This window comes from Carcharhinus amblyrhynchos, chromosome 19 (genome assembly GCF_965287045.1).
Source record: "Carcharhinus amblyrhynchos chromosome 19, sCarAmb.v2.hapA, whole genome shotgun sequence".
Classification (NCBI taxonomy): Eukaryota; Metazoa; Chordata; class Chondrichthyes; order Carcharhiniformes; family Carcharhinidae; genus Carcharhinus; species Carcharhinus amblyrhynchos.
The window spans coordinates 3,261,370-3,319,614 of NC_137342.1; the positions used below are offsets into that span (position 1 = coordinate 3,261,370).

Below are 58,245 nucleotides of genomic sequence, written 5' to 3' on the forward strand. Positions count from 1 at the left end.
TATTCCAGTACAGTGTGTGCACTGACTGTTATATCCCAGTACAGTGTGTGCACTGTTATATCCCAGTACAGTGTGTGCACTGACTGTTCTATTCCAGTACAGTGTGTGCACTGACTGTTATATTCCAGTACAGTGTGTGCACTGACTGTTATATCCCAGTACAGTGTGTGCACTGTTATATCCCAGTACAGTGTGTGCACTGACTGTTCTATTCCAGTACAGTGTGTGCACTGACTGTTATATCCCAGTACAGTGTGTGCACTGACTGTTATATTCCAGTACAGTGTGTGCACTGACTGTTATATCCCAGTACAGTGTGTGCACTGTTATATCCCAGTACAGTGTGTGCACTGACTGTTCTATTCCAGTACAGTGTGTGCACTGACTGTTATATTCCAGTACAGTGTGTGCACTGTTATATCCCAGTACAGTGTATGCACTGACTGTTATATTCCAGTACAGTGTGTGCACTGTTATATCCCAGTACAGTGTATGCACTGACTGTTCTATCCCAGTACAGTGTGTGCACTGACTGTTCTATTCCAGTACAGTGTGTGCACTGACTGTTATATTCCAGTACAGTGTGTGCACTGTTATATCCCAGTACAGTGTATGCACTGACTGTTATATTCCAGTACAGTGTGTGCACTGTTATATCCCAGTACAGTGTATGCACTGACTGTTATATTCCAGTACAGTGTGTGCACTGACTGTTCTATCCCAGTACAGTGTGTGCACTGACTGTTCTATTCCAGTACAGTGTGTGCACTGACTGTTATATTCCAGTACAGTGTGTGCACTGACTGTTATATCCCAGTACAGTGTGTGCACTGACTGTTATATTCCAGTACAGTGTGTGCACTGTTATATCCCAGTACAGTGTATGCACTGACTGTTATATTCCAGTACAGTGTGTGCACTGACTGTTCTATTCCAGTACAGTGTGTGCACTGACTGTTATATCCCAGTACAGTGTGTGCACTGACTGTTCTATTCCAGTACAGTGTGTGCACTGTTATATCCCAGTACAGTGTGTGCACTGACTGTTCTATTCCAGTACAGTGTGTGCACTGACTGTTCTATTCCAGTACAGTGTGTGCACTGACTGTTATATTCCAGTACAGTGTGTGCACTGACTGTTCTATTCCAGTACAGTGTGTGCACTGACTGTTATATTCCAGTACAGTGTGTGCACTGACTGTTCTATTCCAGTACAGTGTGTGCACTGACTGTTATATTCCAGTACAGTGTGTGCACTGACTGTTATATCCCAGTACAGTGTGTGCACTGACTGTTCTATTCCAGTACAGTGTGTGCACTGACTGTTATATTCCAGTACAGTGTGTGCACTGACTGTTCTATTCCAGTACAGTGTGTGCACTGACTGTTCTATTCCAGTACAGTGTGTGCACTGACTGTTATATTCCAGTACAGTGTGTGCACTGACTGTTCTATTCCAGTACAGTGTGTGCACTGACTGTTCTATTCCAGTACAGTGTGTGCACTGACTGTTATATCCCAGTACAGTGTGTGCACTGACTGTTCTATTCCAGTACAGTGTGTGCACTGACTGTTCTATTCCAGTACAGTGTGTGCACTGACTGTTATATTCCAGTACAGTGTGTGCACTGACTGTTCTATTCCAGTACAGTGTGTGCACTGACTGTTATATTCCAGTACAGTGTGTGCACTGACTGTTCTATTCCAGTACAGTGTGTGCACTGACTGTTCTATTCCAGTACAGTGTGTGCACTGACTGTTATATCCCAGTACAGTGTGTGCACTGACTGTTCTATTCCAGTACAGTGTGTGCACTGACTGTTATATCCCAGTACAGTGTGTGCACTGACTGTTCTATTCCAGTACAGTGTGTGCACTGACTGTTCTATTCCAGTACAGTGTGTGCACTGACTGTTATATTCCAGTACAGTGTGTGCACTGACTGTTCTATTCCAGTACAGTGTGTGCACTGACTGTTATATCCCAGTACAGTGTGTGCACTGACTGTTCTATTCCAGTACAGTGTGTGCACTGACTGTTCTATTCCAGTACAGTGTGTGCACTGACTGTTATATTCCAGTACAGTGTGTGCACTGACTGTTCTATTCCAGTACAGTGTGTGCACTGACTGTTATATCCCAGTACAGTCTGTGCACTGACTGTTATATTCCAGTACAGTGTGTGCACTGACTGTTCTATTCCAGTACAGTGTGTGCACTGACTGTTATATCCCAGTACAGTGTGTGCACTGACTGTTCTATTCCAGTACAGTGTGTGCACTGACTGTTCTATTCCAGTACAGTGTGTGCACTGACTGTTATATTCCAGTACAGTGTGTGCACTGACTGTTCTATTCCAGTACAGTGTGTGCACTGACTGTTATATCCCAGTACAGTGTGTGCACTGACTGTTATATTCCAGTACAGTGTGTGCACTGACTGTTCTATTCCAGTACAGTGTGTGCACTGACTGTTCTATTCCAGTACAGTGTGTGCACTGACTGTTCTATTCCAGTACAGTGTGTGCACTGACTGTTCTATTCCAGTACAGTGTGTGCACTGACTGTTATATTCCAGTAGAGTTTGTGCATTAACTGTTATATTCCAGTACAGTGTGTGCACTGACTGTTATATTCCAGTAGAGTTTGTGCATTGACTGTTATATTCCAGTACAGTGTGTACACTGACTGTTATATTCCAGTAGAGTTTGTGCATTGACTGTTATACTTCAGCAGTGTGTACACTGACTGTTATATTCCAGTACAGTGTGTGCACTGGCTGTTATATTCCAGTAGAGTTTATGCATTGACTGTTATACTTCAGCAGTGTGTACACTGACTGTTATGTTTCAGTACAGTGTGTATACTGACTGTTATGTTCCAGTACAGTGTGTGCACTGACTGTTATATTCCTGTACACTATATGCACTGATTGTTACATTTCAGCACTGTGTGTGCACTGACTGGTATATTTCAACATAGTGTATATCTGGAATGGATACTGTATATTCTATCATGTATCACTATATCTCTGGGACGGATACTGTGTATTCTACCCTGTATCAGTACATCTCTGTGAGGGAGACTATATATTGTATCTCTGGGCGGATGCTGTGTATTCTGTCCTGCATCAGTCTACCTTGGAGATGGATACTGGATATTCTATCCTGTATCAGTGTATCTCTGGGTGGATACTCTATATTCCATCCTGTACCAGTGTGTCTCTGTATGGATCCTGTATATTCTATCCTGTATCAGTTTATCTCTCAGTGGATATTGTATTTTCTTTCCTGTGTCAAAGTATCTCTGGGTTGGATACTGTATATTCTATCCTGCATAAGTGTATCTCTCAGATTGACACTGTACATTCTATCCTGTATCAGTGTATCTCTGGGTGGATACAGTGTATCCTATCCTGTATCAGTGTATCTCTGGGTGGATACAGTGCATTCTATCCTGTATCAGTGTATCTCTGGGTAGATACAGTGTATTCTATCCTGTATCAGTGTATCTCTGGGTGGATACAGTGTATTCTTTCCCATATCAGTGTATCTCTGGGTGGATACAGTGTATTCTATCCTGTATCAGTGTATCTCTGGGTTGGATACTGTATATTCTATCCTGCATAAGTGTATCTCTCAGATTGACACTGTACATTCTATCCTGTATCAGTGTATCTCTGGGTGGATACAGTGTATTCTATCCTGTATCAGTGTATCTCTGGGTGGATACAGTGTATTCTATCCTGTATCAGTGTATCTCTGGGTGGATACAGTGTATTCTTTCCCATATCAGTGTATCTCTGGGTGTATACAGTGTATTCTATCCTGTATCAGTGTATCTCTGGGTGGATACGGTGTATTCTACCATGTATCAGTGTATCTCTGGGTGGATACAGTGTATTCTATCCAGTATCAGTGTATCTCTGGGTGGATACAGTGTATTCTATCATGTATCAGTATATCTCTGGGTGGATACAATGTATTCTATCCTGTATCAGTGTATCTCTGGGTGGATACAGTGTATTCTTTCCCATATCAGTGTATCTCTGGGTGTATACAGTGTATTCTATCCTGTATCAGTGTATCTCTGGGTGGATACGGTGTATTCTACCATGTATCAGTGTATCTCTGGGTGGATACAGTGTATTCTATCCAGTATCAGTGTATCTCTGGGTGGATACAGTGTATTCTATCATGTATCAGTATATCTCTGGGTGGATACAGTGTATTCTATTCCGTATCAGTGTATCTCTGGGCGGATACAGTGTATTCTATCCTGTATCAGTGTATCTCTGGGTGAATACAGTGTATTCTATTCCATATCAGTGTATCTCAGAGTGGATACAGTGTATTCTATCATGTATCAGTGTATCTCTGGGTGGATACAGTGTATTCGATCATGTATCAGTGTATCTCTGGGTGGATACAGTGTATTCTATCCTGTATCTGTGTATCTCTGGGTGGATACAGTGTATTCTATCCTGTATCAGTGTATCTCTGGGTGGATACAGTGTATTCTATCCTGTATCAGTGTATCTCTGGGTGGATACAGTGTATTCGATCATGTATCAGTGTATCTCTGGGTGGATACAGTGTATTCGATCATGTATCAGTGTATCTCTGGGTGGATACAGTGTATTCGATCATGTATCAGTGTATCTCTGGGTGGATACAGTGTATTCGATCATGTATCAGTGTATCTCTGGGTGGATACAGTGTATTCGATCATGTATCAGTGTATCTCTGGGTGGATACAGTGTATTCTATCCTGTATCTGTGTATCTCTGGGTGGATACAGTGTATTCTATCCTGTATCAGTGTATCTCTGGGTGGATACAGTGTATTCTATCCTGTATCAGTGAATCTCAGGGTGGATACAGTGTATTCTATCCTGTATCAGTGAATCTCAGGGTGGATACAGTGTATTCTATCCCGTATCAGTGTATCTCTGGGTGGATACAGTGTGTTCTATCCTATATCGGTGTATCTCTGGGTGCAGACAGTGTATTCTATCCTGTATCAGTCTATCTCTGGGTGGATACAGTGTATTCTATCCTGTATCAGTCTATCTCTGGGTGGATACAGTGTATTCTATCCTGTATCTGTGTATCTCTGGGTGGATACAGTGTATTCTATCCTATATCGGTGTATCTCTGGGTGGATACAGTGTATTCTATCCTGTATCAGTGTATCTCTGGGTGTATACAATGTATTCTATCCTATATCGGTGTATCTCTGGGTGCAGACAGTGTATTCTATCCTGTATCAGTCTATCTCTGGGTGGATACAGTGTATTCTATCCTGTATCTGTGTATCTCTGGGTGGATACAGTGTATTCTATCCTATATCGGTGTATCTCTGGGTGGATACAGTGTATTCTATCCTGTATCAGTGTATCTCTGGGTGTATACAATGTATTCTATCCTGTATCAGTCTATCTCTGGGTGCAGACAGTGTATTCTATCCTGTATCAGTGTATCTCTGGGTGGATACAGTGTATTCTATCCTGTATCTGTGTATCTCTGGGTGGATACAGTGTATTCTATCCTATATCGGTGTATCTCTGGGTGGATACAGTGTATTCTATCCTGTATCAGTGTATCTCTGGGTGTATACAATGTATTCTATCCTATATCGGTGTATCTCTGGGTGCAGACAGTGTATTCTATCCTGTATCAGTGTATCTCTGGGTGGATACAGTGTATTCTATCCTGTATCAGTGTATCTCTGGGTGGATACAGTGTATTCTATCCTGTATCAGTGTATCTCTGGGTGTATACAATGTATTCTATCCTGTATCAGTGCATCTCTGGGTGGATACAGTGTATTCTATCCTGTATCTGTGTATCTCTGGGTGGACACAGTAAAAATTCTGACAACTTTTCAACAGAACAAGAGTTCTCCATTCGCCTGACGAAGGGACAAACCCCGAAAGCTTGTGAGTTCACTATCAAATAAATCGGTTGGACTTAAACCTGGTGTTGTCAGACTTTTTACTGCGTTTACCCCAGTCCAACGCTGGCACATCCACATCTCTGGGTGGATACAGTGTATTCTATCCTGTATCAGTGTATCTCTGGGTGTATACAATGTATTCTATCCTATATCGGTGTATCTCTGGGTGCAGACAGTGTATTCTATCCTGTATCAGTGTATCTCCAGGTGGATACAGTGTGTCTCCCGGTGGATACAGTGTATCTCTGGGTGGACACAGTGTGTCTCTGGGTGGATATAGTGTGTCTCCGGATGGATACAGTGTATCTCCGGGTGGATACAGTGTATCTCCGGGTGGATACAGTGTATCTCTGGGTGGATACAGTGTATCTCCGGGTGGATACAGTGTGTCTCCGGGTGGATACAGTGTGTCTCCGGGTGGATACAGTGTGTCTCCGGGTGGATACAGTGTGTCTCTGGGTGGATACAGTGTGTTTCTGGGTGGATACAGAGTATTCCCTGGGTGGATACAGTGTATCTCTGGGTGGATACAGTGTGTCTCTGGGTGGATACAGTGTATTCTATGGGAGATACAGTGTATCTCTGGGTGGATACAGTGTATTCTATGGGTGATACAGTGTATCTCTGGGTGGATACGGTGTATTCTCTGTGTGGATACAGTGCGTCTCTGTGTGGATACAGTGTATCTCTGGGTGGATACAATGTGTCACTGGGTGGATACAGTGTATTCTCTGGGTGGGTACAGTGTATCTCTGGGTGGATATGGTGTGTCTCTGGGTGGATACAGTGTATCTCTGGGTGGATACAGTGTATCTCTGGCAGGATACAGTGTATCTCTGGGTGGATACAGTGTATTCTATGGGTGATACAGTGTATCTCTGAGTGGATACGGTGTATTCTCTGGGTGGATACAGTGTATCTCTGGGTGATACAGTGTATTCTCTGGGTGGATACAGTGTACCTCTGAGTGGATACAGTGTATCTCTGGGTGCATACAGTGTATCTCTGGGTGATACAGTGTATTCTCTGGGTGATATGGTGTATCTCTGGGTGATACAGTGCATCTCTGGGTGGATACAGTGTGTCTCTGGGTGGATACAATGTGTCACTGGGTGGATACAGTGTATTCTCTGGGTGGATACAGTGTATCTCTGGGTGGATACAGTGTGTCTCTGGGTGGATACAGTGTATTCTATGGGAGATACAGTGTATCTCTGGGTGGATACAGTGTATTCTATGGGTGATACAGTGTATCTCTGGGTGGATACGGTGTATTCTCTGTGTGGATACAGTGCGTCTCTGTGTGGATACAGTGTATCTCTGGGTGGATACAATGTGTCACTGGGTGGATACAGTGTATTCTCTGGGTGGGTACAGTGTATCTCTGGGTGGATATGGTGTGTCTCTGGGTGGATACAGTGTATCTCTGGGTGGATACAGTGTATCTCTGGCAGGATACAGTGTATCTCTGGGTGGATACAGTGTATTCTATGGGTGATACAGTGTATCTCTGAGTGGATACGGTGTATTCTCTGGGTGGATACAGTGTATCTCTGGGTGATACAGTGTATTCTCTGGGTGGATACAGTGTACCTCTGAGTGGATACAGTGTATCTCTGGGTGCATACAGTGTATCTCTGGGTGATACAGTGTATTCTCTGGGTGATATGGTGTATCTCTGGGTGATACAGTGCATCTCTGGGTGGATACAGTGTGTCTCTGGGTGGATACAATGTGTCACTGGGTGGATACAGTGTATTCTCTGGGTGGATACAGTGTGTCTCTGGGTGGATACAGTGTGTCTCTGGGTCGATACAGTGTATCTCCCTGGGTGATACAGTGTATCTCTGGGTGATACAGTGTCTCTCGGGGTGATACAGTTTCTCTCGGGGTGATACAGTGTCTCTATGGGTGATACAGTTTCTCTCTGGGTGATACAATGTCTCTCGGGGTGATACAGTGTATCTCTATGGGTGATACAGTGTGTCTCTGGGTGATACAGTGTATCTCTATGGGTGGATACAGTGTGTCTCTGGGTGATACAGTGCATCTCTATGGGTGGATGCAGTGTGTCTCTGGGTGATACAGTGTATCTCTGGGTGATACAGTGTATCTCTGGGTGATACAGTGTCTCTGGGTGATACAGTTTCTCTCTGGGTGATACAGTGTCTCTCGGGGTGATACAGTTTCTCTCGGGGTGATACAGTGTCTCTATGGGTGATACAGTTTCTCTCTGGGTGATACAGTGTCTCTCGGGGTGATACAGTGTATCACTATGGGTGATACAGTGTATCTATGGGTGATACAGTGTATCTCTATGGGTGATACAGTGTATCTGGGTGATACAGTGTATCTCTCTGGGTGATACAGTGTATCTCTATGGGTGATACAGTGTCTCTCTGGGTGATACAGTGTGTCTCTCTGGGTGATACAGTGTGTCTCTCTGGGTGATACAGTGTCTCTCTGGGTGATACAGTATGTCTCTATGGGTGATACAGTGTATCTCTCTGGGTGATAGTGTCTCTCTCTGGGCGATACAGTATCTCTGGGTGATACAGTGTATCTCTCTGGGTAATACAGTGTGTCTCTGGGTGATACAGTATCTCTATGGGTGATACAGTATCTCTGGGTGATACAGTGTATCTCTCTGGGTGATACAGTATCTCTGGGTGATACAGTGTATCTCTCTGGGTGATACAGTGTCTCTCTCTGGGTGATACAGTGTCTCTATGGGGGATACAGTGTATCTCTGGGTGATACAGTGTATCTCTCTGGGTGGATACACTGTGTCTCTGGGTGGATACACTGTGTCTCTGGGTGATACACTGTCTCTCTGGGTGGATACACGGTGTCTCTGGGTAGATACACTATGTCTCTGGGTGGATACACTGTCTCTCTGGGTGATACACTGTCTCTCTGGGTGGATACACTGTCTCTCTGGGTGGATACACTGTCTCTCTGGTGATACACTGTCTCTCTGGGTGGATACACTGTCTCTCTGGGTGAATACACTGTCTCTCTGGGTGGATACACTGTGTCTCTGGGTGATACACTATCTCTCTGGGTGGATACACTGTCTCTCTGGGTGGATACACTGTCTCTCTCTGGGTGGATACAGTCTCTCTGGGTGATACAGTCTCTCTGGGTGGATACACTGTCTCTCTGGGTGATACACTGTCTCCCTGGGTGATACAGTTTCTCTGGGTGATACAGTGTCTCTCTGGGTGATACACTGTGTCTCTCTGGGTGATACAGTTTCTCTGGGTGATACACTGTCTCTCTGGGTGATACACTGTGTCTCTCTGGGTGATACAGTCTCTCTGGGTGATACACTGTGTCTCTCTGGGTGATACAGTCTCTCTGGGTGATACACTGTCTCTCTGGGTGATACAGTTTCTCTGGGTGATACACTGTCTCTCTGGGTGATACAGTTTCTCTGGGTGATACACTCTCTCTGGGTGGATACACTGTGTCTCTGGGTAGATACACTGTGTCTCTGGGTGGATACACTGTATCTCTGGGTGGATACACTGTCTCTCTGGGTGATACACTATCTCTCTGGGTGGATACACTGTCTCTCTGGGTGGATACACTGTCTCTCTGGGTGGATACACTGTCTCTCTGGGTGATACACTGTCTCTCTGGGTGATACAGTTTCTCTGGGTGATACAGTGTCTCTCTGGGTGATACACTGTGTCTCTCTGGGTGATACAGTTTCTCTGGGTGATACACTGTCTCTCTGGGTGATACAGTGTCTCTCTGGGTGATACACTGTGTCTCTCTGGGTGATACAGTTTCTCTGGGTGATACACTGTCTCTCTGGGTGATACACTGTGTCTCTCTGGGTGATACAGTCTCTCTGGGTGATACACTGTGTCTCTCTGGGTGATACAGTCTCTCTGGGTGATACACTGTCTCTCTGGGTGATACAGTTTCTCTGGGTGATACACTGTCTCTCTGGGTGATACAGTTTCTCTGGGTGATACACTCTCTCTGGGTGGATACACTGTGTCTCTGGGTAGATACACTGTGTCTCTGGGTGGATACACTGTATCTCTGGGTGGATACACTGTCTCTCTGGGTGATACACTATCTCTCTGGGTGGATACACTGTCTCTCTGGGTGGATACACTGTCTCTCTGGGTGGATACACTGTCTCTCTGGGTGATACACTGTCTCTCTGGGTGATACAGTTTCTCTGGGTGATACAGTGTCTCTCTGGGTGATACACTGTGTCTCTCTGGGTGATACAGTTTCTCTGGGTGATACACTGTCTCTCTGGGTGATACACTGTCTCTCTGGGTGATACACTGTGTCTCTCTGGGTGATACAGTTTCTCTGGGTGATACACTGTCTCTCTGGGTGATACACTGTGTCTCTCTGGGTGATACAGTCTCTCTGGGTGATACATTTTCTCTGGGTGATACACTGTCTCTCTGGGTGATACAGTCTCTCTGGGTGATACACAGTCTCTCTGGGTGGATACAGTCTCTGGGTGGATACACTGTGTCTCTCTGGGTGATACAGTCTCTCTGGGTGGATACACTGTCTCTCTGGGTGGATACAGTCTCTCTGGGTGATACAGTCTCTCTGGGTGATACAGTCTCTCTGGGTGGATACACTGTGTCTCTCTGGGTGGATACAGTCTCTCTGGGTGATACAGTCTCTCTGGGTGGATACACTGTGTCTCTCTGGGTGATACAGTCTCTCTGGATGGATACACTGTGTCTCTCTGGGTGATACAGTCTCTCTGGGTGGATACATTGTGTCTCTCTGGGTGATACAGTCACTCTGGGTGGATACACTGTGTCTCTCTGGGTGATACAGTCTCTCTGGGTGGATACACTGTGTCTCTCTGGGTGGATACACTGTGTCTCTCTGGGTGGATACAGTCTCTCTGGGTGGATACACTGTGTCTCTCTGGGTGGATACAGTCTCTCTGGGTGGATACACTGTGTCTCTCTGGGTGGATACAGTCTCTCTGGGTGATACACTGTGTCTCTCTGGGTGGATACACTGTGTCTCTCTGGGTGGATACAGTCTCTCTGGGTGGATACACTGTGTCTCTCTGGGTGGATACAGTCTCTCTGGGTGGATACACTGTGTCTCTCTGGGTGGATACAGTCTCTCTGGGTGGATACACTGTGTCCCTCTGGGTGGATACAGTCTCTCTGGGTGATACAGTCTCTCTGGGTGATACACTGTGTCTCTCTGGGTGGATACACTGTGTCTCTCTGGGTGGATACAGTCTCTCTGGGTGGATACACTGTGTCTCTCTGGGTGGATACACTGTGTCTCTCTGGGTGGATACAGTCTCTCTGGGTGGATACACTGTGTCTCTCTGGGTGGATACAGTCTCTCTGGGTGGATACACTGTGTCTCTCTGGGTGGATACAGTCTCTCTGGGTGATACACTGTGTCTCTCTGGGTGGATACACTGTGTCTCTCTGGGTGGATACAGTCTCTCTGGGTGGATACACTGTGTCTCTCTGGGTGGATACAGTCTCTCTGGGTGGATACACTGTGTCTCTCTGGGTGGATACAGTCTCTCTGGGTGGATACACTGTGTCCCTCTGGGTGGATACAGTCTCTCTGGGTGATACAGTCTCTCTGGGTGATACACTGTGTCTCTCTGGGTGGATACACTGTGTCTCTCTGGGTGGATACAGTCTCTCTGGGTGGATACACTGTGTCTCTCTGGGTGGATACAGTCTCTCTGGGTGGATACACTGTGTCTCTCTGGGTGGATACAGTCTCTCTGGGTGGATACACTGTGTCCCTCTGGGTGGATACAGTCTCTCTGGGTGATACACTGTGTCCCTCTGGGTGGATACAGTCTCTCTGGGTGATACAGTCTCTCTGGGTGGATACACTGTGTCTCTCTGGGTGGATACAGTCTCTCTGGGTGGATACACTGTGTCTCTCTGGGTGATACAGTCTCTCTGGGGTTTTGTCTCTGACTCTCTCAGGTTCGGACCAGCTGTCACTCTCCGCGCGCTGCTTGTTTTGATTCTAATTGGCTCCAGCTGCGCTCTGTGCCCGCCCCCCGCCTCCCAGCAGCCAATCAGCGAAAGCCGTAATGCAGCAGTGCTCTGGCCCGCCAATCGGATGCTCTGTTTCGAGGCAGAACCTCGATTCGCCCCAATTGGACCAACGGTCCCCGCCCCAGAGAGAGACTCAGAACAGAGAGAGAGTATACCCAGAGTGAGTATACTCAGAGAGTGAGTGTATACCCAGAGAGAGAGTGTACCCAGAGAGAGAGAGTATACCCAGAGAGAGAGTGTGTACCCAGAGAGTGAGAGAGTATACCCAGAGAGAGAGAGTATACCCAGAGAGTGAGTGTGTACCCAGAGAGAGAGTATACCCAGAGAGAGAGAGTATACCCAGAGAGAGAGAGTATACCCAGAGAGAGAGAGTATACCCAGAGAGTGAGTGTGTACCCAGAGAGTGAGAGAGTATACCCAGAGAGAGAGAGTATACCCAGAGAGAGAGAGAGTATACCCAGAGAGAGAGTGTGTACCCAGAGAGTGAGAGAGTATACCCAGAGAGAGAGAGTATACCCAGAGAGTGAGTGTGTACCCAGAGAGAGAGTATACCCAGAGAGAGAGTATACCCAGAGAGAGAGAGTATACCCAGAGAGTGAGTGTGTACCCAGAGAGAGAGTGTACCCAGAGAGAGTATACCCAGACAGTGTGTACCCAGAGAGAGAGTGTGTACACCCAGAGAGAGTGTACCCAGAGAGAGTATACCCAGACAGTGTGTACCCAGAGAGAGAGTGTGTACACCCAGAGAGAGTGTACCCAGAGAGAGTGTACCCAGAGAGAGTGTGTACCCAGAGAGAGAGAGTGTACCCAGAGAGAGAGAGTGTACCCAGAGAGAGAGAGTGTACTCAGAGAGAGAGAGTGTACCCAGAGAGAGAGAGTGTACCCAGAGAGAGAGAGTGTACCCAGAGAGAGAGAGTGTACCCAGAGAGAGAGAGTGTACCCAGAGAGAGAGAGTGTACCCAGAGAGAGAGAGTGTACCCAGAGAGAGAGAGTGTACCCAGAGAGAGAGAGTGTACCCAGAGAGAGAGTGTGTACCCAGAGAGAGAGAGAGTGTGTACACCTAGAGTGTGTACACCCAGAGAGAGAGAGTGTGTACACCCAGAGTGTGTACACCCAGAGAGAGAGAGAGTGTGTACACCCAGAGAGAGAGAGAGTGTGTACACCCAGAGAGAGAGAGAGTGTGTACACCCAGAGAGAGTGTGTACACCCAGAGAGAGTGAGAGCCAGAATACAGAGAGAGTGTACACAGAGAGAGAGAGAGAGAGTGTACGCAGAGAGAGAGAGAGAGTGTACGCAGAGAGAGAGAGAGAGTGTACGCAGAGAGAGAGAGAGAGTGTACGCAGAGAGAGAGAGAGAGTGTACGCAGAGAGAGAGAGAGAGTGTACGCAGAGAGAGAGAGAGAGTGTACGCAGAGAGAGAGAGAGGGTGTACGCAGAGAGAGAGAGAGGGTGTACGCAGAGAGAGAGAGAGGGTGTACGCAGAGAGAGAGAGAGAGTGTACGCAGAGAGAGAGAGAGAGTGTACGCAGAGAGAGAGAGAGGGTGTACGCAGAGAGAGAGAGAGGGTGTACGCAGAGAGAGAGAGAGGGTGTACGCAGAGAGAGAGAGAGAGTGTACGCAGAGAGAGAGAGAGAGTGTACGCAGAGAGAGAGAGAGAGTGTACGCAGAGAGAGAGAGAGAGTGTACGCAGAGAGAGAGAGAGAGTGTACGCAGAGAGAGAGAGAGAGTGTACGCAGAGAGAGAGAGAGAGTGTACGCAGAGAGAGAGAGAGAGTGTACGCAGAGAGAGAGAGAGAGAGAGTGTACGCAGAGAGAGAGAGAGAGAGAGTGTACGCAGAGAGAGAGAGAGAGAGAGAGAGTGTACGCAGAGAGAGAGAGAGAGAGAGAGAGTGTACGCAGAGAGAGAGAGAGAGAGTGTACGCAGAGAGAGAGAGAGAGAGAGAGTGTACGCAGAGAGAGAGAGAGAGAGAGTGTACGCAGAGAGAGAGAGAGTGTACGCAGAGAGAGAGAGAGAGAGAGTGTACGCAGAGAGAGAGAGAGAGAGAGTGTACGCAGAGAGAGAGAGAGAGAGAGTGTACGCAAAGAGAGAGAGAGAGAGTGTACGCAAAGAGAGAGAGAGAGAGTGTACGCAAAGAGAGAGAGAGAGAGTGTACGCAAAGAGAGAGAGAGAGAGAGTGTACGCAGAGAGAGAGAGAGAGTGTACGCAGAGAGAGAGAGTGTACGCAGAGAGAGAGAGAGAGAGAGTGTACGCAGAGAGAGAGAGAGAGAGTGTACGCAGAGAGAGAGAGAGAGAGTGTACGCAGAGAGAGAGAGAGAGAGTGTACGCAGAGAGAGAGAGAGAGAGAGTGTACGCAGAGAGAGAGAGAGAGAGAGTGTACGCAGAGAGAGAGAGAGAGTGTACCCAGAGAGAGAGAGAGAGAGTGTACCCAGAGAGAGAGAGAGAGAGTGTACCCAGAGAGAGAGAGTGTGTACCCAGAGAGAGACCCGGAATACAGAGAGAGAGTGTACCCAGAGAGCGAGAGAGAGAGAGTGTACCCAGAGAGAGAGACAGAATACAGAGAGTGTGTGCCCAGAGAGAGAGTGTGTGCCCAGAGAGAGAGTGTGTACCCAGAGAGAGAGAGACAGAATACAGAGAGTGTGTACCCAGAGAGAGCCAGAATACAGAGAGAGTGTACCCAGAGAGAGAGAGAGAGAGTGTGCCCAGAGAGAGAGAGCAAGGATACAGAGAGAGTGTACCCAGAGAGAGAGAGCCAGAATACAGAGAGTGTGTACCCAGAGAGGGAGAGAGAGAGAGCCAGAATACAGAGAGAGGGTGTGTATACCCAGAGAGAGAGAGAGAGCCAGAATACAGAGAGAGAGAGAGAGAGTGTGTACCGAGAGAGAGTGTGTACCCAGAGAGAGAGAGAGCCAGAATACAGAGAGAGAGAGAGAGTGTGTACCCAGAGAGAGAGAGCCAGAATACAGAGAGAGTGTACCCAGAGAGAGCGAGCGAGCGTGTGTGTACCCTGAGGGAGAGTGTGTACCCAGAGAGAGAGAGAGAGTGTGTACCGAGAGAGAGAGAGCCAGAATACAGACAGAGTGTACCCAGAGAGAGAGAGAGAGCCAGAATACAGAGAGAGAGAGAGAGAGCGAGCGAGCGTGTGTGTACCGAGAGAGAGAGAGCCAGAATACAGAGAGAGAGAGAGAGAGCGAGCGTGTGTGTACCCTGAGGGAGAGTGTGTACCCAGAGAGACATAGATGTGTGCACCCTGAGGGAGGGAGGGAGAGATTGTGTGCCCAGAGGTGTGTACCCGGGGAGAGAGAGAGAGAGAGAGAGAAAGGTGTATGTGTACCCTGAGGGAGGGAGAGATTGTGTACCGGGGGGAGAGAGAGAGAGGTGTGTGTGTACCCTGAGGGAGGGAGAGATTGTGTATCCTGAGAGAGAGAGGTGTGTGTGTACCCTGAGGGAGGGAGAGGTGTGTGTACCCAGAGGGGGAGGGAGAGGTGTGTGCCCAGAGAGAGCTGTATACCTGGCTAATGGTATGTACTTGGGGAAGGCTGAGTACCTGGAGAAGGGTATGTGGGGAGGGCTGTATACCCAGGGAAGGGTATGTACCTGGGCAGGGCTGTGTACCTGGGGAACGTGTGTTCCTGAGGAAGTTTTGTTTGGGGAACCCCGTGCATGAGGAGGGTCTGTGCCATCGCACTGCACAGGTTCAATACCCTCTGAGTGAAGGTGACCCCTTGTTCTAGACCAGAGGAAACAACATTCCTGTGTACAGGGGTCAGAATTTTAGACGGTGGAATGAGATCCCATCTCAAACTTCTAAACTCCAGTGAATACAGGTCCAACCGATCCTATCTCTCCTCATATAGAACATAACATAAGAAATAGGAGCAGGAGTAGGCCATCTAGCCCTTCGAGCCTGCCCCGCCATTCAATAAGATCATGGCTGATCTGAAGTGGATCAGTTCCACTTTCCCGCTTTCTCCCCATAACCCTTAATTCCCCTGTCTATCAGAAATCTATCTACCCGTGACTTAAATATATTTAGCGAGGCAGCCTCCACCACTTCAACGGGCAGAGAATTCCAGAGATTCACCACCCTTTGAGTGAAGAAGTTCCTCCTCAACTCCTCCTCAAACTCCCTCCACACCCCCCCCCCCCCCACACCCGCTTATTTTGAGGCTGTTCCCTCTAGTTCTGGTTTCATTTCTAAGCGGAAAGAATATAACAATTCTGACATCCCAGAAATCAGTCTAGTAAACCTTCACAGCACTCCCTCGTGGCAAGTAGATCCTTTTTTCAAATAAAGGAGACCAAAACTGTGCACACTATACCAGGTTTGTTCTCAGCAAGGCAGTGTACAGCTGCAGTAAGACATCCTTGCTCCTGTACTCAAGTCCTCTTACAATGAAGGCCAACAGACCCTTTGCCTTCCTAACTACTTGCTGTATCTGCGTTCTAGCTTTCAGTGACTGGTCTATGAGGACACCCAGGTCCCTTTTGTACATCAACATTTCCCAATCACCATTTAAGTAATACTCTGCCATTCTGTTTTTCTATCCAAAGTGGATAACTTCACATTTATCCATATTATATTGCAGCTGCCATGTATATAGTAGTGAGGGATTCAGTGAAGTTAATGCCATTTGAGTGTCGGGGAGTGCTGGTTAGAATATTTATTATTGGGGATTGTCGTTGCCTGGCATTTGTATGACATGAATGTTACTTGCCACTTGTTGACCCAAAGCCAAACATTGCCCAAGTAATGCTGAACGTGGATGCTTCTGTACCTGAGGAGTTGTGAATAGTATTGAACATTGCGCAATGAGCAAGCTGACTTCTGATGTGTGCAGGGAAGGTTTTTGATGAAGCAGCCGATGGTGGTCTGGTCTAGTACACTACCCTTAGGGATTCCTGCAGAAATGTCCGACTGATCACCAGCAACCGTAACCAGAGTGCCAGGTATGACTCCAACCCAGGGAGAGCTTTGCCCCCAGTTTCCATTGACCTTCACCTTGCTTGGGCTCCTTGATGCCACTCTCAATCAGATGTTGTCCTCGGGGTAAAGGCAGTCACTCTGTCCTTAGTTCTGGAATTCTGGTCATTTGTCCGTCTTTGCAGAAGAGTGCAGTGAGGTCAGTGATCCTGGCAGAACCCAAAGTGAGCAGTGATGAGCAGATTATTGCTCTGCGCTCCGGGGTAGTACTAATGAACCATCTTTACTGAAATTATGGATAAATTTGTAGGGTGGTGATTAGGTTTGTCCTATATTTTGCAGACAGGAGATAGCTGGACATTGTGGAATTGATGCCTGTGTGGTAACTGTACTGGGAAAAAGCTGGGCTCGGGTCACGGGTAGTTCTGGAGAACAAGTCATCAGTACTACACTGGGGCCTCTCACCTTTGCTGTGTCCAGCGCAGTCAGCCATTGGTTTGCTGTGTAGAATGAATCAAGCTGGGTTAAGACTAGTGTTTGTGATGCTGTGGGCCTCAGAGGTCAAAAAGTTGGATTATTTAAAAGAAGAAATGCCTGTTCAATCCTATTCAGATTGGTCAAAGGTTTAGGTCAGGTACTCATGGTAGCTTTACGAGTTTTATGGTGATTATTTGACTGAATGAGTCAGTTGGAAGCCTCCGTTTATAATCACGGAAACCTCATTGCAATTTGAGAACTTGAGTTCAGTTTCATTTTAAATCTGGAATTAAATGGTTGGTCCCTTTTTTTTAAAGGGAACTTTACTGGTTCATTAACATACTTTTAAGAAAGGAAACCAGATTTCCTGACCCCTCCTGATGAGACCACCTTCCCAGGATAACTAGGAATGACAACAAATCCTAACTGACTCCTAAACCCTGAGAATGAATGAAGGTAACTATCCATACTTCCCATTTGTCCAGACAAAGATTTGTCTTAGAGCCAACATTTCAAAATCTCAAATTAAAATTACATTGTGAAGAAAAATATCTTAGAATCATAGAATCCCTACAGTGCGTAAGGAGGCCATTCAGCCCATCGTGTCTGCACTGACTCTCTGAAAGAGCATCTTACCAAGGGCCCACCTTGCACCCTGTCCCTGTAACCCCCCGCATTTACCTCACTAATTCCCCATATCCCCTACACATCTTGGGCACTAAGAGACAATTTAGCATGGCCAGTCCACCTAAGCTGCACATCTTTGGAATCTGGGAGGAAACCGGAGCACCCGGAGGAAATCTACACAGACACAGGGAGAACGTGAAAACTGCACACAGACAGTGACCCAAGGCTGGAATTGAACTCGGGTCTTGGCCCTGTGAGGCAGCAGTACTAACCGCTGTGCCACCCCATAAGACAAAGAAACCAATGACTAATCCATGGGTAAATTTTATCACCTATAAGGTGATAAATGGTGATGTACGGCCTTGGAGGGAGTGCAGAGGAGGTTTACTAGGCTGATACCAGAATTGAGGGGGTTGAGCTATGAGGAGAGGCTGAATAAACTAGGCTTGTACTCGTTAGAGTTTAGAAGGATGAGGGGAGATCTCATTGAGACGTATAAGATGATGAATGGGATGGATAGGATAGAGGTGGAGAGGCTCTTCCCGCTCAGAAAGGACAGTAGGACTAGGGGGCACAGCCTCAAGATAAAGGGGGGCGGTTTAGAACGGAGTTGAGGAGGAACTTCTTCACTCAAAGGGTGGTGAATCTCTGGAATTCTCTGCCCGTTGAAGTGGTGGAGGCTGCCTCGCTAAATATATTTAAGACACGGGTAGATAGGTTTCTGATAGACAAGGGGATTAAGGGTTATGGGGAGAGGGCGGGAATGTGGAACTGATCCACTTCAGATCAGCCATGATCTTGTTGAATGGCGGGGCAGGCTCGAAGGGCTAGATGGCCTACTCCTGCTCCTATTTCTTATGTTATGTTCTTATAAGTTACTTTAATTGTAATTCTGGGTTTGGATAACCCAATAGATAAATACATTATTAAATTGTAGAGGATTCTATTATTGTTTCAATATTCATTGGACTAACTGGTGCTGGTATTTGTAATGCAGGTTAATATTATCCAGCTGAAACCATGGCAGCAGGAGTGGTAATCAGCCCACCCACACTAACCCAAACCTCCACAGCTGCTGATTTAGTTCCATGTAAGTGATGCTTGTTCCACTTGTTACTCTGCGCAAAGCTGTTTTTTACCGTTAGAAATGAATGAAGATTGTTGCTTGTTGGCCCTGAGATTCTGCACACGTTTCTGAAACCTGCATCTCGGGTACATCGAGAACAAGTGTGTGTTAATGTTGGGGCATCGGATACAGAGAGAATATTAACAGCGCCTAGAAATCAGGCTGCCAGTGGAATTGGTGTAAATTAAGACCAAATGGGAGAAGGGGATAATGGAACATTAGAAAAAGGTAATCTTTTTCTTAGAAATGTTTCACTGCTCCAATAAATCTACAACCACATTCGAGTCTGCTCAAATTGTTGAGATTTGACCAGCTTCACAGCATCTAATCTGAAATGTAACACCATCGTTAGCTAATGCCTGTAAAAAAAATCCTCCCTTTTGTCTTGGTAAATACAGTCAGTCAAAATATTGATGTTAGTAGGTGTTCACTAGTTCAGGACCAGAGTGTTACTGAAGAAAGACTTTTTGCTGAAGCTTTTCACCCTGCACTCATCAGGACCATCACAAGAATGTCAGTGGAAGAAACAATTTTATACTGTATGAGAAGAGGGTGCTGATTGCTTGACAAATGGACTCTGGTTGGTGGAGGCATAAGCGTGCCGAATGCATCAGTTAATGGTGACTAACAGTTAACTGCCAAATATTGCATAACGTTGCAGGAGAAACCATTGAATATGATGTGCAACGTTTGACAAAATGGTACCATGAGGGTTGCCCAGTGAGGTGTTGGAGGAGATGGACTGGTCATCAGTATCAGAGGGTTGGTATCAGAAAAGTTGGGGACAGATATGGAGATGGCTTTGATCAGATTGGTCATGTGGAAACTGGTCGAGGGAGTTGAACTTGGAGCTTAGAGCTTTGTGTGTAGTGGGTTGGGATGTTTGGAGGGAATGGGCAGATTGCTTATGGTTTTGGGTATAAAGGGGTTCAGGGAAGTGTTTTTTAATGGGGTGAAAACTCTCCACAGAAAGTAAGAGGCTGAGAATGTCATTAATATGGGAGGGTCAGGGTTTGGTGAAGACAGGAATTTGTATCAGTGCCTGGGACTGACTGGTTGATCAGGGAAGGAGAGTTTATATTTGATGCTGGTCTCGGGTGATTCTGGAGCAAAAGGAAAATGAATGAAGTAGCTTATCTGGGTCATTCAACCCTTACAATCCAGTAAATCAGTGAAATTTTCATCTTGTAGTATTTTGCAACACAGAAACAGGCTCTTCAGGCCAGCAGGTCCATGCTGATGTATATGTTCCACACTGACCCTCTCCTATTGAGTTCACCTCCCCCTAGCAGATTACCAATCTGTTTTCCCTCTTGTCCATTTATTCAGCTTCCCATCAATGGACCATTTCAGCCGATTCCTGTGGATCCATGTTCTCACTCGTCTAGACTCTTGTGTAAGAGAGTTTGGTCTGCTTTTTCAGAGTGAAGGGTGGTGGGGTTGTGGCCTGATGTCAGGAATTATACTGTTATTTTTCAGAGGCTTGACTTCCTGAGGTCAGCAGAGGTGACATTAGGCTGAAGGTTGGCCAGTAATAGAGGTCATGATGTAGAGATGCCGGCGTTGGACTGGGGTAAGACTTCTTACGGGAATAGAGGAACATGCATATTTAGATATCAGCTGGAGAGAATCTGTTACCCAGAGGTGTAGCTCAATACTACAATAGGGGTGAATGCCATTTGGAATTCTTAGGCATCAGATCCTTGCTGGCCCCCACTATTTACTCAAGCTCACCATTGATTTGAAGAATAAGAAGGAAGTTGCTAATATAACCGATCCCATTGTCAACAGTGAACTTCTGGAAGTGGTCATTATCAAACTGGGACCCAATATCCCAAATGGTTTTATCTGGGAGCCATGGGTATAAAATACTATCTCCAGTGCCTTGCCAGATGAAGGGGTAAATGCGGGCTCACTTTTAACATTTAAGACAAACTTGGACAGGTTCATGGATGAGAGGGGTGTGGAGAGATATGGTCCAGGGCAGTGGGACTAGGCAGAAAAATGAGTTGGCACAGCCAAGAAGGGCCAAAAGGCCTCTTTCTGTGCTGTAATGTTCTATGGTTCTATAGACCCTGCTGTGTTGTGTGGAATCTGACTACCTCTAGATATCTTGAGTAACAGTCTATGGCTACAAGATGCGCCTTGCCTTGAAAGTCAAAGAAGTTGAGCTCCAACATCTGCCATGGCTGGTGTGGAAAAGTAGATGGCGTCAGAAGCTCTGAGTATTAAATTATTAATGTTGCGCATGTGGTACGATAGGATTCGAACCACGGTAGGATTAAATCTTGAACCACGCAAATTTCAGTGCTCACACACTGCAGTTTGCAATGCCGAGGGGACCTCCATGGAGTCTAGGAGAATCTCGTCTCATGTGGAATGACCTAACGGTATTCGTAAACTAACAGGTCATCCACTGTGGTTAAGTGACTGTGTTGCTCATGTTATTTACAGATCAGACTGTCTGCGAGGATATATTTAGAGCATCCTGGGAGGCAGAACTCACGTACTTGAGCACTATTAGTATCCTCATTTTGGGCAGATGACAGCTTGGGGCAGAAATGTCAATAAACTCACTGCAGTCGACATCACTCAGCTGGTTTACCATCCCCAGGAACTGTTGGACATCTGTGTTACACATCAGTTAGGGAAAGTTGGTCATGTCTTTTGTTTTCTGGGGGTCCCTGTAGAAATACCATGTCTTCAAATGATGTGGCTGAGAAATTTACACTGCGTATTCCGTGTGAGGCCTGCTTCCTGAGGCTGGAATCGAACGCGGGTCCCTGGCACTGTGAGACAGCAGTGCTAACCCACTGTGTCACCGTGCCCGGGTCCCTGGCGCTGTGAGACAGCAGTGCTAATCACTGTGTCACCGTGCCCGGGTCCCTGGCGCTGTGAGACAGCAGTGCTAACCACTGTGTCACCGTGCCCGGGTCCCTGGCGCTGTGAGACAGCAGTGCTAATCACTGTGTCACCGTGCCCGGGTCCCTGGCACTGTGAGACAGCAGTGCTAACCACTGTGTCACCGTGCCCGGGTCCCTGGCGCTGTGAGACAGCAGTGCTAATCACTGTGTCACCGTGCCCGGGTCCCTGGCACTGTGAGACAGCAGTGCTAACCACTGTGTCACCATGTCATAGTTAAGTTCCCTTTGACCGTCATAAGTAGAGGATGTGGTACCCTCCTCAGGGTAAACAGACACACTGGCATCGCATATTGTGGAGACGCTGGCATTGGACTGGGGTAAACACAGTGAGAAATCTCACAACACCAGGTTAAAGTCCAACTGGTTTATTTGGTAGCAAACACCACAAAGACTCGCATTCTAATCAGTGTTCTGTAAACTGTGTGTGCCTTTATACGCCCTGTTTGTGATCAGAACTCCCCACTCTCCTGACAAAGGAACAGCGCTCCGAAAGCTAGTGGTGTTTACTGCCAAATAATCCTGTTGGACTTTAACCTGTTGTTGTGAGACTTCTTACTGTGTTTATCGCATATTGCAGCAGAGAAACTTGATGTCCATTATTTAGCTTACCCAGCACCTGAAAGAGTCATGGAAATTCCTGGTGGAATGTTATCCCGGTGTCTGGTGAAAGATTTAATTTACTTTATGTAGAAAGCCCAAAGGTATATCCACACAATCGTGCTGAGTAAATAACTACTTGGATTACCCAGGATATCGAGGATCTCTGTATCCTCTTGTGGATGTAATCTGACCTTTGACTTTTGTAGATTAGTTCCTTAGATTGTGGCTGGACAGAAATTGTCTTGAGCCACGCAAGGTGTTCAGCAAATATCAATATCCCCCCGGGCCACTGCCCCATTCCATATCCCTGTCCCTGGATCGAAATACAAGGTGATTATCTCCTGGAAGAACAGTGAGCAGCAATAATTTGTTGTTTTACAACAAAGAACAACACAGCACGGGAAACAGGCCCTTTGGCCCATCGAGCCTGTGCTGCCCATTTTGACATTGTGAGTTCCCTCCTCTACCGGTTTTCTGCTGATTGGAGGTTCCAGGTGAACAGAAACACAGGAAATGCCCCATCCTCCCACATCTGGAACGAGACACAATGTGAACAAGGTAAAGGCTTGCCAAGGGGGTGACAGGCTGAATAACCAGCTGACAGCCACATCCCAGGGTGAGCTGAAAAATACCTCCGAGGCTTTCAACATGGAGTCAAAATCGGCGGAGGTTTCATCGAGCCTCCGACTACCAATGATCTGACCAGCAAAGGGACAAACCAGCTTGGAGGAGTTGTGTTTGGGGAGGGAGACCCATGGACACTGGGGACTTCAGAGCAGGGAGCTGTGTGCAGGGGGTTGAGGCTTGGAAACAGGATCGTGCGTTACAGCCACCAAAACCTTCAATCAGTGTCACCGAGGAACACTGACCCAGGGGGGGTGGTGGTTCTCCTGGGCTTCGGGTGTTCATTGTATCAATTGTTATTTAAATTGGTGCTACAGGCCCAGTGTTTTGTGAAGAGGAACTGCAGCCGCACCTGGGTATTCACGGAAACTAGTTTATTTATACTGCATGATATGTACACAGAGGGTTCCTGAGAAGGCATATCTGCTCTGTGAGTTGTCCATCTGCTGATCAGAGTTTAACACCTGACAACTGATGCCACAAGTCCGTCGTAGTCTACGTTACTCATTAGCATGTCTATTCCATTAGCCCTTTGCACTTGAGTTTTGTTTTATTAGTTTATTTTGTATATTGTATTTTTTTTTTGCATCGCCTGTTTATCAGGGAAGTTAATAATGTTCAATCGTGTCTCTCCCCCCACCACCTACTCGTGCGAAAACCAGATGAGGATGGGAAGCAGTTTGCGATGCCTGTCAATGTGTTTGGGTTCCGAGAAAAGCTACGACTGGAAAAGAAGGTAAAACCTGCAGTCGCTAGGAGACCAGAGTTCTAAGGATGCAATCTCTGGAATCTCCTTTTTAATTTGCCGAAACTCGTGCCATGCTCCCTATAATACAGAATGACCGGACACTTCCCCTTTCCCTTACAGAAGGAATAGCAGCCGTTCAGCCCAACAAGCAAACTTCATCATTTCTTAAGCTCACGGCTGCTTTTCCCTTAACCCCATCTTCCCTCACCATCCCCAAATCCCCAAATTACATTCGTATACAAACATTTATCCAGCTCCATCTAGAGTATCTCCACACAGAGCATCCAGGGGTCAGAATGGAGACATTTCTCCTCTCTTGCCTGAGTCTGTCACCCGTAGATTTTGACTTCCTAATCAAGGGAACCATCCTCCCAGCCGCTGCTCCCATAACATTTTTATCATTGTGCACAGCCAACAGTTTTGTACTGTAGTTCCTTTAAATAGTTTTGCGTACACGTAATTTAGTAAAGCTAAACAACTACTTGGATTACCCAGGATATCGAGGATCTCTGTATCCTCTTTGTGGATGTAACCTGACCTTTGACTTTTGTAGATTAGTTCCACAGTTCGGCCCTTGGATAGTGGCTGGACAGAAATTGTGTTGAGTCAGCTACACACTTGTGCAACTCAATGGAAATGTTTTTGTTAGCATGTACCTTGACAACCCCCTAAAATAGTTTATAGGTTTTGATTAGATAATCTCCCTTTTTTTTCTTTTGCTATGTTTTAGGGAATTTCCAGCTCGATCTCCCCTCCAAGAATCATTTTCTTTCATTCCTTATGGGATGCAGACACTGGTAGCAAAGTCAGTATTTATTACTGATCTGAGGAAAAGTGGTGGTGGGTTGCTACACTGTGTTTGGTAGACGGTACACACTGCGTGGGGGTGATGGAGGGAGCTAATGGTTATTGTGGTGTACAGGGGTGCCAGTCAGGTGGGGCTGGATGGTGTCGAGCTGCCCCCATCTGGGCAGGTGGAGAGTATTCCATCACACTCCTGACTTGAGCCTTGCAGATGGCAGGCAGGTTTTGGGCGTCAGGGATTAAGTTATTTAAATTCCCAACTTCTGATCTGCTGTTGTGACCATGGTACTTACGTGGCTAGTCTAATAAAACTTCTGGTCAATGGTAAACCACGGGCTGTTGATAGTGGGGGATTCAGTGAATCAAGGGGAAATGATTAGATGCTCTCTTTTTGGAGATGGTCATTGCCCGGAACTTGTGTGACACAAATGTTGCTGTGGGATCTTTTACACCCACCTGAGAGGGCAAACAACCTTGTCTAACAACGACAGGAAATGCTGGAAAATCTCATCAGCTCTGATAGCATCTGTGGGGAGAGAATAGAGCCAACGTTTTGAGTCCAGATGACCCTTTGTTAGAGCTGAGAATCAACAGGAATTTATACTATTGAGGAGTTGGAGGGGGGGTTGAATGGGACTAAGGGAATGTAAATGAGGATACAGAAGGCTGAGAAGGTGCCACAGTGAACACAAAGTGATCAGAATGTGTGAGTGGTAGACCTGAAGTACGGATTGTTATGGGACTGCCTGGGGAATGTGGCAGCTGCCCTGAAGGGAGGGGATGGAGAGGGGGCCAAGAAGAAGAGCTGGAATGGGAAATGGAAAAATAGAGGTGAGAAAGACGGATGATAAAGTGAATGGATGAGATGAAGCAAAATGAAATGAAATAAATGGAAATGGGGTGAAGGTGGAGGTTGGAGTTCATGCTCTGAAGTTGTTGAACTCAGTGTTCAGTCCGGAAGGCTGGAAAGTGCCCAGTCGGAAGGTGAGGTGCTGGTCCTCCAGTTTGTGTTGGGGTTCACTAGAACATTGCAAAAGGCCAAGGATGGAGAGTGTTCAATCTCTGCATTCAAAGCATCATCCTTCACCATTTCCACCAATTCCAGCATGATGCCAATATTCAACACATCCCCCCCGCTCCCCGCATTCCACCGGGACCATTCTCTCCGGGATACCCTGGTCTACTCCATCACTCCCAACACTTCACCCCTTGCACATGGCACCTTCCTATGCAATTGTAGAAGGTGCAACACCTGCTCCTTTGCCTCCTCCTTGCTCACTGTCCCAGACTCCCAAACACTCCTTTCAGATGAAGCAGCGCATCACATGCACCTCCTTCAATCTGGCCTATTGCATTCGCCGCTCCCAATGTGCTCTCTATATCAGAGAGACCAAACACAGACTGGGTGACCACTTTGTTGAACACCCTTTCCTGTTGGTTTGCTGTTTCAACACCCCACCCTGCTCTCCTGTCCACATGTCTGTCCTTGTCGCTTTGCAGTGTTCTAGTGAACCCCAACACAAACTGGAGGAACGGCACCTCACCCTCCGACTGAGCACTTTACATTCTTCTGGACTGAACAGAGTTGAGGAGGAACTTCTTCACTCAAAGGGTGGTGAATCTCTGGAATTCTCTGCCCGTTGAAGTGGTGGAGGCTACCTCGCTGAATATATTTAAGTCACGGGTAGATAGGTTTCTGATAGACAAGGGAATTAAGGGGAGAAAGCGGGAAAGTGGAACTGATCCACTTCAGATCAGCCATGATCTTATTGAATGGCGGGGCAGGCTCGAAGGGCTAGATGGCCTACTCCTGCTCCTATTTCTTATATTCTTATGAACTGAATGTTGAGTTCAACAACTTCAGAGCACAAACTCTAACCTCCACCTTCACCCCGTTTCCATTTTTATTTTGTTTAATTTCATTTCATCTCATTCACCCATTTTATCTTCCTTCCTTCTTTCTCAGTTCCATTTTTCCACTTCTCTGTTCCAGCTGTCCTCCTCATTTTTCACCTCCACCAACCGCGTCCCCCCCCCCCCCCCCCCCCCCCCCCCACCCCACCCCCTTTCAGGGCAACTGCCACATTCCCCAGGCAGTCATTTAACAATCTACCTCCATTCTGCCCTTGTCACATTTCGACCACTTTATATATAAAGTTTCAAGAGGTGGTTGGACACAGCACTTGGGGCGAATGGGATCAAAGTTTATGGGGAGAAAGCGGGATTGGGCTATTGAGTTGGATGATCAGCCATGATGGTGATGAATGGTGGAGCGGCTTGAAGGGCCAAATGGCCTCCTGCTCCTATCTTCTATGTTTCTGATGGACGCTTTTTTTTTAGTACCTTTTTCGGCCTTTTGTATCCTCATTTACATCCCCTGACACCCCCCATCACCCTCATAATATAAATCTCTGCTGATTCTCTTTGCTCTTCTTAGCTCTGACAAAGGATAATCTAAACTCAACATTGGCTCTATCCTCTCCCAGTGAGAAGTCTCACAACACCAGTCAGAAACCTGTTGGACTGTAACCTGGTGTTGTGAGACTTCTTACGGTGTTTACCCCAGTCCAATGCCGGCATCTCCACATCACATCCTCTCCCCATAGAGGCTGTCTGACCTGCTGAGATTTTCCAACATTTTCTGTTTTTGTTTTAGATTCCGACATCCGCAGTATTTTGCTTTTATATTGGCTGAATATCCGGTGTGTAAAACAGTAGCTCCAACTGATATCCTCTTTAAAATTTATTTAGCTTGTGTGTGGCCTGTTTATTTTGAGGTGTGTGGTACCCTTAAATTTATTTTGTGTACCTGGTTCCACAAATATTATCTGAAAGGGGATGAACAGCCTTTGTGGTTCTATAGAAGACCCACAGAATCCTTGTAGTACAGTGTAGTACAGAATCCTTGTAGTACATTTTGATCCATCAAGTCTGCACTGATCCTCCGAAAGAGCATCCCACCCCAGCCTGTCCCCGTAAACCCATGCGTTTACCCTGATAATTTCCCTAACCTGCGCATCGTTGGACTGTGGGAGGAAGTACGTACAGACTCCACACAAGACAGTCACCCAGTGCTGGAATTGAACCCGGGTCTCTGGTGCTGTGCGGCAGGAGTGCTAACCATTGTGCCATCCATCCCTTTCCAGGTTGCTGCATAACCACGCACACACAATTCCGACAGTGCGGAAGTCCCTCGGTGCCACACTGCTGTGTGTTTCTAGGTTTTGTGCTGAAGTCGCTGGCCTGTGAATCGAACCCGTGAGATTCTGGCAGTGGTTTGCACGGTTTCTCGTTTTGACGGGTTTGGGGAGTTGCTCCCCTATCCGTGTGTTAGTGACCAACACCACTGTTGTCTGTTGTTGAGCCGAGTTCTTATGTTTTCCTGTTTAGGAGGCAATAAATGCTGAAGGTGTCCCGGGTTATTCTAAAAGCACCTATGCATCAAGAAGAAAAGTTAATCCTCGCTTGCAGCGAAGATTTATTTTGGAGAATGATGTTGAAGAGAAAGATGAGGGAAAAGAAGATTCCAAGTTTTCGTGTTTTATCATCGGAGGTAGAAGTTGATTTACGCTGGAGAATTTTTTGATTTGCTTTTGGGATGTGGGTACATGTCAAACCTGCCGTCCCTCTGGGTGTGTGTTCACGGACCTTGCTGTAGACCTTGTGGTGAAAGTGCTTGCACATGAGGCTTTGGGGATGATATCCGGATACCAATCCAGTGATGGTGAAAAAGCACCAATATTTGTCACGTGGGAATCTACCTGCAAAGCATCCCACAGATGGGACACCCTCCTGCCAACTGGAAAATTGATGAAATTAATGTACCAATTAACTTTACAAAGAACAACACAGCCCAGGAAACAGGCCCAACGAGCCCGCGCCGCCATTTTAACATTGAGTCCCCTCTCCACCCATGACCCTTGTCTACGCTTATGGCATTCCACACTGAGGGGAGACTAATTTAGGGACAATTTGTTACACCAGTCAGCCTAACAGCACATCTTTGGGGAGTGGGAGGAAACCGGAGAAAACCCACGCCAGCACGGGGAGAATGCGCAAACTCCCGCAGACACCGGCCCAAATCCACGTGTCTGCACAGCAATCAGTGATAGTCACTGAGCTGTCGTGTTGCCCAGCATCTGGTCCAGTTTAAGCGTACACTAACGACATGAAGTACTAGGCTACTCTCGAAACATCCAAGAGCAGCCCTCGTACGACCCACCCCGTGTATGCCTGTTGTTGGACAACAAGGCGGACCAACGCACCTGTGGATTTACAAAGGAATATTTTCCCTGAAATAGCTTCCAAACACAACGAGACTCAACACTGACTGAATTGTGGGTAGTTGGTGAGTGAGATTATATCCGGGAAAGAAGTCAATGTAGAATGGGAAAACCAGAGATATAAACTTAGAAAAACATCTCATGAAGAACCCTGTAGGAAGAGCTGTGTTTAAAAATACTTTTTTTTTAACAGGTTCTTCCATGAAGAAATCTGGACTAAAAGAATACATTGACCAACAGCGGGATTTATTCTTTCTACAGGTACGTTTTTTAACAATACTTTTGTTGCTTGATAGTTGTGAAATATCTTCACCCCAATATTGAGATCAGGATGGACAATTAACCCCACCCATTGCTTCAGAGGCAGCCAATGTGCCAATTTTGTACGCTGAGCTAATGTAAATGATTCCAGTGTGCAGCCAGTGTTAAGTGTGCTATTGATTGGCTGCACACTACAACCTCCGAGTAGAGGGCACAAAATCATGAGAGAATGGTACAAGTTCAAACTGACATGAACCTTTTAAAGGGGAGATGCGTTTTGGTTGGGGCGGCTGCCATCAAAGATTTTGACCTCTTGAGAGATGCAGGTTGATACAAATGAGAGCAACTTGCTTCCAGGTTTTCCAATGCAGAGTTGGATTCCTTGGCCTCGGAGTTGGGGAAGACATGGTCATCTGTGCACAGGAGGCTCTCCAGACCAAGTTTACAATGGAGTTAGGAGCAGAAGTTGTGACAGTCAGGAGTTTCACGTTGATGGTGCTGTGTGTAGATCCTCAATGACTTCACGTGGGTGAATGTTATTTCCCACCAACTGCACCATAAATCTCTCTCTCTGGGAAACATACCGTATGCTCCACCACTCATTTCCCAACAATCTCCATCAACCAAGACTCTGATCTAACGCTCATGGCTTCACCCCACCCTCTCACACACGGCATTGCTGGAAACCTCTCACCCACATCTCACAGCTGGTACACAATGCCAACTGTTCAGTCACGACAACCACATCACCCAAACAGATTGCACCACACTGACTGGTATAACAGAAGGTAGCGATACCCAACTGGGTGGCCAACAAGTGTCTACAAATCCCTGATGGAGAAAGTGCTGCTCAGAACTGGAGTGACTGCAGCAAGCCTGGAACCGTCACTGACAAGGGAAGGGGTGGGGGTAGTGGCATGTCACTGGCCTAATGATCCAGAGGTGCATGTTCACACTCTGGGGACTTGGGTTTAAGTTCCACCATTCCAGATTCCAAAGCAATAGGATTAATTATTAAATGTTCTCTAAGGTGGTCAAGCAAGACATTCAGTTGTATCAAACCGCTAAAAACAAGTCAATAAAGAATGAAAGCGTGCAGGCCACGCCGTATCAACCTGTGCACTGGAAACAACAATGGCAAACTCAAGCACTGCCCACTCATCTGGGGGCTTGTACCAAAGTTTGGAAAGCTAGTCAAACATCAGCCTGACGTAGTCATACTCACGGAATCATTTCTTAATAGGATTAAAGAGATGAATGGGTGGCTCAGGGATTGGTGTGGGAGGAATGGGTTTGAATTTATGGGGCATTGGCACCAGTATTGGGGCTGGTGGGACCTGTTCAGATGGGATGGTCCTTGTCTGAACCGTGCTGGGACCAGAGTCCTGGCGAATCGTATATCTAGGACTGTAGATAGGGCTTTAAACTAATTAGTGGGGCGGGAGGGTGCAGGAGTGGGGAAAATTACAATGCCTAAAGTAAAGGAGAGGGTATTTGTACATGTTAATGTTGAGGATGACCCACTAATTAAAGGAGTAGGGGGCACGGGAGAAGTTAGTAGTGTTTCCACAAATAAGGTCTAAATAAAAGCTGGTATAAAGGCTTGAAATGAACTGCAAGGTGAGGTGGTTGAGGCAGATATATTAGCCACATTTAAAACTTATCTGGATAGACATACAAACAAACTGGGAAGAGAGGGATATAAGCAGTTGGTTTAGATAGGACAGGGCTTGGAGGGTGGAGGAGCCTGTTCCTGTGCTGTACTGTTCTTTATTCACATTGAGAATATTCTCCACCGTTCTGTGTGCCACTATCACCGTGCTAAATGGGATAGATTTTGAACAGATCTGGTTACTCAAAACTGGGCAAACATGAGGCGCAGCACAATCTGTAGCCTCATAGCCTGGCATATCCCCCAGTCAGGGATATCCCCCAGTCAGGGATCAATCCTGGTTCAATAAAAAACACAGGAACAACACCAGGCACACCTCAAAACAATGTGTCCATCTGGTGAAGCTACAACACAGGACCACAGAGCCCCCTGTGCACAGGACTACAGGGGGACTTTAAACTAGAAAGGATGGGGGGAGGGAACTGTGATGGGGAGACTGGGACGGAGGAGGTTACCTCCCAGGTAGGGGAGGACCGCAGGCAGTATGGGAGGGAGGTTAGACAGGTGGTGGAGAAGGGAAATGTCCAGACTGAGGGGCTGAAGTGTATATATTTTAACGCCAGGAGTGTAGTGAATAAGGTAGATGAGCTTAGGGCGTGGATTGCTGCTTGGGAATGTGATGTGGTGGCCATTACGGAGACTTGGATGTCTCAGGGACAGGACTGGGTACTTCGGGTACCAGGTTTCAGATGCTTCAGGAAGGACAGGGAGGGGGGCAGAAGAGGTGGTGGAGTGGCACTGTTGATCAGGGACAGTGTCACGGCTGCAGAGAAAGAGGATGCCGTGGAGGGATTGTCTACAGAGTCTCTGTGGGTGGAAGTTAGGAACAGCAAAGGGTCGATAACTTTGTTGGGTGTTTTCTATAGGCCACCCAATAGTGACAGGGAAGTTGAGGTACAGATAGGGAAACAGATCCTAGAGAGATGTTTTAATAACAGACTTGTCGTGATGGGAGACTTCAATTTCCCAAACATCGACTGGAATATCCCTAGGGTAAGGGGTTTGGATGGGGAGGAGTTTGTTAGGTGTGTTCAGGAAGGTTTCCTGACACAGTACGTGGATAAGCCTACGAGGGGAGAGGCTGTACTTGACCTGGTACTGGCGAATGAACCAGGGCAGGTGTCGGATCTCTCGGTAGGAGAGCATCTTGGGAATGGTGACCATAATTCTATCTCCTTCACAATTGCATTGGAACGAGATAGGATCAGGCAGGGTAGGAAGGTGTTTGTCTGGAGTAGGGGGAAATACGAAGAAGTCAGGAAGTTACTTGGACAAATAAACTGGAAGGAGGCGTTCTTAGGGAAAAGTACCGAAGGAAGGTGGCGGATACTCAAGGAATGTTTGTCTGGAGCTCTGAATGACAACGTTCCGATGAGACAAGGGGGTTTTGGTAGGTCGTGGGAACCGTGGTGCACGAAGGCTGTGTTGAACCTAGTCAGGAGGAAAGGGAAGGTGTACAAAAGGTTCAGGGAACTCGGAGAGGTTAAGGATCTAGAGGAGTATAAGGATTGTAGAAAGGAGCTTAAAAGGGAAATTAGGAGAGCCAGAAGGGGTCATGAGAAGACCTTGGCGGGTAAGATTAAGGAGAATCCCAAGGTGTTCTATAAATATGTGAAAGGTAAAAGGATGAGAAGAGAAGGGATAGGACCTATAAAAGGTGAAGGGGGAAAGGTCTGTGTGGAACCAGAAGAAATGGCAGAGGTGCTTAATGAGTACTTTGCCTCAGTATTCACAGTGGAAACTGATCTGGGAGATTTTGCCACGGATTTGCAGCAGATGGAAAAGATTGAGTTTGTGGATATTAAGGAGGAGGATGTGTTAGAACTTTTGAATTCTATCAAGATAGATAAGTCGCCAGGACCAGATGGGATGTACCCCAGGATACTGTGGGAGGTGAGGGAAGTGATTGTAGAGCCCCTGGCGATGATCTTTGCGTCGTCGATGGAGACGGGAGAGGTTCCGGTAGATTGGAGGATTGCGGACGTGGTTCCTATTTTCAAGAAAGGGAACAGGGATAGCCCGGGAAATTACCGACCGGTGAGTCTGACCTCAGTGGTTGGTAAGCTGATGGAGAGGCTTCTGAGGGACAAGATTTACGAACATTTGGAGAAGTTTAGTATGATCAGAAATAGTCAGCATGGTTTTGTCAAGGGCAGGTCGTGCCTTACGAGCCTAGTTGAGTTCTTCGATAATGTGACTGAACACATTGACGAAGGAAGAGCCGTGGACGTGGTGTACATGGACTTCAGCAAGGCGTTTGATAAGGTCCCCCATGTAAGACTTCTTGAGAAGGTGAGAGGGCATGGGATCCAAGGGGCTTTGGCCCTGTGGATCCAGAACTGGCTTGCCTGCAGAAGGCAGAGAGTGGTTGTGGATGGGTCTTTTTCTGAATGGAGGTCAGTCACCAGTGGAGTGCCCCAGGGATCTGTTCTAGGACCCTTGCTGTTTGTCATTTTCATAAATGACCTGGATGAGGAAGTGGAGGGATGGGTTAGTAAGTTCGCTGATGACACTAAGGTCGGTGGTGTTGTGGATGGTCTGGAAGGATGTCAGAAGTTGCAGCAGGACATAGATAGGATGCAGGACTGGGCGGAGAAGTGGCAGATGGACTTCAACACAGATAAATGTGTAGTCGTCCATTTTGGCAGGACCAATGGGATGAACGAGTACACTATCAAGGGCAGGAGTCTTAGCAGTGTTGAAGAGCAGAAGGATCTTAGGGTCCGGGTCCACAGGATTCTTAAATCGGCCTCCCAGGTGGAGGATGTGGTCAAGAAGGCTTATGGTGTACTGGCCTTCATTAATCGAGGGATTGAGTTTAGGAGTCGGGATGTAATGCTGCAACTTTATAAGACCCTTGTCAGACCCCACTTGGAGTACTGTGCGCAGTTCTGGTCGCCTCACTACAGGAAGGATGTGGAAGCTATTGAGAGGGTGCAGAGGAGATTTACAAGGATGTTGCCTGGATTGGGAGGCATGCCTTATGAAGATAGGTTGAGGGAGCTCGGTCTCTTCTCCCTGGAGAGACGAAGGTTGAGAGGCGACCTGATAGAGGTTTATAAAATGTTGAGAGGAATAGATAGGGTGGATTCTCGGAGGCTTTTTCCCAGGGCTGAAATGGTCACTACGAGAGGACACAGGTTTAAGGTGCTGGGGAGCAGGTACAGAGGAGATGTGAGGGGTAAGTTTTTCACTCAGAGGGTGGTGAGTGAGTGGAATCGGCTGCCATTGGCGGTGGTGGAGGCGAACTCACTGGGGTCTTTTAAGAGACTCCTGGATGAGTATATGGGATTTAATGGGATTGGGGGTTATAGATAGGTCTATGGATTGGTAGGTATTGATGTGATCGGCGCAACTTGTGGGCCGAAGGGCCTGTTTGTGCTGTGGTGTTCTATGTTCTATGTACTTATGTACCAAGCAGCAAGCTAAGTGATCCCACAACCAGCAGATCAGATCTAAACTCTGCAGTCCTGCCACATCCAGTCGAGAATGGTGGTGGACAATTAAACAACTCACTGGTGGAGGAGGCTCCACCAATACCCCCATCCTCAATGATGGAGGGGCCCAGACATTAGTGCAAAAGATAAGGCTGAAATATTCATAAAAATCTTCAGCCAGAATAATGGATGATCCATCCCAGATTTCTCCAGACGTCCCCAGCATCATAGAGCTCAGGCTTAAGCCAATTTGACTCACTCCACATGATATCAAGTGGCTGAAGACACTGGATACTCTAAAGGCAATGGGCCTTGATAATACTCTGGAAATAGTTGTGTGGCACTATCTGTACACTCAATGGGATAGATTTTTGAAGAGATCTATTAACTTAAACTTGCTCAACCATGAAGACTTGTGCTCCAGAACTTGCTGTATCTCTAGCCAAGTTGTTCTAATAAAATTACATACAGAGTCTACCCAGCAATTTGGAGAAGTGCCGAGGTGTGTTCTGTACACAAAAAATAGGCAAATCAAACCCAGCAAGTCACCTACTACCTATCTGACTACTTTCGATCATCAGTGAAATGACAGGAGGGGTCATCAACAGCATTATCAAGTTGCAATTACTCAGCTCACTGATGTTTAGCTTGGGTTTCACGGGGTCTCTCAGCTTCTGACCTCATCATAGTCTTGGTTCAAACAAGGACAAAAGGTGAAAGCCCTTGACATCAGTGCAGCATTTGACCAAGGAGCTGAAGCAAAATTGGAGTGAATGGGAACGGGGGGAGAATCCTCCATTGGTTGGAGTTATACCTTGCAGAAAGGAAGATTGTTGTGATTGAAGATCAGTAATCTCCATTCCAGAACTTCATGGTTTACCATTGAATGTCAAGAGCCAACAGTCAGATTCTCTTTTGTTGGAGATGGTCATTGCCTATCACTTACGTGGTGCAAAAGTTCCTTGCCAGTTGTCAGCCCAAGCCTGGATATTGTTAAGGTCCTGCTGCATTTGGACATGGACTTATTCAGCCTCTGAGGAGTCGCGAATAGTGCTGAGCATTGTGCAGTGATCTGTAAACATTCCCACTTAGGACCTTATGATGAAAGGAAGGGTCACTGAAAACGCAGCTAAAGATATTCCTCAGGGGTCTGTCCAAGGACCAATCACCTTCAGCTGCTCCAGTTATTCCCTGCAGGAGATTCTTGGCAGCAAGATGGATAAGAAATATTTATAGGGTTGGGTCAGAATTCAATTAATTCAATTTAATTAAAACTGGAAAATGAAGCAGGTCTCAATAAGTGACCATGAAACAAACACTGATTGTCGTAATATCCATCTGGTTCACTGATATCCCCGTAGGGAAGGAAATCTGCCATCGTTATCTGGCCAATGTGTGACTGCAGACACAGCGATGTGGTTGATTTTTAACTGGTCTCTGAAATGACTTAGAAAACCATTCAAGGGGTGATTAGGAAATGGGCAGCAAATGTTGGCCTTTCCAGCGAAGGCTACATCCTGTGAAAAGATTGAAAAAAAGTTTACAAGATTGTTCTTGGTGCTTTTTTTTTAAATAAAATGCCCCTGGGTAAGAGACATGGGTTGATATTGTAGTCTCTGAATATTAAAGGGCCAGGATTTTCCAGCTCTTCGCACCGGTGGGATCCCCCAGTCCCGCCCGTGTGAATTGCCTTGCTGCGAGAAAAGCTTCAGTTCACTGAACTGGAACTCCCTACAGGCCCAGTACGACAGCTAAACGTGACAGGTTTGCTTTGCTGAAGGGCATTAGTAAACCAGTAGTGTTCTCAACCACAACCCAACAGCTTTCAAATTGTGCTCACTCACAAATCATTGATGAATTTAGTTACTCAATTTGACACGGTAGGACTTGAACCTGTGACTCCAGTTCCATAACTACCAGGTACAACATCCACTCCTGTTACAGCCAGAACCCGAGAGTCTTTCAATTAGTACATTGACATATATCAGTTCATTGGATCAGGAATTGGCTAGCTGATAGAAGACAGAGAGTGATGTTTGATGGGAAATATTCATCCTGGAGTTCAGTTACAAGTGGTGTACCTCAGGGATCTGTTTTGGGGCCACTGCTGTTTGTCATTTTTATAAATGACCTAGGTGAGGGTGTAGAAGGATGGGTTAGTAAATTTGCAGACGACACCAAAGTCGGAGGAGTTGTAGACAGTGAGGATGGATGTTACAGTTTGCAGAGGGATATAGATAAGCTGCAGAGCTGGGCTGAGAGGTGGCAGATGGAGTTTAATACGGAAAAGTGTGAGGTGATTCACTTTGGTAAGAGTAACAGGAGTACAGAATATAGGGCTAATGGAAGGACTCTTGGTAGTGTCGACAAGCAGAGAGATCTCGGGGTACATGTGCATAGCTCCCTGAAAGTTGGTACCCAGGTTGATAAGGTTGTTAAGAAGGCGTACGGTGTGTTAGCTTTTATTGGTAGAGGGATTGAATTTCGGAGCTGTGAGGTCATGTTACAACTGTACAAAACTCTGGAGCGGCCGCACTTGGAGTATTGCGTACAGTTCTGGTCGCCGCATTATAAGAAAGATGTGGAGGCATTGGAAAGGGTGCAGAGGGGGTTTACCAGGATGTTGCCTGGTATGGTGGGAAGGTCTTATGAGGAAAGGCTGACGGACTTGAGGTTATTTTCATTAGAGAGAAGAAGGTGAAGAGGTGACCTAATTGAGGCATACAAGATGATCAGAGGGTTAGATAGGGTAGACAGTGAGAGCCTTTAATTTAGTGTTGGCAAGTGTGAAGGTGTCCACTTTGGTAGGAATAATGGTAGGAAGGACTATTACTTACATGGCGAAAAACTGCAGCAGGCGACGGTGCAGAGGGACCTCGGGGTCCTTGTGCATGAGTCGCAAAAACCCAGCTTGCAGGTGCAGCAGGTGGTCAGGAAGGCGAATGGGATGCTGGCCTTCATAGCGAGGGGGATTGAATATAAAAGTAGGGAGGTCTTGCTGCGGCTGTATAGGGCACTGGTGAGGCCGCAGCTGGAGTACTGTGTGCAGTTTTGGTCGCCGCACTTACGCAAGGATATTTTGGCTTTGGAGGGAGTGCAGAGGAGGTTTACTAGGCTGATACCGGAGTTGAGGGAGTTGAACTATGAGGAGAGGCTGAATAAACTAGGCTTGTACTCATTAGAGTTTAGAAGAATGAGGGGAGATCTCATTGAGACGTATAAGATGATGAATGGGATGGATAGGATAGAGGTGGAGAGGCTCTTCCCGCTCAGAAAGGATAGTAGGACTAGAGGGCACAGCCTCAAGATAAAGGGGGGACGGTTTAGAACGGAGTTGAGGAGGAACTGTGGTGAATCTCTGGAATTCTCTGCCCGTTGAAGTGGTGGAGGCTGCCTCGCTAAATATATTTAAGACGCGGGTTGATATGTTTTTGATAGGCAAGGGGATTAAGGGTTATGGGGAGAGGGCGGGAATGTGGAACTGAGCCACGACAGATCAGCCATGATCTTATTGAATGGCGGGGCAGGCTCGAAGGGCTAGATGGCTTACTCCTGCTCCTATTTCTTATATTCTTATGTTTTTCCTCGGATGGTGATGGCTAACACGAGGGGACATAGCTTTAAATTAAGGGGTGGTAATTATAGGACGGATGTCAGAGGTAGGTTCTTTACTCAGAGGGTAGTAAGGGTGTGGAATGCCCTGCCTGCAGCAGTTGTGGACTCGCCAACTTTAAGGGCGTTCAAATGGTCAGTGGATAGGCATATGGATAACATTGGAATAGTTTAGGTTAGAGGGTCATTAGATTGGTTCCACTGGTCGGCACAACATCGAGGGCCGAAGGGCCTGTACTGCGCTGTAATGTTCTATGTTCTATTGTGAATTTCTGCTCTTTGTGAATATTGAAGTTTGAGGCAAGTATGACCCAGGATGTAAGTGATGGTAGGTGGTGTCAGTACAGTCAGATTCCAACTCCAATCGATCGCCAAATCAATAGATCCTATTACTCATGTGGCAATCTATCTGTCTGCTCAAACTCCTAATTGCAGCTCTGTTGGTTGTCTGCAGTATACGTTGGGAGTGAAAGAAGATTCACTAGCAACCTTGCAACAAAGAGTTCAAGAAGACCAGCAACAGATCATTGAGGAAGAAAAACAATTCCAGCAAAATAAAGCCAACACTGAAAAATTATTGATGGAGAGTCAGAACGCGACAACAGAAGCTCTGTCACGGTACTGGAGTCATTTATTGAAGCGAGCGTTTGTTTCAAAATAGTTTGCTCCAATCTAGCATTTATGCAATAAATGGGAGCTTGTATGATTTAAAACTGACCCTATTTTGCGATGTAGTGACAGCAAAGCAGACAGATGATTGATCTATAAGGGAATCCAGGCCTATAGAGGATAGGCAGAAAAGGATCTTGTTCAGTGATAGGACAGGTTCAATGGGTTGAATGGCCTATTCCTATCTCTTATGACACCATTTATCCTGTAGTTGCCAGTTATTCTTCCACTCTTTCTCTGTGTTGCTGTTTTAGTTTCCTACACCTTTACTTTTCCTCTGAATCCCAATGGATGGCTTGTATACTCTCTCTTATTGTCATGCCTGTCCATTCCTACAAGGGGGTTGTCTGCTCGCCTCATCCTCAACCACTCCCTTCAACATAACTTCTACCCCTTCCACTCGGAGGGGTGCTTGGGTAAGCTTGGAGGCAGAATGAATGGGGGAGATAGGATCGGGGTGCATGGAGAGGGAGGGAAGGTGTTGGGGTGAATGGGAGGGAGGGAAGGCATCAGGATGTGTGGGGAGCAGAAAGAGAATGTGTCTGTCTGGACGAACCCTGCAGATAAATTCCACTGCCTCTGCAACTCTGTGTTAGGAAATTTCTCTTTCTCTTACTCTTTGTCCTAAAGCTCTTGTGTTTAATTTATATTCCATGGTTCCTCCTTCCAGATCCCACTCCCAGGACTTCTACTTTCGGATCCAGATTGCAGAGCCAGGCTATATCCCAGTTCTGGAAAACCTGAACTGAGAGGAGGTACCCTGGCTCATCAGAGTTTTTGTCTGGTGAGGCTGGGGTTGTTGGTGGGTCGCCCAGCTCAGACAATGAGGTGGAGCAGGTTGGAGGGTCCATCTTGGTGCATTGACACTTTTTTCTTAACAGCTACGACAAAGAACAGCCCTCCACACACTCCCCAAGGCCAACCCATGCCAACAAATCCCCTCTACCCATTTCCATGGCCTCTCAGACTCTTCAAGCCAAACTGTGGCCCTCTATTTACCCCCATTGCCCTTTGTAACCTTTACCAACTTAATGCCAAACCACACCTACCCAAACCCCTGCTTACTACTCTTTGCCCTTACATCCACCATGCCAACTCAACCAACATTCACCTTGGGCATATCTCTGGAACCAAGCTGAGATGAGACTAAATAAAGTTCTTAAGTGTCGGTTGAAGAATTTACTATTAAAAATGTTCTCATTGATTATAAACTCATTCGCAGGCTGGAATTTTACTGCCCTACCCAGCAGCCGAGGGGCGAACAGAGAGAAGGTCCATTGACCTAGGGTGGGATTTTATGGTTTCAGGACGAGCGAGACCGTGAAATTGTGCCCACTACATTTATCCTCCTTTACTCTCTTCTAAGAACAAGCATTGGAATTCATAGCCCTGCTTCGAAGTACCTTTAACCACTTGGAGCTGTTAATCAAACTGTGAAATGGTAGGCACCATGTTGTGATGTACTCACCGTGCAGCGCTAATACAGTACTGATAGTCCTTAGGAACATATCAACAGATAGAGTGAAATAGCAAGCAGTGATTTTTTTTTTGGTAATGCTCCAGTTAGTTTTTTTAAAGGACAAGAGCTTTGAATCTGTTGCCAGCATTTCAGTTGCTTTTGACAGTTATGTGTACCTTTAACAATCCCAAAGGGTACCCCAGAATCATATCCAAGCAGGTACCCTACCTCCAAAAGGGTACTCTACCTATCCAAATAACTGCAAAGTTTAAACCTGCTCCTTCCAGGTCTAATCTACATTGTGTTGTATTTCCCACTTCCAGCTGATGAAAATCAGGAAGCAGCTGCTGTTTTATCTGGGAATTTTGGATGTGTGCAATTTGGAACCAACCCCATCTCGTTCCCCCCTCTGCAAAAATGGTAGTTGCTGTGTTAAACTTTTCCTTTATTACGGATATCAAAGCCAACTGGTCTGTGATTCCCTGAATTTGCTCTGTCCTTTCATAAATGGATACTGCATTGACCATTCTGCAATCCCCTAACTCCGATCCACAATCGGATACATAACTCCTCCGGTCGCCTGCCTTTCCATCTATCAGCCGAGTTCAGGATCTAACAACATGTTCCTTCTGGACCTGAGTTTGTTTCCTTTTATCGATGAAAGTCTGGGAGAAGAGGGGTGTCAGTAACTGCACAACTCCCCCACTTGGATAGTGAGGAGAATGGTATCCTCTTTCTCCTCTGTCTAATTCTACAAGACATTTTATAACTGATGTTAACATTTTGCTTTATTCTTTCAGAGCAGAAGAAAGTACAAAAGAGAGATTTCGCACAATAGCTTCGATAAACAATCTCGCTGAGGAAGCGGAAAGACTCAAGAGGTGTGCAGCGTTTGTTTTGGAGCCTGATGTAAACTGTGCCGTGTACCTTTCACATGTAAAACTACCCCTGAGCACTGTCAGTGTTTAGCTGTAATAACACATTCACTTCAGTAGTGCGGCTTGGTGCTACAACTCCTGTCTCTGTAAGGGAGGGGGAGACACCATAGAGAGATTTGAAAATGAGGAAGTAGAGGTGTTGTTTAACTAGCAGCCAGTGTCAGCCAGCAAGCAGCGGGGTGATAGTTCAAAAACAAGAACAGGAGCAAGAAGTAAGAGATGAGTAACTATCGGGTCAGAGGTGACGATCACGAGGGGTCACAGGCTTAAGGTAAGGCGGGGGGAGCGAGGTATAACTCTGATATCAGAGGGATGTATTTTACACAGAGGGTGGTGGGGGCCTGGAGTGCGCTGCCCAGTAGGGTGGTGGAGGCGGACACACTGGGATCGTTTAAAAATTACCCGGATAGTCACATGAGCAGACTGGGAATGGAGGGATACAAACGGATGGTGTAGTTGGACCAATGCGCGGCACAGGCTTGGAGGTCCTGTTTCCCGTGCTGTACTGTTCTTTGTTCTGAGAAGCCCCTCGAGTCTGCTCTGCGATTCAATAAGATTATAAATAATCTGTTTGTGGCCTCAACTCTGCTATCCTGTTTATCTAACTCAGCCTTCAATATATTCAATGTCCCAGCCTCCCTTGCTCTCTGTGGAAGAGAGTTCCACAGACTACTGACTCTCGGAGAAAAAACTCTCCTCATCTCAGTCTTAATTGGCAATGCCTTATTCTTAACTATTTCTAGACTTCTACAAGGAAGCACATCCTCGCAGCATTTACCCTCCCAAGACCCATCAGAATCTAATGTTTCAGGAGGCTAAGGAAACTTGGCATGTTCGCTATGACTCTCACCAACTTGTACAGGTGTAAGATAGAAAGCATTCGTTCTGGATGTATCACAGCTTGGTATAACTCCTGCTCTATCCAAGACTGCAAGAAACTACAAAGGATTGTGAATGAAGCCCAGTCCATCACTCAAACCAGCCTCCCATTAACTATGTCTACACTTCACACTGTCTTGGCAAAGCAACCATCATAATTCTCTCTTCCACCTTCTTCTATTGGGATAAAGATACAAAAGTCTGAGGCCATGTGCCGACCAACTCCAGAACAGCTTCTTCTCTGCTGCCAACAGACTTTTGAATGGACCTACCTTATATTAAGCTGATCTTTCTCTACACCCGAGCTATGACTGTAATATTACAGTCTGCACCTTCTCCTTCTCCCCTATGTACTCTGTAAACAGTATGTTTTGTCTGTAGAGCATGCAAGAAGCAATACTTTTCACTGTATACCAATACATGTGACAATAAATCAAACTCCTACTTTTATATTTTCTTCCCTCTTCCAAAAACATTAACATTCCTAATCACTTACTGCACCTGCACACTCACTTTTTGTGATTAATATATCAGGACACCAGTGACACACGTGGTAATGTTCTGCAATCTCTCTCCATTCGATTAATTTACTGTTTTTCTGTTATTCCTGTAAAATGGACTATTTTCCCACATTGTCCTCCATTTGCTAATTCTTTGCCTGCTCACCTAACCTATCTATATCCCTTCGTAGACTCCTTCTCCTTATGTCCTCTTGACAACTTACTTTGCTGCCTGTCTTTGTGTCATCAGGAAATTTAGCAACCATTTATTCATCTTTCATCCAAATCATTGATGTGGATTGTAAAGAGTTAGAATCCTAGAACCCTACAGTGCAGAAAGAGGCCCTTCGGCCCATCGAGTCTGCACCGAACACAATCCCACCCAGGCCCTACCCCCATATCATACCCACTAATCCCTCTAACCTGGACACTAAGGGGGTAATTAGCACGGCCAATCAACCTAACCCGCACATCTTTGGACTGTGGGAGGAAACCGGAGCACCCGGAGGAAACCCACGCAGACACGAGGAGAATGTGCAAACTCCACATAGACAGTGACACTCGTGGTATCCTGGCTACCTGAAGAAGACTCATTTTTCAAATGGAAACTTGGTAAGGGCACAAGCAATGGAGTTTTGGATAACCCCAAATATACAAACACTAGAACGTGGGGGACCAGCCACCAGTGCATTGCAGGGGTCAGGTTTAAAGTTAACAGAGGTATGGATGAGGAATTCAGCAGCAGTGGATTGAGGCAGGGGTGTTGGAAAAGGTTACAGAAGTAGAAATGGTCTGAGAGGGTGGTGGAGATGATTCAAGTACGGATTTTCAAAAGATAATTGAGAAATCATCTGAAGATTAAAAAATAGCTTCCCCCAGTTGCAAGAAAGAATGGGGCACTGGGGCTAGCTGAGTTGTTTTTGCCGAGGGCCAGCATGCACCCAGTAGGCTGAATGGCCACCACCTGCTCTGTACCCATTCCGTTGGCAGACCACGTGAAGTCACCTCTCTCTGCTGCTTAGTCACAGAGCTCCTTTGCTGTGGCCATTACCTTGTTCAGTGTTGTATGTCAGAGATACATACCATCTCCCTGTTCCTTCATGACCTTCACAGCCATTTTTGGTGTTATTAGAACTTAGAACCCTACAGTGCAGGAAGAGGCCCTTCAGCCCATCGAGTCTGCACCGAACACAATCCCACGCAGGCCCTACCCCCATATCCCTACATACTATACCCACTAATCCCTCTAACCTACACATCCCTGGACACTAAGGGGCAATTTTTTTTTAGCGTGGCCAATTAACCTAACCCGCACATCTTAGTAAAGGAAAGATATTTATTTCCAAGGTGTCATTAGTGACTTCAGAAAGTCCCAGTGCTTTATAGTCAATTGAATAATTTTGAAGTGAAGTCACTTATTGTGATGTGGGAAACGAGGCAGGCCAATTTGGACACAGCAAGGTCCCCACAAACAGCAATGTGATAAATTTATTTTCATGATGTTAGGGGGAATTTCTTTCAAAAATGGTGGCCAATTTCTAAAAATTTAGATTCTATTTGAAAAATTCACAAAAGGCAAAGTCTCTGTTCAAAAGACATAACCAAAGCTTATTTTAAACACAAAAAAACTTACAAGACAGACAAAATATTAACTGGCTGTAAAAGTTTAAAGTTTATTAGTCACAAGTAAGGTTTACATTAACACTACAGTGAAGTTACTGTGAAATTCCCCTAGTCACCACGCTCTGGCATCTGTTCGGGTCAATGCACCGAACCAGCACGTCTTTCAGAGGAGGTCATCAGCGGGTCAGAAAGCCCAGATTCAGCTTTATGAAACCATTCCAAAGATCTGAGGCACTCAGCCAAACTACAGAACAATTATACTCTTCGATACCTAGGAAAAATCTCCTCATTTAGCTTGGATCCAGTTTCATTCAGTGTTAACATGTCAGTCCGATACAGGAATTTCCAATATCGATATAACGATATTTCATTTGTCCATTTAGTTCTGGACATCTTTCCACTTGGATTAGCCCACTTCCTGGCTGCTATGTAGTTAGGGACACTTCTATAACTAAACCTTTCACACAGGCACATTGCCAAGACAGAGAGAGAGAGACATGTGTCTCTCTGAGCCTTTAGAAAGACACTTTCTTATACCTGGACAATATGTTTTAATATTTGTCCCGGGACTTGAAACTTCTAATGCTCATTCTGCTGACTAATGGACTCCCAGCTCTGAACTACTCACCTTACCATTATACTTTTGTAGCATTTTTGACTGAGACGAACTGTACATTTGTATTAAAAATATATTTAATATTTCAATATACACTTTAAAACCATGTTCATTTCAGTTTAATACTGTTATTGCATTTACATGAGCCAACCATTAACATTAACCCATTAGAATCATTTAAACACTTCTAGCTACTCTGTTACTTTAAGATAAATCTGTGAATCTAAGTAGCTGATCTAAAATTCCCTTCCACACTTGACATTCAAAGTTCCAACCTCAAAAAGTAGAAAACTACACCAACTATTTCAATCTCATTTTTCCCATCTGTTTTCACCCTTGTATTTCACTCTCTCGATCTAATACATATCCACGCCACTCACGTGGCTTCGTTTCCTTATGTCCATTCACATGTAGACCACCGTTGTGGATCTGAACCCAACACTTCTCCACTTCCCTATTTCTCTCCTTATCCCACCTGCCTTCAGGTATTCCACAATATTCCGCCATTCACTATCGTCCGTTATCTCATCATAATGATAAAAAGCTTGGATCGACACTTGAATTACTGCTACCCGTACAGCAAAAGCCAGGAAAGGTTGATTAAAGTGGATCGCTGTTTCCAGGCTGGCACAGGGATGATGGACCAAATGATTTCCATTTGTGCTGCACAGTCTCTGCGTTTCATTGGGCAGAATCTTGTGGAGGTGATGGGGAGTTCATCCACAAGCCGGAGAGGCCTCCTGCACCATCACTTTTTGCAGAGACCTGTCGCCACATTCAGGTGCTTAAAAGGCCAAAGGTAGACCTTCCCCTGGAATCCAGGACCTCAACGATGGAAGTCTGTCCCACCAAGCACTGCCGACCAATGAGAAGCTCTTCCGTACTCGATGGCAGCATCGGAAAGCAGTCCCTGCCACTGGTTCTACACCTACTGGAGGACTATGGTGGGGGATACCCAGGTGGGTGATGGTGGGAGGGGAATTTTGGGGTGGGGGTTGTAGGGGGAGGATTGGGGGTGGGTTGGCAGCAAGGCTGGAGTGGGTCCAACCTCCTCCTCTATGCTGTCTGTTGATAAGGCACTGAGTGTTTTTAGCTGAGGGGCTCCCTGATGCTTACCAAGTAAAGTGTGGTATAGAAATGTAAGTTATCTTATGGCAGCACGGTAGCACAGTGGGTTAGCACTGCTGCTTCACAGCTCCAGGGTCCTGGGTTCGATTCCCGGCTCGGGTCACTGTCTGTGTGGAGTTTGCACATTCTCCTCGTGTCTGCGTGGGTTTCCTCCGGGTGCTCCAGTTTCCTCCCACAGTCCAAAGATGTGCGGGTTAGGTTGATTGGCCATGCTAAGAAATTGCCCCTCAGTGTCCAGGGATGTGTAGGTTAGAGGGATTAGTGGGTATAATATGTAGGGATATGGGGGGTAGGGCCTGGGTGGGATTGTGTTCGGTACAGACTCGACGGGCCGAAGGGCCTCTTTCTGCACTGTAGGGTTTCTATGATTCTTATCCAGAAGGTGCCACCTCCAACATTAGATTGTGTTCAAATCTCAGACATGGGCTTCTGATTCAGGCAAGAGGTGGGACTTCCTGGCCGTGTTCACCCCAAGACCATAAGACCTGCCCTGAGCTCGATGGACCTTTGCGCGGTCCTGTTCCTCCAGCTGCGGTTCCCACGGTGGGCAGAACGGTAACATTCCGTCCCGGGTAATTATGGTGATCACGAGCATGTTTTTTTTTTCACGTTGTAGTGACATTGTGAAACTGCAGCAAGAACTGAATCAGGGTATTATTGCTAAGAATTTTTTTGAAGAACTCTCCCCCGATGAATGGAAGGAGCAGAAACTGAAAGAAAGACGGGTTTCTCAAAACAGTAGCAATGACTCTGGGAGTGAAGTTGTTTTCTACATCCCAGTACCTCCAAAAGGTACGTTGTTCCAATTATCCAACCTAATATATTTTGTTCTTGATTTTTGTAACAGACACGGTAGCGAGGTGGATTGTGTTATTACTGACCCCCCTTTCCCTGTTCTGTCCGTGACAATGATAATTTTAATGACTAATTTACTTTGTTTGCCTTGTTGAAATGGGTCACATTGTATTTCTCAAGCCTTGGCTTATGAAGTTGAATCTTTAAATGTTACTCCACAAGTTCTCCAGAGATCTGGTGACGATAGCTCTGCCTTTGTCCGTTTCTAAAAACAGAATTTAAACAAAATAAAGAAGAGAAAGATACTATAAAGATGTTGTTCCTTCATGCCTTCTCAGCATGGCAGTATGAAGATAGTATGATGCTAACGCCCAGGAAACAACGATGGGGTGGGAAGGGAACATGTGGGTGTGGGGTTTGCTTTCTATATTTTCAGCTGGCTTCCGTCACCAGACTGATTTCCTCCTGTTGTGTGGGAGGCAGGGTGGGGAGGGGTGGAGGGGTGGAGGGTGGAGGGGTGGCTGGCCAGTCACAGTGTGGGGTAAGAACAACACAGCACTTGGCCCCCACAAGCCCACACCGCCCGTATTAACACTCAGTGAGTGCCTCATTCCAATCCTCCTACCACTTTTGTCTACATCTCGTGCACTCTACGATAAAGGGGTGCAATAAAGGGATGGAGGGGATGGGTGCAGCTTTGGCCAATCCTGTCAGTCACAAGGGTCTGGTCGTGGAAGAGGCTAAGGCCCAGACTCCAGATCCATTCCTCTCACTGGACTGATTATTATTCATTAATTAGAAGTGATGTCATTGGCATAATCCATTCACTACAGCAACTGAAGACATTTCATTAGCACATTTTATCATCAGAAATTATTTCATTCCGAATGCTTTATTTTGGTTGCCTCACGCTGTTCATTTCAACGGAGAATACCGAAATCTCTCTCAAATGTCAGATAAAAAAAATCACAACGCTGTTTTGATATTTTAACTGTGCTTTGCTTCACCGATAATGGTCCAGGCCCCCCACTTCGCTTTCGATTTCCGCAGTGGGAAACGTTTCCCGTGGAGATGGGGCTTTGCTGAGTTATAAATTACTTGTAAAGTATTTCTCAGGTGTGTATTTGTACTAATAATGGATTGTTACTTCCTAACAGCCTCTACAAACAAGGGAATTAAATATCGTCACAATTCGCTGGCAAATATTTCAGCACTTTCCTTCATTGTTTCATAGCCACTGTATCAATCGATAAATTCTGCTGGAGAAAAATGGTTTTGAGAGCCTCTGGTTTTGAATGGGATCTCCCAGCCTGTGTGAGGATGGAGAATTATATCAAAACCAAAGAAACCTATCTCTATTCTACCAAATCTGCTTGTATTCACTTTGTGTAGCCTCATAATTCTTGATGTTTTTGAAAGTTTTCACGCCAGTAACATTTTGTCTCTGTTTTCTGCAGGTGAAGTGGATGTTCGTCCATTGAGTGTTTTATCTCTCATGAGGGGGAACCTCAGGTTTTTAACACTCCTGTGGTGGGACTGCTGTTCTTCAGAATCCGTTTTGTTAGTGCTGAGGGAAAAAAAAAAGAGTCAAACTGTGATACATCCACGGTGATAATTAATAAGCAGTTGCCGAATCAAGAATCAGACACATGGCGCAGAAAGAGGCTATTCGGTCCATCGAAAGAACCATCCACAATTAGCCCCCAGCCCCCAGCTCTTTCTCCGCTGCTGTGTCAGCATTTCCCTTTCAAGAATATTTCCAATTTCAAAGAACAAAGAAAATTACAGAACAGGATCAGGCCCTTCGGCCCTCCAAGCCTGCACCGACTATACTGCCCTTCTGAACTGAAACCACCCCCGCCCCGGCTCTTCCAAGGACCATATCCCTCTATTCCTATCCTATTCATGTTTTTATCCAGACACCCCTTAAAAGTCACTATCGTACCTGCTTTCAGTGTCTCCCCCGGCAACGAGTTCCAGGCACCCATCACCCTCTGTAAAAAAAAAAATCTGCCTCCTACATCTCCTTTAAACCTTGCCCCTCGCACCTTAAACCTGTGCCCCCCTGGTATTTGACTCTTCCACCCTGGGAAAAAGCTTCTGACTATCCACTCTGTCCATGCCCCTCATAATCTTGTAGACTTCTATCAGGTCACCCCTCAACCTCCGTTGCTCCAGTGGGAACAAACCAAGTTTCTCCAACCTCTCCTCATAGCTAATGCCCTCCATACCAGGCAACATCCTGGCAAATCTTTTCTGAACCCTCTCCAAAGCCTCCACATCCTTCTGGTAGTGTGGCGCCCAGAATTGAACACTATATTCCAAGTGCGGCCTCACTAAGGTTCTATAAAGCTGCAACATGACTTGCCAGTTTTTAAATTCAGTGCCCCGGTTGATGAAGGCAAGCATGCCGTATGCCTTCTTGACTCCTTTCTCCACCTGTGTTGACACTTCCAGTGGCCCACATACCTGTACACCCAGATCCCTCTGCCTATCAATACTTAAGGGTTCTGCCATTTACTGTACATTTCCCGTCTATATTAGGCCTTCCAAAACACACTACTCATATTTGTCCGGATTAAACTCCATCTGCCATCCCTGTGCCCAAGTCTCAAGCCCATCTATAGCCTGCTGTATCCTCCGACGGTCCTCATCACTATCCGCAAATCCACCAACCTTTGTGTCATCCGCAAACTTACCAATCAAACCAGTTACGTTTTCCTGTAAATCATTTAATATATTTATATATATTACAAACAGCAAAGGTCCCAGCACCGATCCCTGAAGAATGCCACTAGTCACAGCCCTCCATTCAGAAATGCAGTCTTCCATTGCTGCCCTCTGTCTTCTATGACCAAACAAGTTCTGTATCTATCTTGCCAACTGACCTCTGATCCTATGCGACTTCACCTTCTGCACCAGTCTGCCAGGAGGGATCTAGTTCAAGGCTTTACTGAAGTCCATGTAGACAATATCCATTGCCCAACCTCATCAATCATCTTCGTCACTTCCTCAAAAAATGTGATTAACCTAGTGAGACACAACCTCCCCTTAACAAAACCATGTTGCCTCTCACTAATACGTCCACTTATTTCCTAGTGAGACTAAATCCTCAAAGAATCCTCTCCAATAATTTCCCTACTGCTGATGGAAAGCTCACCGGCCTGTAATTACCTGGATTATTCTTACTCCCCTTCTTTATAAAGGAACAACATCGGCTGTTCTCCAACCCTCTGGGACCTCGCCTATACAGTGAGAAGTCTCAGAACACCAGGTTAAAGTCTAACAGGTTTATTTATTGGCACAAGCTTTCAGAACATTGCTCCTTCTTCAGGTGTGTTCAAAAACAGGGCATACGTAGACCCAAACTCAATTCACAAGGTAATGGTTGGAATGCGAGTCTTTACAGGTACAGACAATGTGGGTGGAGAGAGGGTTAAGCACAGGTTAAGGAGGTGTAAATGGTCTCAAGCCAGGACGGTTAGTGAGATTTTGCAAGTCATGGGGGTTACAGATAGTGTGACGTGAACTCAAGATCCCGGTTGAGGCCGTCCTCGTGTGTGGAACTTGGCTATCAGTCTCTGCTCAGCGACTCTGCGCTGTCGTGTGTCGTGAAGGCCGCCTTGGAGAATGCTTACCCGAAGGTCACGGGCATTCAGCGTCTGACCTCTGAAGTGTTCCCCAACAGGAAGGGAACAGTCTTGCCTGGTGATTGTCGAGAGGTGTTCATTCATCCATTGTCGTAGCGTCTGCATGGTCTCCCCAATGTACCATGCTTCGGGACATCCTTTCCTGCAGTGTATCAGGTAGACAACATTGGCCGAGTTGCAAGAGTATTTACCGTGCACCTGGTGGATGGTATTCTCACGTGTGATGATGGTATCCATGTCGATGATCCGGCATGTCTTGCAGAGGTTGCTGTGGCAGGGTTGTGTGGTGTTGTGGTCACTGTTCTCCTGAAGGCTGGGTAGTTTGCTGTGAACAATGGTCTGTTTGAGGTTGTGCGGTTGTCTGAAGGCAAGAAGTGGGGGTGTGGGGATAGCCCTGGTGAGATGTTTGTCTTCCTTGATGACATGTTGAAGACTCTGGAGAAGATGTCGTAGCTTCTCCACTGCAGGGAAGTACTGGACGATGAAGGGAACTCTGTCCACCGTGTCCCGTGTTTGTCTTCTGAGGAGATCGGTGCGGTTTTTCGCTGTGGCGCATCGGAACTGTCGATCGATGAGTCGAGCGCCATATCCTGTTCTTATGAGGGCATCTTTCAGCGTCTGGAGGTGTCTGTCACGATCCTCCTCATCTGAGCAGATCCTGTGTCTACGGAGGGCTTGTCCATAGGGGATGGCTTCTTTAACATGTTTAGGGTGGAAGCTGGAGAAGTGGAGCATTGTGAGATTGTCTGTGGGCTTGCGGTACAGTGAGGTGCTGAGGTGACCGTCCTTAATGGAGATGCGTGTGTCCAAGAATGCAACTGATTCTGGGGAATAGTCCATGGTGAGTCTGATGGTGGGGTGGAACTTGTTGATGTCATCATATAGTTGTTTCAGTGATTGTTCACCATGAGTCCAAAGGAAGAAAATGTCATCGATGTATCTAGTGTACAGCATCGGTTGAAGGTCCTGTGCGGTGAAGAAGTCTTGTTCGAACCTGTGCATGAAGATGTTGGCATGTTGAGGTGCAAATTTGTCCCCATGGCTGTTCCGTGTGTCTGGATGAAGAACTGGTTGTTGAAGGTGAAGATGTTGTTGTCCAGGATGAAGTGGATGAGTTGTAAAATACATCTGGAGATTGGCAGTTGTCAGTGTTGAGTACTGAGGCAGTTGAAGCAATGTTTGGGGTGGGGGGGGGGGTGGTTGCTGGTGTAGAGCGCTGAGACATCCGTTGTGACAAGGAGGGCTCCTGGTTCAACTGCTCCATGTGTGCTGAGTTTCTGTAGGAAGTCTGTAGTTCGCAACAGAAGCTGGGGGTTCTTTGTACGATGGGTTTCAGGATGCCCTCGACATAGTTGGCGAGGTTCTCACACAGGGTCCCATTGCCCAATACCATGGGATGGCTGGGCATGTTGGCCTTGAGTATCTTTGGGAGGCAGTAGAGATCTCCAACACTGGGAGTACGTGGGATGAGAGGATGGAGGCTGCTCTGAAGGTTTGCATTAAAGGTCTTGATCAATCTGTTGAGTTGATGGATGTGTTCTTTGTTCGGATCTACGGGTAACTGACAGTATGACAGCAATCCCTCTTTTGTCTGCTGGTTTGAAGACAATGTTGCAGTTGGTCTTGAGAGTGCGGATGGTGCTGAGTTGTGCTTGGGTAATATCGAGGGCATCCTGAAACCCATTGTACAAAGAACCCCCAGGTTCTCTTGTGACATTACGGACTTCCTACAGAAACTCAGCACACATGGAGCAGTTGAACCAGGGACACTCCTCGTCACAATGGATGTCTCGGCGCTCTACACCAACATCCCCCACGATGATGGCATTGCTGCAACTGCCTCAGTTCTCAACACCAACCACTGCCAGTTTCCAGATGCAATTTTACAACTCACCCACTTCATCCTGGACCACAATGTCTTCACCTTCAATAACCAGTTCTTCGTCCAGACACACGGAACAGCCACGGGTACAAATTCACACCTCAATATGCCAACATCTTCATGCACCGCACAGGACCTTCAACCGATGCTATACACTAGATACATCGATGACATTTTCTTCCTTTGGACTCATGGTGAACAATCACTGAAACAACTATATGATGACATCAACAAGTTCCACCCCACCATCAGACTCACCATGGACAAGCCCTCCGTATACACAGGATTTGCTCAGATGAGGAAGATCGTGACAGACACCTCCAGACGCTGAAAGATGCCCTCATAAGAACAGGATATGGTGCTCGACTCATCGATCGACAGTTCCGATGCGCCACAGCAAAAAACCACACCGATCTCCTCAGAAGACAAACACGGGACACGGTGGACAGAGTACCCTTCGTCGTCCAGTACTTCCCCGGAGCGGAGAACGACTTCTTCTCCGGAGTCTTCAATGTATCATCAATGAAAACCAACATCTCACCAAGGCCATTCCCAGATGACTCCTAGTTACCTTCAAACAACCACTCAACCTCATACAGACCATTGTTCGCAGCAAACTACCCAGTCTTCAGGAGAACAGTGACCACAATACCACACAACCCTGTCACAGCAACCTCTGCAGGACATGCCGGATCATCGACACGGATACCATCATCACACGTGAGAATACCATCCACCAGGTACATGGTAAATACTCTTGCAACTCGGCCAACGTTGTCTACCTGATACGTTGCAAGAAAGGATGTCCCGAAGCATGGTACACTGGGGAGACCATGCAGACGCTACGACAACGGATGAATGAACATCGCTCGACAGTCACCAGGCAAGACTGTTCCCTTCCTGTTGGCGAACACTTCAGTGGTCACGGGCATTCAGCCTCTGACCTTCGGGTAAGCATTCTCCAAGGCGGCCTTCACAACACACGACAGCGCAGAGTCGCTGAGAAGAGACTGATAGCCAAGTTCCGCACACATGAGGACGGCCTCAACAGGGATCTTGGGTTCATGTCGCACTATCTGTAACCCCCGTGACTTGCCTGGGTTTGCAAAACCTCACTTACTGTACTGTCTGGAGACAATACACATCTCTTTAAACTGTGATCAGTGCTCCTTCCACTCACATTATCAGCCACTTTAAGACTTGAACAGCAGGTTAGTTGTGAAGATTCGCATTCTAATCAGTAATCTGTAAACTGTCTGTGCTTTATCTGCCCTGTTTGTGATCCGAACTCCCCACTCACCTGAGGAAGGAGCAGCGCTCCGAAAGCTAGTGGTGTTTTGCTACCAAGTAAACCTGTTGGACTTTAACCTGGTGCCGTGAGAGTTCTTCCCATCTTCTTGCTTCACACTGCCACCTGCTGCTGCAGTTTGGGGATGTCAGCATTTTCACAAAGCTCTATTTTTACCTGTTTCGCAGCCTGTTTTTTCTGAGTTCACACATTTCATTGTGCTGACATGGTCTATGACTGTCTCGTGTTACATTTGGGTATTTTTTCAATTGCTTTTGGGTCTCCCTGCCCTCTTGGTGCTTTATTCGAGCTATTCTATAACTTGCTTAAGGTTTGCACTCTTCAAGTTTAAAATTCTGGTCTAGGCTTTTAATAGCTCACTTGATATGGTCGAGGATTAATCTATATCTTTGTCTTACATTGTCAGCCATTTCACCAAGTAGGTATAGTGCAGGGGAATAGCATAAAGTTATAATACTCGTTTGGAGAGGCAGTGCAGACACGATGGGCCGAATGGCCTCCTCCTACACTGTAATAATTTTTGAGAGTCTGTGCTGCAAGAATGTATTAATGTCCACTTCCTCTGATACTCTCCGAGATACCCAGATTTGTGTTTGGTTTGGACCTTGCATCAGTCAAAGTTAGTCTGGTGATGTTGATGTTTGATTTGAAGTTCAGGCGAGTTCAGCTTTAAACATTGTTCAAGGAACCTTCCAACACGTGTGTTCCTGCAGTGATAGTGGTCACCACCTCTTTGGAAGTTCATGTATTGTAGCGAATTGTTAGCGAGTTGGGGCCTTCCCTGCCCCAGTCGAGGAGGATTTTTAGTTGTACGATCAATTCTCGGCTTTGGTTGAGGTTTTTGAACCTTTTTTTCCCTTTTGAGAAAGCCACGTGGTTTTTGGAATCAGCTCGGAACAAGGCTGCAGCCATCTCCCAGCCACACTCTTTAAACAGTTGGTTTGCTGTTGCTGATTTTGGCCAATGATAAGAGCATCTTGTTCCCCCATTTGTTGGTTAGGTCCCTACGACTCCGCATTTGAACAGGCCTGGCTTTTCACTTACACAGCGGATTCTCTACTCTGCAGCTCTTTCTTCCCCGTTTAAAATTTTACTCAGCCTTTAATGATCTGGTTTGGTCCTATAACTCTGCATTCCATCAAATCTGACACTGGAGGATTTTAGGTGTGATCTCCGGCTGTGACTTGGTGCAGGCACAGATTCACGACCTGTGATCTTCCTTCAGCTATTTTGAGATTATTGATTTATTCCTTTGCTGCCACCACCTTGTGTGGTTGAACAAAGAACAACACAGCCCGGGAAACAGGCCCTTCGGCCCAACGAGCCCGCGCCGCCATTTTAACATTGAGTGCCCTCCTCTACCCATGACCCTAACCTACCCCTATTGGGGAAGATTGAGGGGAGACTAATTTAGGGACAATTTGTTACACCAATCAGCTTAAGAGCACGTTTTTTGGGATGTGGGAGGAAACCGGTTTTGGTTTGTGTCTCACCTGAGATGTCTGGAGTTTTGTGTGGTTGAACATAAACTATTTATTGTTGATGGATGGTTATATACATCTCCAAGTGATAACCCTAACTAGGTTCTATCTGTGCTCTGCTGTAGTACTGTCTATCCACACTCTACCATCACATGACTCCCATCTTAATGGGGACAGAACTGTTTCCCCCATCATATATTAACCTTTAACCCAAACTGGATCTTAATACTGCATCTCCCACAAGGGCAAATAGGTTTTCAGCATCCAACCTATCAAGTTCCCATGGAAACATATGTTTCAATAAAATGATCTCCCATCCTTCTGAACTCCAATGAGTAAAGACCCAACCTGTCCAACCTTTCCCATAACCCCTTCTTAATCACAATTGTCAATTAAATTAACTTCCTCAGAACAGCTTCTAATATATTTATATCCTTTTCTTAAATAAGGAGACCAAACCTGTACACAGTACTTCAGAGGCGCTCACACCAACACCCCGTACAACAGTAATAAAACATTCCTACTTTATATTCCATTCCCCTTGCAATAAATAACATTCCATTTGCCTTCCGAAGCACTTGCTGTACCTGAATACAAACATTTTGTGATTCGTGTACCAGACCTCCCAGATCCCTCTGTACCTGCATTCTACTTTCTGCACTCTCTCCTTTCCTTATCTATGTACGGTATGCTTTGTCTGTATAGTGTGCAAGAAACAGTACTTTTCATTGTACGCTAATACATGTGACAATAAATCAAATTCAAATCTCTCAATTCTGTAATCCCTCTCCATGTGATTTATTATTGTCACAAGTGTCAGTATATAGTGAAAAGTATAATTTGTGTGTGTGTATATATGTGCGTATATTGATAATATATTATTCTATTCTTCCTGTCAAAGTGGACAAGTTCAGATTTTCCTGTATTATTACTCTTCTGCCAAATTTCCGTCCATTCGTTTAACCTATCTAAGTCTCTTGCTGGACTCGGACAGTTTTCCTAAAAAATGGAGAAGGCCAGAATTCTCCAGCGGGGCCAGAGAATGGTCAGGGAAAAAGCAAACGCACTTGTGATAATTGACCAAAATTCGCTGGACTCGGGTGGTTCCCACAGATTGGAAAACAGCACATGTGACGCCACTGTTTTAAAAAGGAGGTAGAAAAGAGGCAGGTAATAGACCGGTTAGCTTAACTTCTGGAGTAGGGCAAATTCTTGAATCTATCATCAAGGAAGAAATACTGAGACAACTGGCGACAAATTGTCCCATTGGTAAGATGCAGCATGGGTTCATGGAGGGAAGGTCATGTATGACTAATTTGGTGGAATTCTTTGAGAACGTTACGTGTGCAGTGGGCAATGGGGAACCTGTGGATGTGGTGTATCTGGATTCCCAGAAGACATTTAACAAGGCGCCGCACCAAAGACTGCTACATAAGATAAAGGTGCACGGTGTTATGGGTAATGTATTAGCATGGATAGAGGATTGGTTAACTAACAGAAAGCAAAGAGTGGGGATAAATGGGTGTTTTTCTGGTTGACGATCAGTGACTAGTGGTGTGCCTCAGGGATCAGTCCTGGGATTGCAGATGTTTACGATTTACATAGATGATTTGGGGACCAAGTGTAGTGTGTCAAAATTTGCAGATGACTCTAAGATGAGTGGCAGAGCAAAGTGTGCAGAGGACGCTGAAAGTCTACAAAGGGATATAGATAGTCTGAGTGGATGAGGGTCTGGAAGATGAATACAATATTGGTAAATGTGAGGTCATCCATTTTGATAGGAATAACAGCAAAATGGACTATTATTTAAATGGTAAAAAATTGCAGCGTGCTGCTGTGTAGAGGGATCTGGGTGTCCTTGTGCAGGAATCTCAAGGAGTGGGTTTGCAGGTGCAGCAGGTAATTAAGAAGGCAAATGGAATTTTGTCCTTCATTGCTAGAGGGATGGAGTTTTAAAACAGTGAGGTTATGTTGCAGCTGTATAAGGTGCTGGTGAGGCCACACCTGGAGTACTGTGTACAGTTTTGGTCTCCTTACTTGAGAAAGGATATACTGGCACTGGAGGGGGTGCAGAGGAGATTCACTAGGTTGATTCCAGAGTTGAGAGGGTTGGCTTATGAGGAGAGACTGAGTAGACTGGGGCTATACTCATTGAAATTCAGAAGAATGAGGGGAGATCTTATAGAAACATATAAGATTATGAAGGGAATGGATAAGATAGAAGCAGGGAGGTTGTTTCCACTGGTGGGTGAAACCAGAACGAGGGGGCAAAGCCTCAAAATAAGGGGAAGCAGATTTAGGACTGAGTTGAGGATGAACTTCTTCACACAAAGGGTTGTGAATCTGTGGAATTCCCTGCCCAGTTGAGGCTACCTCATTGAGTGTTTTTAAGGCAAGGATAGATAAATGTTTGAACAGTAAAGGGGTTAAGGGTTATGGTGAGTGGAGCTGAGTCCACGAAAAGATCAGCCCTGATCTTATTGAACGGCGGGGCAGGCTCGAGGGGCCAGATGGCCGACTCCTGCTCCTAGTTCTTATGTCCTTATGTTTTTAATCCCAGCCATGGGTGAGGTCAGGTTAGTCTGGCTGAAATGTCGGGTTCTGGCTGAAAACGGATGTTTTTCTCCCCAGAGAAACAGCCAGGTTCTCTCCAGATCTTCTGTCAAAACAAAAGCAGAGTGGGGCATGTCCCCCCCTCTCACCCTTGAGGGGTGGGACCTAAAGACATTGACAAGACCAACTCCACAGAGATTTCACAGACCCGCCCAACAGACAAGGGGGATAATCTCTCTCCCCTCTCCCTCCCAACACCTAAACACTTAATAAATGGGCCACCTCACACCCACACCCCCTCCCCAAACCACCATCACAGGCATCAGGGTGACCAACCAACCTTCTCCCCCCTTCCCCCACCACTGTGCACACACGTCCACTCTCAGGGTGCTGTGGGACAGCGCAAGGACACTGCACTGCCATATCCCTGACCACTGGGGGCTACACTGACCTCTGCACCCCCGTCTGGTCACCTCAACTGCCGGAGAGCAGGAGTGATTCCCGCCGGTACGACCAGCCGGGGACGTACCTGTCCTCAGAGGCAGCGGCTTTAAACCATTTAAAAATATTGAAATCTATTCAATTCGGTGGTGGTGATTAGGTTGATGCCCTGACTGGGCACGCTGGCACTGCCACATCCCATAAAATAA

At 46.3% G+C, this 58,245-nt stretch overlaps 1 protein-coding gene across 1 annotated transcript; it reads left to right on the forward strand.

Annotated features, from left to right (window-relative positions):
* The first annotated feature begins 23,963 nt into the window (after window positions 1-23,963).
* LOC145355582 (uncharacterized) lies at window positions 23,964-39,531 on the forward strand. Its single transcript, XM_080207833.1, has 5 exons — window positions 23,964-24,032; window positions 28,239-28,401; window positions 29,325-29,392; window positions 38,568-38,731; window positions 39,453-39,531. Exons 1-5 carry the CDS (start codon window positions 23,982-23,984, stop codon window positions 39,529-39,531), a joined length of 525 nt encoding a protein of 174 aa, XP_080063959.1. The 5' UTR covers window positions 23,964-23,981.
* The last annotated feature ends 18,714 nt before the right edge of the window (window positions 39,532-58,245 follow it).

What these genes read in the sequence shown, in the direction of transcription:
- LOC145355582 (XM_080207833.1), top strand. Translation starts at nt 23,982, where the DNA reads ATGCCTGTCAATGTGTTTGGGTTCCGAGAAAAGCTACGACTGGAAAAG. An exon ending in AGCTACGACTGGAAAAGAAG is followed by an intron (nt 24,033 to 28,238) that starts GTAAAACCTGCA and finishes TTTCCTGTTTAG; the next exon opens with GAGGCAATAAATGCTGAAGG. An exon ending in GGGATTTATTCTTTCTACAG is followed by an intron (nt 29,393 to 38,567) that starts GTACGTTTTTTA and finishes GGTTGTCTGCAG; the next exon opens with TATACGTTGGGAGTGAAAGA.